Genomic DNA, 72,089 nt, shown 5'->3' with positions numbered 1-72,089 from the left:
AAAGAAAAGAAAAGAAAAGAAAAGAAAAGAAAAGAAAAGAAAAGAATAAACAAAGAAAGAAAAAATAAGAAAAATTAAGAAATAAAAAGAAGGAAAAAGAAAATTTAAAACCAAACAAACAGAAAATAATACAAAAATAAATATTAAAAAATATCACCAAGCAGGAAAATAACGAGCTCTTTTGAAAATGTCTGCTGTGGTTTCTGCGCCGTTTGAGGAAAATTATGCCGTTTAAGTGTACCTCGAAAGGATCCCCATACCCTAAAAAAAAAAAAAAAAAAACAAACCCACAAAGCAATTCACGTTAACTCCTCTTTTTCAGCGATCTCTGCTGACACGGGACAGTTTTCCTCTGAAGGAAGCGCTTGATGCGCCTCGGGATGAGCTGGTTAGCACCTTCTCAGGACGGTCCCGCCCGGCGCGGCTCGCTGCCCCCTCTCTCCTTCATCACCGGTCTCTTCATTAAAGAAGCACATTTTATTTTATAATAGCTCTCCACTCTGGCTTCAAAACAAACCGGCTTCCTAAGAATACAGCAAACTTTATATCTTTGTTCGTTTCTCCCTCGAGGAGAGCATCCCCTCGCCTAATGCAGGTGTTGACTCCATCCTGCTTGGTACATCATCCTGGTACTGCAGGATGCTTGACTCCATCCCTGAAGTGCGAGCTGTAGAGATGGAGTCAAGCTGTTCACATAACCGAGGAACAATAACACATTTTGTACTCATGAGGTACTTGAAGTGACTTCGTCTAGTGAAGGGGAGGACGAAACGCGTCCTGTTTTAAACCGAATTTTCCCCAGGGGGTGCCAAGGACCGACCAACGACCCCGTTTCCGGCTCCCACCACCAATTAGGCGGGTTTTGGGTGGCCTTCATTTTGGGGTATACTATTTACAAGAGCAGTTTTGGGGAGGAAAAAAAAAAATCTTTAGAGGAAAGACGGAAATAGAACTAAAGTGGTTTACATCACCAGAATAATTATTACATAGGGTTTAAAATGTTTTGCCTCCATTTGAAAGGCATCAGCTTCTTGGCGAGAGTTTTGCTTCTGATAATTATGTGACCTACAACTGCAGTACCAGAATCATCTAATAAATCCTTGAATAAACAATTTTAACTTCAGTAAATCCTCCAGACCTCTTTAAATTCATTTGAAAAACCTGAATACCTTGCCTTTACCTGCTATATATATAGATATATGCATACATAAACTATAGGTACCTAGATAAACTAGACATAGATATGTACATATAGGTATACAAGACTCATCTCCTGTTAAATATGGGTATTTAGTTATTGAGATATTGAGATACATAGAGGTAGATGTAGAGAAATCAAAATACATATGTATAGAGCAAAATTGGTATATATTTATATCGAGAAAGATAGCTTGGGTATATATATGGCCTGTGTGAGAGAGATTAAATGAGTTTGAGTTACAAGTTGAAACAGCCACACACCTTTGTAACTTAAATAACTGGCCCTTACTATTCTGCACCTTTAAAACCATTTGCACAGATTTAAATGGGTTGACAACCAATCTGATGATGAGTCCATGCTTAATAATCCATTTTCCCCTCACTCTCCCGCTTGAGATCTTAGAGCTCTACAGCAACTGATAGCTAACAACACTGGAGCTGACATGCCCCAAAAGAGGTTAGCTGATTTTTGAAGTCGAAAACGATTTCCATGTATCACTACTTTAAAATAAATAAATAAATAAAATACCATTTTAAAAATAAAACAAAAAAAGGGGGATGAAAAGAGGGGAAAAAAAAAAAACACAAGAAAAAAGCATCCTGGTATTATTGATGTATTTATAAACTACCCTGAAGAATAAATTTGAATGTGTATTCAGGAGGATGCAGACACCAGAGAACCAGAGAAAGTGACTATATCTAACCAATAGCAGCGCTTATAGACAGGGTAAGGGGGGGGGGGGGGGAAATCACAAATTCAGAAGGTTGGTTGTTCTTTTTGACCTGCTTCAGGTGGGCATGTTACAGCAAGAATGTGCAGGCAGTTGTTCTGACGCCAACGCTTCTGGTTTGGTAGGAAGTCAGTTCCAATACGGATTAGTTTCTGTTTGAAAGTAAGTGAGTTACAAGGAAAACGTTTCCATGCTCCTTGGAATGAACAACATTGTTTGATGGATTTTATTTTGGTAATTTAAATAACAGTAATTCTCAATTTAGTCTGACAGCCGTTTGTGTTTACTGTATGAGTCGTTTTGTATAATACCAAAATCCAAGAGAAAGACTTTACTTCTGAACATAGTATAGGTTGATATAGAATGCTTACAATACTTCCTTTTTTATTTTTTTAATGCACTCTCTTTTTTAAATATAATGCAATTCTTACTGATGAATTTTATTTCGATATCATTAGTTGAACCGCTTGCTACACTATTTGCTTATTGGGATAGATGATGTATTAACACCCTGAAACGCGCTGGCAAATACTCCTCTCTGTTACAGACACGAATCTCATACCACCGCACCGAAACCACAGCCGATGCGCTGTCCTCTGACCCAATTAGCTGGATGGCAAATTATGTTTTGCCGTCATTCGCACTGCAGAGGCTGAGAATGATGCAATCTGTCTTGCAAACCGTGGCGGAGAGGGGGTGGGAGGGTGTCCCTGTGGGAGCAGGTTTTCCATGAGCCCTTCCGAGAAATTCACGGAAGAAACCCTCAGACAAGAAACCTGGAGGGGGGAATCGCTGTGTCTGCAGCAATGAAAGTTTCCAGGGGTCCAAGGAGAGCTCCTCCCTCGATGATGCTCAGCCAGGTTCTCCCAACCAGGGGCAGACCCCCTTACCCCTTTCCCAGTCCCCCTTCCCCGGCTGCCGGCCTCCGTTTGCAGTGGCCTTTCATTAACAGCACCGGTAGGAGCACCACCATTCCCAAAAAGAAAGAGGGGAAGCGATGTTACAGACTTTACTCCCCACCACCCACAGCCCACCTGAGCCCCGGCGGCAGCCCCTTTGGTGGCATGGGGTAGCCACCTAGCCCCTTCTTTTGGCCTCAAATCCGAGACTTTCCTGGCTGAGCCCTGACTTCTGGGTGAAGGTCCCGAAGGAAGGGACACCCCGAAAAAAGTTATACCCCCCCCCCAACCGCCCCCATCGGGTGATATGGGGACAGGGGCGGTGTGTTTGCGAATGGGTGGGAAATGCCGGGGCCAAGGGGAGGAGGGAGACACGTCGCAGTCCAGAGTGGGGCATAACCGTGGCCACCCCCCTTCCTCCACCCCTCCTTCCTCCGCTTTACCTCTCCTGGGTGAGCAGGGCTGCTCTGGAGAAGCTTAACCCTGGACCCCTGCGGAGGGACCGCGGTGAGTAGCGGGGCTGGGGGGTCAATACTCGGATTGCCGGGGAGGGGGGGTGGTAAATCGCAGCTGCGCCGTCTTACCACGAAGCGTGTCCTGGGCTGGGGGCGAGGTGGGAAATCTCCCTGGCGCCCCGTGCTCCTAAAAACACCGTGGGGGACGTTGACGTCCGGGCCGAGAGCGGATGGGGGGGGGGGGGGGGGGGGCTGTTAATCGCAGACGGCGACAGGGCGACCTGGGGAGGATTCCACCGAGTCCCCCTTTTCTCCGTAACAACCCCTTAATTTCTTAGTGACAAATGTTATTCACACGGGTAGAAGCTATTGGGTTGTGAGGAGGATCAGCTGACGAGATCTCATCTACGGGCTCTTTAAATTCACACGCACACTGAAGGGGTCTGTGCTGTGCTCTCACAGAGCATCGCATCTCACCGGAGGGAAGGGGGAAAGGGAGCAGAGGGAGAGGGGACAGGGCTGCTGAGGGAAGAGGGTAGGGAGTGGTGGGACTGGCCTGGGGAGTGCCGCCTTCCCCGCAAGGGGAGATGCCCTGACCGATTGAGAGGGAGCGAGCTGCAAGGGGCGCGTTGCGGTGAGCGCCTCGTATCCCCGGTGGGCGCCTGCGGGCTGGCAGCTCCTGGCTCGCTCGTAGCTCCGTGTCTTGATTCCTTCGTTGGAAGGCTGGGGAGGGAAACCGGGGCGGAACGTAGCTCACAGGTTGAGGGGCCCTACCCTGTCAGCTGCCCTCTCGGGGGATAGAGGTGGTGCCCGACAAACGCTGACCCTGGTGTCCGGTATCACTTGTTATGCTCCTGGATGGAAACCAGCCATGGGATTAAGCTGGTGGAGTGCTGAAAGTGTTTGCTGTCTGATGTATGCGCCTCACACAGACAGGGGGGTGCTTTGGCAACGTGGGAACCGGAGGCAGTAGCGCCGTCCGTCTATCTGTCCGTCCGCTCTCACAGTGGGGAGGTTTGGGGGAAGAGGGGGGGGAGAGTTTCTTCCCCAGGGCAAAGTGAGTGAGATCCGTGGCTAAAGTGACATTTCAGTACCAAAATCGTCAGTCCTCCTCGGCCGTTCCGGGAGTCAGTTAGGACAAAAGGACAAAGTCTTCCCCAGAACGACAGACGGACAGAACAACGACAGACGGACAAAAGAACAAAGTCTTCCCCACAGAACGACCCCGGCGCTGGGCTGGGTACGGGAACCCCGTACCGAGGGATCTCCGCAGATCCTCGGCGTTTTGCTGTTGCTTTTAACCGTGTTTATCCACCTCCCCAGTTCCCAGAGAATGCCCCAGGTCAGTTGACAGGGGCACCTTTGCCAGGGGTTATCACGCTTGCTTTTGAAACCTCATATACTGGCCACGCTGCTCCTTAATTTAAGTATATTTAATACAAATCTATTTAATATACATACCTGATGCTAGTGCTCCCACAGGCTTTCTTCGCTGTGAAACGCCGATGAGTTTTTTTATTTTATTTATATTTATTCGAAGAAGAAGAAACAAACTCCTGCAGGACCAGAAGAAACATGCTCCGAAAGAGCCAGGTCATTCTTTCCGCAGCCTGCAGAGATACGAAAAAAAAACTAAATTCCTGGAACGAGATTTGGGAAATCAGTGCTGAAAGCACACCGACTTGGTGGAAGTTCAGTTAATGAAATTCCAGAAGAACAACAACAAAAAGAAGTGGCGGTTAATCCAATCAAACATAACGTTTAACTTCTCGTGAGTTAAACATCTTTTCCCCCTGAGAGCCTACCCCGGTCAGAGCTTCTCTTTGCCACTCCTAAGTTTAAAATCTGCCTATATTCAACACCAAACCTTTCCTTTTATTATTCTTAGCATCATCATTATTTTTATTATTAAAAAGAGAAAGGTAGAATCGGGGAAAGGCAATGCCTCCTAGGCTCAGCTAGCAAGTGCTTCCGAGAAAACAGGTCTTTCCAAGCAGTATCAGTACAAATTAAGTAAAGAACGAGGTGAATATTGAAGTAGCCGTTCCTGGGATATCCGCCCTCCCCACATTCTTCGGCCCGGATTTTCTTAGAACAGGCACCCGCGCAGTGAGACCCTGTTTTGACCCAGGCCATTAACATGGGGGTGAAAATTTTACCCTCTCTCCGTGTGTGGAAGGTGCTTTGCCTTGGGGGGACAGGGGTACTGCCCATCACCCGGGGATGCTCTGCCACAGGCAAATTCCCGCCAGGAACTGGTCATGATTCCCGCCATGCTCTATAATTCTGTTGGTTTTATTTATTATTATTATTATTCTTTGGTGGAGCGGGACTCAGGAGCGGAGGTGAGGGGCGGTATTTGCGAACAGTGAAACCACCTACCCGTTGGGGGAGGCCGTGCCACGGAGGGCACAGCTCTCGTCGAAGGGTCTTGCTCTCTAGCTCTGCCCGCTCCTGCCTGTTCCTACCCACCCCTACTGCCTCCTGCCCGCTTCTGCCTGCTTTAACTTCTCCTGCCTGTTCCTACCCTCTCCTGCTTTCCCTGCCGTCCCCTGCCCACTCCTACCCGCTCCTGTCTGCTCTATCCTCTGTACCAGCTCCTGCCTTCTTCTGCCCGCCCTTACAGCTCCTGCCCTCTCTTGCTCCCCCTATCCTCTCCTGCCCTCCTCTACTCTCAGCTGTCCTCTCCTGCCTTTCCTTGCCCTCCCTTGACCGTTTCTGCCCTCTTCTGCCCTCTCCTGTCCTCCCTTTCCAGGTCCTGACCCCCCATCCTGTCCTCTCTCCTGCCTGCTCCTGACTGCCTCTGTCTTCTTTACCTGCTCCTGCCTATTCCTATCCTCTCCTGCTCTCCTTTTCCCTCCCCTGCTATCCTCTGCCCGTTTCTGCCCTCTCCTGCCCGTTCTCCCTGCTGTGCCAGCTTCTGCCCTATTCTACCGTCTCTGCTTATTCTGCCAGCTCCTGTCGTCCTGTCTGCTCGCTCCTCCTCCCTTCTATGAGCTGTATCCTCTCGTGCCCTCCGCTGCCCTCTCCTGCCTGCTTCTGCCCTCTCCTGCCCTCTTCTGCTTTCTCCTGCCCACCCTTGAAGGTACCTCTACCCTCCCCTGCCTGCTCCTTCCGGTACCTGTGTCTCACTGTGACGGCCCTGGCCGCGGGTCCCGACAGGCGTCGCTGTTCTGCCGCGGGGGAGCCGGAGCCCGATCTGTCCGGAGCATCCCGTGAAAGCGGGTACCAGGCTGCTGGAGCGGGGTGTCCTGTCCCCTGTTCCCCCTGCTCGCGAATGGGTCCGGCCTGCCGCAGGGATGCAAAAAGTGTGCGGAGAGAAACCCTCCAGACCGGAATTGCAGTAAAAATCAGGTTTACTCCTCCCCTTGAGGCCGTAATCACCGAAACCAGAGAAATAACCGCGCATTTCAAACCTCTCCTGCATTGGTGGGCTCTTTCCCGCCTCTGTGTAAACAGACGGCGGAAATAAAAGAGCAGAAAATGGGGCTCGTCGCTCTTCTGCCGGTTCAGGCAGCCAAAACCCTCCTCCGGGCTGGTGCTGGGGCTGGCGTTCTGCCTGCTAAGACAAATAAAACGCCACCGGGAAAGAGTTTGCTGCACATCACTGCCCGGAAACCGCGTCACTGAGCGAGCATTTTGAAGCCTGGGTGGAAGTATTGCAGCTCTCCCCGCCACCTACCCTGCCATTTCCTACCTCTGATCAGGGGAGATGCGCTTACCCAGAGAGGAGGGGTACGGCTTCGGGGTCTGCTTTATTAAGTCCAAAGAAGGGGTACCCTGAGCACGGGAAGCTCTAGTGCAAGGAATTAAAATTACGATTTAATATTTGTGTGTGTGTAGGCAGAAAGCTCTAAAACCATCATTTTCCTTGCTTAAAAAAAAAAAACGAAAAACCACAACCACTTCTTTTTCTCATGCCATGTTTTAGTTACGTAACCCAATATTATGTGTTTGCCATTTACATTTTTTCCATTTCAGTTTCTATATCTTGCCAGAGGAGATAAAAGGAAAGAAAAAATAAATAAATAAAAAATGCCTCTCACCACTTTCCTGTATACCTGCATCTTCACTCTTCTGAACGTGTTCTAAATAATGTAATGCAAATAATGCCAAAACAAGTATGTCTGTGTGCAGAGGATGTGCCAAAATAGTTGTCCTCCTCCGTTCCGGGAGTCACGATTATTTATACTTTTTGATAAGAAGACAGATAGGGCTGAAGAGACGAGGGAGAAAATCTAAGTGCAAGATGCTGAATACTAATTTTAGAGGAATCGGGGTATTAAAAGCATGGAGGACAAAATAAATAAACACATAAAGAGATAAATAAATAAATAGATAAATACATAAATAAGGCGAGGAAGTGAAACTATTTTATGCATTATTATTGTCAGCCCCAGCATCTCGTCTCATTTCCGTGGCTCTGAAGCGGCCACCCCAAAACTGTGCATTATTTAGTGCTTTTATGTATTAATTTCTTTATTTACCTATCCCTGGTAGAAATCCGCGCAATCTCCAACTTCTGTGGCACTCGCGCGGCTGACCGCAGAACACACACGCTCCCTTCTTTTTAGCTGTGAAAAGGCTGATACTCAGTAACGAGTGTGCTGCGGGGTGTATTTATTGTTCCGATTCCAAGAGTCCAAGTAGTAAGTGTCGGGGGAGTGCGGGGAGAGGCAGAGACAGGGTGAGGAAGGGGCGCTCTCCCCCCCACCTTACTCCCACCCTTGCCTCCTCAGTGCACGGGGCGCATTCCAACGACGGCGCCGCTACTCGCGGGGCCGCTGTTCGCTAATGCGGGGAGGGGTGAAAGGGAGGAGGAAGAGGAGAAGGGGGGTGGGGAATGATGTTGAGACGCGGAGCCCCGGCAATCCCATCCCAGGAGGGTGGTCCTTATGGGGGGGGGGGGGGGGGGGGGGGGGAATTTTAGTCCCGTCGGGGCCGCGGGGAGGCGTGGGGTGAGTGAGCGCAGAGACGGCAGTCGGAGTGGGGGAAGCGGGAGGAGGAGAATGAGGATGCAGGATGCACGATGGGATCACGGAGGAGTACACCCCTGCGCTCCCCCCTCCCCTGTATATGCTAAAGGAGGGAGGGAGGGACTGACATCTGAGAGCTACACATGAGCTAATTAACAGCGCAGTGAGGGGAGGATGATGATGGGTTGGGATGGCGGGAGTCCCCGGCATCCGCTAATTGGGGGAGGGGGGGGAGGGGGAAACAACAAACAAAACAACAACAATAAAAAATCAAAAATAAAACAACCACCAAAAAAAACGTAAAAAAGGTACTTTCTTAATGAGCGTTATGAGGTAGGGTAAGAGTAAATCAGACGGGTGGTGGTGCTAGCTTCCTTCCTGGGGTGCTGGGTTTGTGTCTGGTTTATGTTTGTTTGGTTATTTATTTAACGTTTTATGTATAGCTGTCTGACCACTTCTGATTGGGTGACTTATCACTGCGGAGCTTGTTAAAACTAGGGCGAGAAGTACCGCTGGAAATACTGTACTAATCACTAGCTGATTTGGGTTGAAAGGACCTTAAAGCTCACTCAGTTCCAACCCCCGGCCATGATCAGGGACAACTTCCACTAGACTAGGTTGCTCCAAGCCTCGTCCAGCCTGGCCTTGAGCATTGCCAGGAATGGGGTAGCCACGCCAAAGAATTCAAAGTGTACACATGTGGTGAAATAGGCACGGAGTCACACAGATGGAGCATGCTCTTTATTTAAAAATAAATATATAAAAATATTTATATAAGATATTAAGAATCTATAAATAAATAGAAACATGCATGCCAGTCTTTGGGGGGGGGACTAACTTGCCCTGTACATTCATGGAGGTAAGTAATTCCTAAGGAAAATAATTATCTGTGTATGCACTTTGACCTTTATGTATATATATACTATATATGTAATATATAACAGGTATAATTTATCATTTATAGTATATAATATATAGCATATAGTAATATAATGTTTTATGTATAATACATATAACATTTATTTTCGTGGAATAACGTTGCTGGCTTAAAAATATAACGCCCCTGTACAACATAAGAAAGGGATTTAAACCACTCTTCTTCCTCATAAGAATTTCACTGTTAATGCAAACTGAGACATGCTATCTGTGTTTGTAATGTAATTCAACGCCTGTGGATATTTTCGGATGAAGCAAAAGTAATGCTATAGGCAGTATTTTTAAACGACCTGTAAAAATGCCTTTCTTCCTTGTAAAGAATCAGGTGGTGCGTTTAAAGCTGCACCTGCTAAAATGGAAGGCAACAAGTTTAATAACGCGGTATTTAAGGCAGAATGTTCCAACTGTGCTCCTGGGAGACAGCTCTCCCAGCCTGGAGGTACACGTTTTAAGAGAAGATTTTGAAATAAAATGTCCCTGAAATCAAGAGTGATATAAATGTGCTCACAGGCCGTAATACAGGGTGAGGTATTATGAATCCTGTGACACAGCCCCCATTGCACGCATTATCTATCTATGCATGTCTGTATCGCCTTTATACCTTAAAACGGTGGTGGCTGGATTTTCTTTTGCCTAATTGGCCATTTCTGGGGTATTTGTGTAGATGATGATGTTGGGGGGGGGGGGCGGCTCTAGTACTTGTTCCGTTAATTAGGATCTTCTAGGGGAGGTAGCTCCGGGGGTCCGCGGTCTCTTCTCCGAGCGGAGGGATTTACATGTTCCGTGTTCTTTTTATTGTGTTAATGCCCTGATTCCCTCTATGTATATGAATGTATCCGGATGCACAGCGATGCCTCGAGATGACGTCAATGGACGTGATCTCGCCGCTAAACCTTGAACGTGAAGCAGGGATGGGAGGGGGAGGTTAAGGGGGAGCTGTTCCGCTCTTCCCCGCGCTGTGCCCGCTCTGCTCCGCTACCCTCGCCCGGTGGAATGAACACTGGCACAGGCAGCTGCAGCCAGCCCATCCCCGTCTCATGTGTCGCCTCCTCCCCGAGGCGCCAAAACAAAGTCCCCCTCCCCACAGCACCTCCGCCCTCGTCCTGCCTCCTCCTCCTTCTTTTTTTTAAGTGTATTTATTTATTTATTTATTTGTAATGATACGTTATTTGCGGCTTCTAGTCAACAGGATGCAAGCGGAAAGGGAAAACTTATGATCATTAAAAACAAAAAGAAAAGAAAGAAAAAGGCACAAACAATAAAAAAAATAAAATAAATAAACTAAACTTAAATAAAGTAAAATAAAATAAATAATATAAAGCAAACACCAAAAATAACCCCAAGAAACAAGCAAGCCAAAACAGACAAAAAAAAACCAACCCCAGCCGAAAACCTTCTTACCTCCCCAAAGTGCTGCACGGCACAGGCGTGTTGAGCCACTTGAATCGAAGCATCTCCCCGGCGGGCACCGGTGCTCAGCCGGGTATCGGGGCTCGGTGCTCCGCCGGGCTGAGGGATGGGAGGCGGGAAGAGGGGGTCTTACCAGCGAGTCACAGAGGCAGTGCAGTGACCAGCTCAATGGAGAGCAGCAGTGGTATGAGCTGGGACCGGGTGTCCGGCGGAGGCAGAAGCTGTGTGAGGGCGATTCCTGCTACTCTTCCTCTCTTCCCATTTCTCCCTGCGGCGGCGTGCCACGGGTGCTGGGAGAACTTTTAGCGGCAGGGGGAAGAACTTCACCCCGCCTTTCCCCATTAGCCTCTCTCCGTTCCTCCTGGCGTTATTTTACGTATTTCTTAGCCTGCCGTGAGATATTCCAGAGCATCCCTCTGGATCTGGGCACAAACCAGCTGCCAGCGAGCGGCTGCACACTCCTCCAAGTAGGCATCTCATCCCACCCTAAAGAGCCAACTAGTGAAACGCGGCTGGACTTCTGGCAGCGTGAGGGGTGTAGGCTTCCATAAATCTCCTCTGCATCCTTTTTTTATTATTATTTATTTCTAGTGCATCCGAGCGCTCTTCCTGAATTGCCTGCATTCACCCCGGGATTGCGTCCTGCTCTTGGCAGAGCTTCTGTTTGTCCGCGGAGTTCCGCGGGCTGATGCCCGGGGGATGCGGGGAAGGATGTGGGGAATGCGGCGGGATGTCTGCGCTGTCCCCGCGGAAATCCGCTCCCGCTGCCTGCAGCCGCGCTGCGGGAGGGACACACAGCTGCCGACACATACAGACATATATACAGATATGTACATATACACACATACACATCTATACATAGATATTTACATGGATATATGACCCAGTGTAGCATGTGTGTATGTGTGTATATATTTATATATATATAATGGTCGACCCTCCCTCCGCCCGACCCTCCCCTCAGCCCTTCCATCTCCCTTGTCACCTGCCCATGGGGGGACGGGGCGCCGTATTAAAGCCACGCCAGATTTGGGGGGACAGACGGGGGAACAGCACGGCACCCCCTCGACGTGCACAACCTCCCTCTAACCCTCCTCCTTTTCTCCACCTCTTCATCTCTCCCTCCCTCCATCTTTCCTCCACCTGTCCATCTCTTCCCCCCTCCATCCTTTCTCTAACTCGCCGTTCCCCCATCCCTCCCTCTCCGCACAACTCCCGCTCCCTCTCACACTCAAACTCTCCCAGCACCCCCTTACCTTGTTCCCTTCAGCCTCCCACACACACACATTCCCTCCCGCGTGCTCTAAAATCCACAGAGGCTTTGAGGGGTGTTTTCACGCTGTTTCCAAACCCGGAACGCCGGACGGCAGGAACTGGTACCCTCCTTCCAGCGACGAGAGATCACGTTTCAAGTTTGCATGACGGCAGGGATCGGAAAAGAATCCTTTTTGTCAGCACCATCAATTTTTCTATTTTGTTGGTTTTCTTTCTATTTTTTTTCCCCTGCTGTTGGTCGGACAAAAGTTGCACAAGATGGTAGTGCCTCTTCAAAACAAGACCCGAAAGAAACTGTACTTCAGAAGTTAGCTGGAGGAAAAACAACTTCTAAATTTCGACCTTTTGCTGAAATATACATATATATATATATATATATATATATAAGTTTCCAAAGAAATGCGTGATTTCCTTCTTCTCTCTAGGCAAAGGTAGTCATTGCTCTTCTTTAGCCTAGCCATTTCTGATTTGTTCCGTCTGTCAAAATGGGACTATAAGAGGTTTTTGGTGCAAATTCATAATCTCTGGCAACGCACAACGTATAGTAGGAGCTGAAAAAGACCGTGGCAATGGATGAACAATAGGGCTTCAGTCCATCAGCAACAAAAGCGTTGGGGAAATTGGTTGAATTTTAGAGCACGTCCTCCTCAGTAGAGAGGGCTGGACTAGACCTTGGCCAAACCCCCCAAAAAACTTGCAGAGCCTAGCATACAACACTCCACTTTCTACTCCAGGGCGCAGGAAGCCATATGGAAAAAAAAGAGGGCGGAAAAAGGGGTAAAATTAAAGGAAAAAATATAAAAATAAAAAGAGAGCCAAACCGAAGCCAACTTCTGCGTTTCTCTCTGTTCGGTTTGGTTTGTTTTTTTCTGGATGGAAGATTTCCAACTCTCCCGCCCAAGAATGACACGGTGGAGCTAAGCAGCACTTTTAAATGAGGGTGTCAAAGAGAAAGACGTGAATTTCTGGAGATGTGGAAAAGCTTTCTCTATTCCGAGGGTCCTTGGCCGTGAGGATCTTTCTTTGCCACCGGAGGCTTAGCTCACCCTGAGCTCTGTTGATCTGGGGTCAAGTTTTCCTCTGATAAAGACGGATAAATGTAAGTACCGTGATGTTTGTGTGTGGGGTGTGGAAATTCCCTGAAATAACTAGGGATGCTGAGCACGGGCAGGCAGGGGTTTCCTGAGTCGCCCCGACCACTTCCACTGTCCACCGGCGAGAGGAATCTGATTTGTTAAATCAGGGTTTAGGACCTGGCACTTTTGTGCCCCTGATGCTAAACCTGTTGGTCGTGTGGGGTATAGCTAGTATGCAAAAGCAGTTATAATTGCCCGGCGAAAGGAGAGATGTGGCTTTTCAGGGAGCCCTTATATTTTAGCAGTGGCTGGGTGCAGTCAGAAAGGTGTTGCAGGCAGAGGGGCAATCACTCGCAGGGCTGGAGTGTGGGAACTAAGTCCTGCGGCCTCCATATTCCAGCTTAAAAACAAAAGGGGGGAAATAAAAAGCAAAAAGGAAAAAAAATAAAAAAAAAAAAAAGGAAAAGAGGAAAAATAGGAAGAAAAGAAAGAAAAAAGAAAAAGAGAAAGAAGATGAAGCGATGTCTTGCAGCGGGCAGGGATGCAGATTGCTCACTGCAGCCTGTCCATCCTCTGCCTCCCGCGTAGAGGGTCAATTGGAGCGAGCAGCCATCACTTCCAGGGTTATCCAAAGTCCAGCACGGCTCCCGACCCCGGCCCCAGGTATCGCTGGAGCGGTGGACACCTCCAGGGGTTCCGTTGCATCTTTCCCTCCACCCCTCCCTCCCTCCATCCTTCCCTCCCACCCAAAAAAAGTAGCCACCTTCTGCAACTCCGGTCCACCCCGGAGCGGAGGTGGGAAACGGGTGAAACCTCCTCGCTGTAACACAGCTTCCCGACAACAGTAATAGTATGAGTTTTTAAAGATGTGCCTGGTGTAATCAATGTGATGCAATAAAAGCGATTACCTTACGCTGTGTGCGTTTACCCTCTCAGCTCTCTGCAAGCTGACAGGGCTGTGAATAGAGAGGATGGCTTCCCGGTGATCCAGGTCTGGAAAAGTCTAGGAAATCCAACAAAAAAGCGCTGGCTTAATGTGGTTTGCGTGTTTTGAACTGAAGGCTAGGTGGAGCCTCCATCCTTTATTAAGTAGCTGGCATCTTATAGTATTCAAATCCTGCATCTGCCTCCCTAGCTTTCGTCACTTCTGCTCAGCAACCCCAAACAATAATAATATTCTTAACCTTTTTTTATGTCTGGTTCTCCGGAAATAATAATTTATTTTTTAAATGATATTATTCACATGATTTCCTGTAAATATCGATTTAACCCTGCAGATACTGGAGTACGTTACTCATATCTGGTTTGTGTTGCGTTAAATCATCTGCAGGAAATGTAGCTAGTTATATTCAAATTGAATCTAGAGCCAAGTGCTGTAGTGATACATTTAATAACCTCAACATTTAATATACTTGGCACCTTCTGAACACATATAGGTTTACCTCCTCACATATATTTTTATGAACAAACACACTGAGAGTGTTTAAATTACAATTCCTTCCTTCCTTCCTTCCTTCCTTCCTTCCTTCCTTCCTTCCTTCCTTCCTTCCTTCCTTCCTTCCTTCCTTCCTTCCTTCCTTCCTTCCTTCCTTCCCCTTTCCTTTCTTTTCCTTTTTTTATTTTTCTCTATTTTCAGGTTTAGACAACGCAGACAGAACTACAGGGAGTGACAACCACGACAACAAACGGTAACTTCTTTTTATTGTTTAATAGAAGTCTGACACTACTATGTGCATTACCTACAGGTAATCTTCTTTGGCAGCATGCAGTGTTTCCATGTGTATTTACTGACAGTCGGTGGTTTTAATACGTCCCTCTCCTCTCCATCTCTTCCCCTTCCCCCTGCTGCCAACTTTGAATTCTCATCAGTCTGTCTTCTCATGTAATAGTTTGGATTTGTAGTAGATATCTCTTTGCATACCATAAGTTCAACATAACAGGAGCATAATCTGCAGTGAAATGAAACTGTGGTGAGAAAAGAAGCTGCAAGGCACCCTTATTAGAAGGCAAGCCAGGCCAGTGATTTAACCTGGCTGGGAGAAGGAAAGGGATGCTCTGCAGAGAAAGCTGGCCTGGGCTGTATTGGCGTGCTGTGGTTTGCATCGGCATGAATTCTGCCATAAATTGGTGCAAAAAGGGAGTTTATGTAATGCTATGCCCTTCCTATGTAACTCACAGCAGCCGAAGGGCGACTGTGTCTTCCCCATGGAAGGTGATGATGCTGGCATTAGGAGGGGGCAATAATTTGAGAACCATAAGCATTCATCTTTGAAGTCAATAGGGACTGTTTATTCCTAAGAAATCCACACAGGATGTGTTTTTCTGTATGTCACAGCCTCCTGGAGATCTATAAAAAGATTAGAAAACAAGCATGGCAATCACATGCTAATCTGCAGGCCATTAGCGGAAATCTATTAGATAGGTAGGGGGAAACGTCTGTGTTTGGATTGTGCATCTTGAGTATGCAGATCACTTCTACGTGAAGTATTTGGAATGAATAAGTTGTATATGTTTATGTAAACTGGGAGAAAAACAGGCAGTGTAAATGGCCACTTTTGACACATCAGGTGATATTTTTTGGCAGTAATTTCAGAACTGCAGATTGCTCAAACTTCCTAAGTGCTAGACAACACTGCAACCTTGGAAACACATTTTGCAACTGTTGTGTGCATTTCTGTGATGTTCAGAATAAGGAAACACTTTTGAGTGAGTCTTACTGGGCCCTGTTGGTTTTGAGGCCTTGCTGTGTGTCTGAGAGTTAGAAAATGTAACTGGTAATATGGCTAATAAACACCCAGGTCATGATCATCATGTTGGCCCTTTACTGAGGCTCCAGTGATTAATCTATAAAAGCTGTGTGGCAGCTCCTTCCCAAGTCAGTGTTTCAGTGAGGTGGTCGTGAGAAAAGGACTTGGTGTTCTAAGGATATGTATCTTCATCTATTGAAACATACCAATTTGCAATACTAGGCCTTGTATTTAATTGTAAGTCTGGTGACTTGGTTTATGTGCTTGCATTAACATGTATGTTCACGTCTGTGTTAATATGTATTATGTACACACAGAGCTATATAAGCATGGGCGTATGCAGACATATACATGAGGAGCACCTGAATTTTCATGCCTCTGACTAAGAATTTAATGCATAAGCCCAAAAGCCTATCATACGTAACACATGCATGATCACCAACACTGCCGCCCCTAGCTATTGCCAGGAAAAAAAACCATCTTTCTGCCTATCTGCCAATTCAGAGAACCTTATAGAATTTTACATAATATCAAACTGATCATGTGCCTCTGGATATATCAGATGCCTGATTTGTTTGTCCCTGTTGTGCCTGAGCAGCCTCAGAGGTTCAGTAGCTACTAATGAATCATTACATGAATTCTAACAATTTTGTTCCAGTCTCTGTATTTTCCACAAAGAATATGGGCACAGTTAGCTCTTACACATCTCTCAGGTATAAAGCACTGGTGGTAAACTGCAGTGTTACCCTGCATTCCAAGAAGAAAAGCTCAGTTTCAAAGGATTAAGGGTCTGAAAGCGTAAATAAGTGGCCTTGCTCATAATATTGCTGCTGAGGTTTGGCAGATTGGCAATGTCTATGCGTTACTTCTCGGTGGCAGTATTAATTTGGGGCCATGTCTGACAAATGAGATTGCTTACCCATTTTCAGGCTTTGTGATAGATAAAAATGGACTGGTGGATAGAGTTGCCATTTTACAGTGTAACCACATACACACCTACATATATATTTCAACACCAACACACATACAGACATTTACTCAGACTGACACATGTACATATGGCTCCCCTGTGTACACACAAGCACACATATGCTTTATCATGCAGGCAGGCTACACAGACCAATAATAATTTCAGTTCAACTCCATGCGTTTAAAAATCTTCCCCCTGCACACCCAGCAGCCTATAGAAGCACATGTTAATTTACAGAAAATGTATTGAAATGGCATGTTGTGGTTTATTTTGCATCTCAAAAGAGTGGGTAGGACCGTGGATTTTAAGTCGTCATTGCCTTTAGGAGTGCAGAGCAGCTCATGTTCTGTGCGTGCTGGATTTTCTCAGTGTGTTCCCTGCACTGCCTGCAGCCCGGTTGAGCTGTGGAAGTGTATTAATTTCATTAGTAAATATGGTAGGTCTCAGTAAGCAGATTCATTGTACCGCGTGTACTCGGGAGACTAATGTTTGGCACTTCAGAGTTAGAAAATTTCTAGGCAGATTTTACTGCTAAATCATACAAAGCATGATGTTCTTTTTGGGGGAGTGGGGGAGGGGGAGCTGAGAGGCTCACATCCTAAAGCTGTTCATAAGGCGTGATAACAGTTTGGAAAGACTTGCCTCCGTCGGTTCCTTGTGCAACCCCAGCATGCATTCCCTTGCTCTCAGCACGAGGTTAATCAAAAATAAATCAGCGTTTTTCATCAAGGCATTTCGTCGGATGATGCATAGCCTTAGATAAACATTGCTGCAACGTTCACCTGTGTTGCATTCTAACACAGACACACACACACAGAGTGGCTGGGAGGGATGGAGGGAGGGAGGGATTGAGAGAAGGAAGGAAGAGTATGGATGCTGTGGGAGAGATTGCTGCTAGCAGCTCCCCCAGCAGAGAGGGTCCGGCCCGCTGTAAATACCTGCGGATGCATCCCTGTAGGAGCGAAACACGGCGGGGGTGCGGGGCTATGACCCCCCCCCCCCCCCACACCGCACACAGCAACGGCGAGAGGGAACCGGCAGCATAGCGCAGTGCTGCTCCCGGCCTTGCCGGCGGCCGCAGCTCCCCTCTGCGGCGGGCGGGGAGACGGGCTGCAGCGGAGGGACGCTTCCCCCTGGCTCGGGGAAAAGGGCTTTTATCACGCAGTAGCGAGGATGGGTGTGTTGTTTCCTTCCCGTCCCCGCGGAGGTCAGAGCGGTCTGCGCTGGCGAGGAGGGAGGTAAAAGCCGGGAGCTGCGGATGATCGGAGGCGAGATGGGGCTCGTGCGCATCAATTAAGACGCGTGCACTTGAGATTTCTCATGACATCATCATTACCTCGGTCTCCTGCGGTCCGGGACCTCTGACCTAGCCGGGCTGGTCCACATTTTGGCGGTGACAAGCACACACCACCCCCACTCCTCCCCCCTCCCCCCCCCCCCCCCATGATGGCCTTTTTCTCCTTTTTTTCAGGCCGGGGGCAGCAGCAGCAGGCCGGCGGGACCGCGTCTCCTGCCCCCCCCCCCCCCCCCCCCCCCCCATCGCGATAGGAAACCCGGGAAAGCGAGGAACTTCCCCCAAAACACGCACGCAAGCGAGGCACTGGCAATCAAGCCGCCACCATTTGCTAAAAAGCTCCATGCCGTGCATAACCTGAAGGGATAGGAGTCGCATCCTCGAATCATCTTGTAACGTCCTAGTGAAATGGGATTTTATTTTCCTTCTTTTTTCCTCTTTTTTCCTTTTTCTTCTTCTTCCTCCTTAAGCTGTGCTGGGAATTGCCGCTGGCTTTACATCTTCACAGAGCCTAAAGAATTTTTTTGTGCGACCACAGCGATTTACAATGCAAATCGAGGCCTGCGAAGGAATGGATGCTTCTTCTTACTCTTTAAACGCCGTTCGACGCACCTTAATATCTAGGGTTTATTTTCTACCATTAAATACGGACTGTTGGGTACTGCTGCCGGAGGCTGAAAAGAAAACATAATAAAGAAAAGTTCGGAATAAACTTTGAAGGCAACGGATCTCTTTTGAATGTTATTAGCTGCACGTATACAGCGGCACATGAACCAGGTCACGACTGCATGCAAGGATGAATGTAATAAAGCAGCACTGGTGCTCTTGGAGGACAGAGCACGCCTGTTTGCCAAAGAATCCGGATTCTATCAAGGAAAACTATAATAAGAGAAAATTTTATATATATATATATATATATACACTTAAAAAAGCTTTAAGGGAAGCGAGTTGTTATCTTTGGTTATCTAGCTGTATGAGTGTTTTGGTCTTCATAAAGCTAGATAACCGAAAGTAAAAACTCCTTCAAGATCATCGTACAGCCTGTGGAAAGGAAAGATTACTGCGAGAGACAGTAAAAAAAAACCCAAGAAAGGTCAGGAACGCTGACTGAATCTAACGTTTTTACAGCTGAAGGTGGGAGTGGAGGAAATTAAATGGCACACTTATTCCGAAATTTGAAGTTGGCAGATGGCAATGCCAGCAGAACGACAGCTACACAGAGGGAATGGTGCTGGTGGTAAACAACGCGTGTGCAACTCTTCCTGTTGAATAAACGCTAAATGAGAAACCATGAGCACTTAACTTTGAGCTAAGAGGACATATTTTTATGTATATACATATTCACTCTCAGACAGCTACGTGGAGAAGCTGATCTTGATTTTGCAAAGTGCTTTATTATAATGAAACAGCCTTAAAGGTGGTAGCTGGTGGTGATGATGATGGTGGTGACGATACAGCGTTGACTGAACTGAGAAAAACAAAACAAAAACAACCCCCAAAACACGAGCAACAACAACAACAAAAAAAACCGCAGCCCTCCCCCCCCCCCAAAAAAAAACAAAGGCAAAAAAAACCTAAACAAACCAACAGACCCAAACCCACAAAATTGAACCCAACCCCAAACCCGCCTGTGTGCATCTGAGACAAAGCACCAGGGCTCATATGAAAGCAAGCTTTCAGAAAAAGTTTACACTGAAGTGTAGACAAGCTTAATAATTTATATCTACTGGGAACTCGGCGGAGCTGCACAAAGACTAGAAAAAGTGACGGCCGGTTTTTATTCTTGTATTCAAAAAGCGAGCACAGATGCTTCTCTGCTCCGAGAGGGTTTCCTTGAGGAAGCTGCTGAAGCAGAAAGACATGATGGGGAAGAGATCGCCTCCCCCCTTGTCAAAGTGTTAAAAAATGTTCCGAGTCTCAGTCCGCGCCTAGCATTGGAAATGAAAGTGACATTTACTCCAAAACCCACGCGTGCGCCTCCTCTCTTTTTGTTAAAGGATGATCAGGTCTATCCAGGAAACAGCTCTGGCATCCCAAACTGAAATAATTAGGACGTATATAGACCTGACAAAAACACGGGTTTGGGGCTGGGGCGGTGGGGGAGGGAGGGTGGTGGCTGTGCGGGGAAGCAGGGTCTGTCTTTGCCTAATTGATTCCGTTAAACGCCGCGCAGTAGATGTGAAAGGCTGAGCGCTCCCGTTCCCACGCTAGGGGCGAGGGGCAGCGCAGTGCCTCTGCGGCCCGTGACCGACAAGCCCCTGCGGGGGACCGGGACCGGAACGAGGACCGGGACCCGCCGCCCCGGCTGTGGGATGAACACCGGTCCGGGTGATGTCCGTCTCAGTTTAAGTGCCTCTCAAAGAGCATTCGAGGAGGGTTTGTTAGTTAATTAATTGTGCAAGGCAAGGTTTTTCCTCTGGACTGAACCTCACTGCCGTGCGGGAAACCGCTCGTTTGTGGGGCGGGTTAAAAATGAGATGAGGGATGAAGGAGTGGGACTCAGCGGTCCCCATAGATCAAGGGCTCGTTACCCGCAGCATCTTGTTTTTAATTTTTACTTATTTATTTTCACCTTGCTTACATAAACCCCCTCGTTTTGGGGCTCGCGGCCGGAATACTCGCCTTCACGCCACAAGCTGAGGAAGGAAGGCAGCGGGGTCTTGGCGGCAGTAGGGGCGTTGTCTGTTTAAGACAAAGAATTTGACCTCAAAAGTTTCCCCGTCCCCGTAGCTGCATCCCCGTACCGCAGTGCAAATACTCGCTTCACTCCCCCCTCTTTTTGGTTACACGTGCCAAAGTTTTACTGCCTTGTATATTTACACGGAGAGCGTGTTTGTGGGGCCGCAGAGTGCCCCCACGTTCCCCATTGATTGCCAGTCCAGGGGTGCTATTTACCTAGAGCCACTGCTTGCCACAATTAGTATTTGCATGACAAAGTGCATGGTTTTCTTCCTCAAAGAGCTTCAGTTAAAGGCAATAAGCTGTTTTCTGCGGAAACCCATTGTTTACTTAAGCATTCAATGGGGTCTATTCACTTCAGCTGTTGCTAGCATCTTGCTCTTTGATGTAAATCTGTGAAGGAAAACAACAGAGAAAAACACCAGCGTTATACTGTCCTATTGTTTCGTACATTATTTAATGTTACGAGACTATCAATCAATAAAACACGTTTGGCTATTATTACTATTGTTACTCCTTCACTGCTGTAAGAGCAAAGCGCCCCATTTCTCCCCCCCCCCCCCCCCCTTTTGTCCTATACATTTAACTTCCGACTTGGGAAAAGGGAGCATGTAGCAGCGCGCTCTCGGAGTTTATGTTTTCAGAGGCTCACACCGTAAGTAAAATTTCCTAAAGATAATCTATCTGTGAGGAGCTCTTTCCTTAAATCAGTGTGTGTGTGGAAATCAAGCCATATACAACTTTATATAACAGGGTGGGGAAGAAGTAAATATCAGTGGAGCAGCTCTTTGGAGGTGAGTTTCAGCAGCGGGACAGAGCAGACCGAGTTTATTTAGCATACTAGTGCATTGTAAAACAGTTGAAGTTGCCGGTTGCGTGAGTGCGCATGTTAACTAGCAGGGACCCTGGCTTATTCTTTGTGAGAAGGGAGCAGCAGATTGCTGTGCAAGGCCAATGTTAAAAAGGCAGCTGAATTTAACACCATCTGGAAGAAAAGATCCCTTCACGACTTTCTCACACCGTCAGACAAAACTAGTGTCCCTTGTTCTGAGCTCTTGTCTATGCAACCATACAATACTGAGTCATTATACTTTTGCTGCGAGAAAATTTGAGAACACAATATGGGTAACCAGTGAATGACCAAGTTTCATTGTGCCCGCTTAAGTCGATTGAAATCTACGTCTAGAGCCATGAATGGCAGCATTGTTTTCCTGACTGGGGCCGTACTAAATGTCAGCACAGTGTAAAGAAAAACTTGAAGTCTGCAAATAACTTACCAGATCTCAATTATAATATTTTCCCACACTAGAACTAATATCATTGCTAAGGCCTAGAATACACAAAATAAAATAAAATTAAAAAAAAAGGGGGGGGGGGGGGGGCTGGAGGGGGGGGAGGGAGAGAGAGACGAAATTGAGGAAAGAAAATGAGTTCATGTACGAGTTATTTCATCCAGACAAATGTTAATTTTCTTATGGAAACTGGGGTTCAGAGCATAAAGCTGGCTAATTGCTTCCTGGCAAGTTCAAGTTACCAAACTGCTCTTTCACGTAATAACGAATATAAACTGTGTGAACAAGCTTGTATTCAGCAACTGTTGCTACACTCCAGCTTGGGACTAGTAAAATGTTAGTAAGTGCACTCAAACCTACTTGGATTGCTGCTTCTGAGTATAGGGGAAGAGTTCTTGAATGTTTGGCAGAAAAAAGGCTGAAACTGACAGCAAAGCAGTGGGAAATGTATTTCCAAGGTGCTGGAGGAACTCCAGCAAGGCATCTTGGTGTATAGTCCAGTACCAGGAGGCATGCTTTCAGTTCTTTCAGTTTTCACAATTTTCCCATTTCCCCCCCCCCCCCCCCACTTGATAATGGTTTTCTGTTATGAATGCTATTCAGTTTAGTCTAGTCCTGTGTTTAGCATCCACATGCACTGCAGACTAATACATGGTTCAGAGACACCACGAGTTGTGATTCATCAGAATATCTGTGTTTTAAACCTAAGTGGCTGCAGTTACCCCCTGTGTTTTGTAAGGTGCTGTACAGTTCCTGGCAGAAAACCTCAAAACAGTGAGTAAACTACCTTAGCGCTGAGTAACACATCCCTTCCACTGGCTTTCTCAGCCGGGCCGAGCCGGGCCGTCACCTGAAGCACTGGATGTTGGGAATGCTGGTGCATGGTGCAGGCAGAGAGTTGGCGTGGTAGCCAGGCAGGTTCTAGCGGTGGAGAAATTGTCTTTTCTGACTTTCTCATGCAACCACTTCTGGGAGAGTGCCAGTTGAGCTCTTCAGGCTTGGGGAAGAGGTAGGGTAGCACAGGTGCTTAAACATTGCCCATGGAGGTAGAAAGAGAAGCCAGGCCTTTGCCAGTCCCTTGCCCCTTGTACAAAACCTGGCAGCTGGGGCAGAAAATGCCTTCACCCCTCCAGAAAGGGCTACTTGTATGAATGGGCATATTCATGAGCACATCTCCCCCCTTCCCTGAAGTTGCCATTAATCTGCATTATTTCTGTTTCAATTAAAACATGAAATGTTTCATTTCTGTGGGGAAGCCAAGGGTAGACTGTCTGTAAGAGCAGATACCATGCTTCCCTCATGAATTGAAAGGTGCTTTCTGATTTGTGTCAGCTACCTCCAGAAAGGTAGTAAGAGTGGTGTAAAGACATCCTGCAGAGACATGGTGAAAATAAGTCCATTTAGATTTTTAAAATGCACACCACTTCCATAGACTGCTCACCCTGGGGTGAGCACATTAATTACCCCTCACCTCCTCCACTATTTTAATTTAGAAGAAAGAAAACATCAGACTTTGACAATTCAATTTCCTAACTGAATGGCAAATGCATGAGGTAAAAATAAGGGCATTTTTTATGGTCCTTTCTGGAAGGGAGGGGGAAAGGAAGAGAAAGAAGCCCTTTGGCTTTGCCATTGTCCATCAACAGTAACCTGTTTTGTTCTTCCTGAAGCTTTTTCTTGTGTATAACTATAAATATACATGTGTGTTTATACATTCATAGCGTGTAGTGTGAGATGATTATCTGCCAGGGTCAGAGTCTAACATGGATGAACTCATGCCATTGGCTTTACAGGGAGCAGGACTGAGTCTCATGCCAGGCTATTGAACATTGTAGATATTGTACATTTGAGATATAGGTATGTAACACACAGGAAAGGAACAGGGTGCTCAGTCTGTCTTTAAACCTCATGCTAAAAAAGCTGTTTTCTTCCAAATTCCACACAATTAATGCTAAGCTATGAGTGAGCCAAACCTCACAGGGCTTGTCTCCTCAAGAGACAGGGCTCATGGCTGCTCTCTTCTGCTTCAGTGCTATTTGGACATAAAGTAGAACAGGTCATTAGGTCTCATGGATTCATAGATCCGGTCCCTTATCCAACAGCAAGAATAACAGAATCCCAGACTGGTTTGGGTTGGAAAGGGGCTTAAAGCTCACCCAGGTCCAACCCCCTGCCATGGACAAGCACACCTTCCACTAGACCAGGTTGCTCTAAGCTCTGTCCAACTCTGCCTTGCAAATAATGGTAAAAGTTAACTATTTGGGCCTGATTTGCAGGGAAGCGTGAGGGCACTCACAGCACATGAACACTGCAGGCAAGGGCAGGCCTCCATCTTGACCTGCCAAGGATGGAGTAAACAGCCCTTCAACATCCAGGTGTGGGGGGTCGAAAGGAGGAGGCCACGCTGGGTCTGAGGGAGCTGCTGACCGCCCCTTCACTGCTCCCACATCCGAATACCAGGCTCAGCGCTGCAAATGGCAGCGACCATCGAAGCCTGAGGCCTGAACCCACTGCTCCCGCCACCGCAATCGGCCACCTCGCAGAGATGGCGGCAGGGAGACAGGCATTGGGCCGCTGCCAGCCTAGTCTCCCGCCCCCTCGTAGAGGCCGCGGCGCTGAGTGGTGTTTCTCGGGAGACCGGCGGCGCGCTCGAGATGTGCCAGGGCTGCGCGATCCTTCCTCCATGACCCTCCGCGCGGACACCCAGGCTGTGCAGACCCCTCCTCCCCGCCGGCCAGGTCATCGCCGGTCCCCTCCGGCCGCCGCTGTTAGCCGTTATCGTTAATTAGGGCTGCCAGCCGAATGGGGAGCCGCCTCCCGCATCATCCAGACCCCTCCCCGGTACCCCGTTGCGAGTAGTTGAGTTATTATCAGTACGGATCCGCCCTCTGCACCAGTGTGTGTGTGCTTGGGGGAGGCTCCCAAAAAAGACCAACCCCCCCCAAAAAAAAAAAAAAAAACCAAAACCAAAACACAACCAAACACACAAAAAAACCCCAACCCCAGAACACACTCAAAATCCGGGTTTTAAAGTGATTACTAAAGGCAGTTAATGACATCATACATGGCCGTTTAAACTTGTAAGGTGCAGGACAGATTAGGGAGACATCATGCTGAGCGGGGCTAAGGATGCCAGATTGGCTCTGGAGGCAAGGTGGAGCTTTACCTGCCTGTGATGGTGACTGTTCATCACCGTGCCATTACTATGCCTGGCACGGCAAAAAGCACTTTGGAGTATACAGGGCTTATTTTTGCCCCTTAAAAAAAATAAATCAAATATTAAAAAAATTCCTCCTCCCTTCCCTCCCCATGCTGGGCTGTGTTTGTGTAATCTGAATTCTCTGGTAAGACAGCTCAGAACCCTATCAGAAGTGGTCATCTCTGTGTTGCTGCTCTAAGGAAAGACCCATTTTTGGACACTGTAAGGAGTTTGAGTGCTTTGATTAAAAGTGTAGATGCTTCCAGTGCCTTGTATCCAAAGGAGTAACATTTTACAAAGGAATCTTTGGTACTCAGCCATTTGGGATGCTGTTCATTTCTTTATCTGTAGCAGCTTGCCTTTGAAATTTCTGTGCCCATGCTACACCATACAGACTTTTCTTCAGCTGTTTAGACTACACTAGTAAGTACATACATATTTAAAATAGGAAGAATCATGGGGTTTTAAGGACAAAACTGACCTTGCTCCTCCAGGTGTAGATGCTTTGCCTTCCAATACCCAAAAAGGGCTGGCAAGAAACCTGGAGAAGGACTTTGGACAAGGGCCTGTAGGGACAGGACAAGGGGAATGGCTTTAACCTGACAGAGGGGAGATTGAGATGAGCTCTTAGGCAGAAGTTCTTCCCTGTGAGGGTGATGAGGCTCTGGCACAGGTTGCCCAGAGAAGCTGTGGCTGCCCCAACCCTGGCAGTGCTCAAGGCCGGGTTGGAGGGGGCTTGGAGCAACCTGGTCTAGTGGAAGGTGTCCCTACCCGTGGCAGGGGGTTGTTACTTGATGAGCTTTAAGGTCCCTTCCAACCCAAACCAGTCTCTGATTCTATGATCTTTGTCAGTTCTTTCACCTCTTACTATAATCTGAGGTATGTAACAGTGAATGAGCATTCACTCCTCCTAGGCACAGATGATTTAAATATCTATACTGAAGCACTGTGTGTGATAAGAACAGAGATCTTTATTTGCTTAATGATTTGCAGAATATTATGGTTTCAGCAGTGCTGAAGGCCATGTGGCATGTAAGTAAGGTTGCAGCAGTGAGCAGGATGGGGAGACCTATGTGATAAAGTTGGGAAACTGCCAATGCATAAGAGGGTGTGATAAGGAACCCCTTCTGCTGAGCCTTTTGACCTCCAGTTTGTACATCAGCGTGGAGGAAGAAGCTGTGTCGAAATGAACTTAATAAATAAATGTCTATGGGAAACCATCAGTAATTTGTCTTCTTCAGCATCTAAGAAGAGTTTGTTGGGAAAAAAATTTATGTCCTGTGCTTTGGGTCAAACCTTGGCTGAGTCTGTCATTGCACTTCAACATGATCAGCATTTTGCACTTTGTAAAAGGACCATTTTGGCCTGAGTGAGATAATTTTAATTCCAGAATAAACTCTGTGCCAGTGAAAGGGGGAGTATAATTGTTTTTTAAAATCTCTTTTTTTTTAAATTATGTTTTTTTTCACGTAATTTACATTTATTATGTTAATAATGTCAGTTCTTTGAAAGGGACATTAACATGAAAAATATTCCACTCTCATTGTCATGTAGAATATTATTGTTAGGAAACTAAAGTTTGGAGTGTTATAAAATATCATTGTTATCATGAGAATAATAGTCATAGTTTAATGTAACTGGACTCTAACACACAATAACCTTGTATGAGAAACCTGGAGTCAGTGACAGAAAACCTGCCCAGCGAAGATGGGATCAGACATGTGTGATTCCTTCTCACCTGTCTAACTCAGCAGCAGTTGTGGTACATCAGAAAATGTAAAATTAGCACTCCTTTGTATAGAGTATGAAACACTGTCTTCAGCTGTCCTCTGTCACAGAAAACTCTTGCTGTTGTAGCATCTCAGAATTCACTGTACGTCCATGTGAAAGTATAACCTGGTGCTGGTACAGCCTGAAACAGAGCCAGGACTAATACTTTGCCTATTTTTCTATGTTAAAAAATTGTTACAAACCAGCTAATTAAAACCGCCTTCTCTATGGTTGTAGTTGGTGTAAGCATACATTATACAAGCTGCTGTTCATCTGAGTACTGAGAATTTTATGAGGTACCAATATTTTACCAGTAGGCGCAAATATATTGTTGGGAAATATATGAATATTTATTTGTGTCTTCCTTTATATTCCTGTAATTCTCCAATGGCATAAATTGGGTTTGTATGACAGCTAAGTAGACCTTCCTTTTATTTTGGAAGCATATACATGGACCAATTGGCATACACAAACCTGGTGTGCATATGTCTGTAACTTTGAATTTGGAAAACCTACAATCTGTATCTGCATGTGCATCATCATGAAGTGGGCTCACTATACTCCATGGTATCCATAAAGCTCTACCTCATTTGCCTCAAAAAGACTTTGTGGGCTGAGGGAAGATGCGTAGCATGACACAGTTACTGTGAGGTAGTTACCTTTGTCACCAGGCTGTCTCACCAAGACAGAAAACTTCCATTTCTTCCCTGCATTGTCCTTCACCCCAGACAACCAATGCGATAGCCTAAAATAACTACACAAAATCAAGTAACCATTTAGTGACACTGTAGTAAACCAACATTTCCTTTGATTGTTGAAAAAGACAGGCTACAGGATTTTATTGTATATATTTTACTGATATTTTTCTTCCATTCTAGTACAAGCTATACTTTATTTCCTATAGAATAGTCTAATTCTTATTCTGTGTGTAAAATCTTTTTCTTAAAATAAAGCTGAAAAGTGAAAACAATATTTAGCTTTCATCATTTAAAAATGATTTATCAAATATAGCTATGTTAGGTATTACAACATTTTGCACATCACTACATTATTAAGTTAATCTAATGCCCAGAGTGATTATGCACATTCCTGGGTGTCCTTCTGATATTTCTCCAGTCTGCTGGATTTTGAAGTGTGATTATGTAAATTTTTTCACTGATAAATAAATTACTATAATTGTAGTTGAAATACCACTCAAATTCTGAAGACCATCACATCTATATAATATATTATGCATTACTTAATTATTTATCAAGACTAGTTCAAAATAACTGTAGGACAAAACATACATTTATTTTTAAATACCACTTTTTTATTTTTGCACCAGGTACAAAAATATACTTCCACATGTCAAAAAGAAAGAAGGAAGAACAAAGTTTGCATCATTAAATGTAAAGTTTTTTTGTTTGGATTAATAATGTTGCAACAGTAATGCCATTCTTACGGCTATTGAATTAAGGATACGTTGGTCAATGTTTATAATTTCGGTTAGCAGGAAGTCAAGAAAGGAGCAGTTAATGTGGGTGGGAGGTGAGTGTATGTACCGATAAGAAAAGAACGACAATTTTAACTTGCATTGAGGAACAGTGAGGGGCTGGCAAGATTTTAGTGGCTACAGTTTGAGCAGGGATTGTTAGAGAGATACCAAGCAGTGCAAAATTAAAATCATGGACTGTGTGGATTTTAAACTCAGCATTCAGTGCTAAACATGGAAAGTCTCAATGAACTGCCTGGTGTTGATTTGCATCACTAGGCTGCTTTCCAGGGCACTGTTTAGCTGCACTTGCCAAGGAACTTTATTTTCAGTCTCACATAAATTCTAATTCTAGGCTGGTAGAAGTCATCATAGGCATAGTAAATTTGCAGTGTACACACAGTAGTTTTCCTTTTCCCTTTTCAGAACAGACCTTAATTTGGCTGCTAATGAAATAAGAGAGACTGATTGCAGAAAACCTGCAAGGGCATATTTACTGTACCATATACAGTAAGCCCCATTTGGTGCATTAGCATTTAGCCATTTTATGCAGATTTATTGAGAAAATGACTCATGTATATGGTTTAATATGCATCAGTGATAACTCATAACATCCTTATAAAAAGAAAGAAATTAAAAATTCATTAGAAAACTAGACTAGTGCTGCCACATGATTAAAACATCATTAAAGTACATTTCAGTGTTTTGCTTACACTAGTGTTATCATGGTGCCACCATTTCATGACAAAGAGCATAGAGGAGAAAACATTCAACTTAAAATGTCTGCTGGCACACATCGCTGGATTTGTATGTCACTAAACAATGAATGAGCATAGCTTTGAATACCAACTATTTAATTAGCACTTTTGCCAACCATGCATAGAAAATAGCTCATTTACATGCATCATGCTTAGTGATTATTCCCATAAAAAGCTACCTATTTTTTGTTTAATGTATGTAGCATTCTGGTACACCATTGCAAGAAAATCAAAACATATGTTATTATTTTAAACCCTTTGAAATTAAAAAAAAATAAAATAATTAATAGAAACATGTAAAGTCTTTGTATTTCTCTTGGAGGTATATTTGAATTATTTAATTTAACCTTAAATGTGCCATAAAAGGCTGGATACAACTAATGATTAACAACTTCAAAGGGCAACAGAAACCCTCTAACAGTCCCCGGTTTAATTAAAGGCTATTATTACAAAACTCTTGAACATAACAGTTACTTTTAATGACAAGTGGTGACTTGTAAATGCTTCATTGGAAAGATACCACTCCTGTTCTAAACACTATTGATAGATGATGCTGAAACATGCAAATTCTCCCAGTGAAATACTCTATTTTCAGCATAAATGGGATGCATTTGTGAAAATAAATATTTCTGTCACTTTGGGAGTACAGAATTTTGAGCCATTTTGCTTAGAAATATTCATTAGTTTTTTTTTCATGTCTCTCAACAACACCAATAGAGTATCACTGAAGGAAAAATGATATGCCAGTTAATGTAAATGAAAGTCAGCCATTTGAACACGTTTTGCTCATAGCATACAATATGCTGACATGTTCCTTTGCTGTACACAGAATAAACCTAAGATACTATACTTCACAAAAATGCTTAATTTCTTAATTTAGTTTTAAATATTACTCCACCATCACGTAAGAAAAAAATAATCTCAGTGTATTTGATAGGTGTTTTCACAAGCAGCGTATATTCAGGTATCTGTAGCAATGTAGGCCAAAATACCTGTTAAATCAAAATACATTGTTCAGACTATTAGTCATGTTTCGAGTCTGATCATGTAAAGTCCCTGTTTCTAAGGTAGTCGTTACTTCCCTACAGTCTCCCTCAAACGCGGCAGCTCCTATAAGGGCTGTTGAAACAAACAGGCTTTAGGTTGGGCCTATCATAGATGAAATTAGCATTTCTCATTAATGGATACAATCTTCTGTATTTTGAGTTATAAACTGGATTTTGACCTGTTCTTTCTATGTTTTCATGCCCCTGGTTTTTCTTCCTCAGGTGAAACCTAATCCTGTGCTTAACTAGCCATCAGTTATGTAGAATGGTGAAGACAACAGGATATTTGGACTCTTGACTGTAATATGATGAATTCACCTAAAAATGAACAAATGAATATGCAATATTAATGTTATAATAATTTTTACAATGGACATTTCTTCCTCTAAAAAAAGCTTAAATAATTGCACATGCTTTAGTGATTTTAAGGAAGTGTATTATCTATTTCCATGAACAATGAATTTATAATCTGAATGCATTTACGAATAATCTGGGGAGTGCAAATGAAACAAGTTACTGTTCTTGGAGATGCTATAAATACTTGTAGGAAATGTGAAAGAATAAGGCCATAAAACTGATCAAAACAGGCTGGCAATATAATCTGGAAATCAAAATTAACATGGGAAAAATAGGTAATGAATACACAGGAGAAAAATACCTGAAACACAAATAAATATTCAGTGGGAATAGATATTAAGTAATAGGAAGAGACCTTAAAGTGAAGTGGGCAACAGTTTAGTTATAAGTTTAAAATGTGATTTAAATATATATAAAGAATTAGCAGCAATGCCTTTTATGCTTTATATTTAAAAGCATCATTTTGGGAGCCTAAAAATTCCACATGGCTGGATTAGACTCCCTAGAATGTAGCATACATTTAAAAAAAAAAAAAAAAAAAAAAAGAGTCAAAATGATGAGATTCAGAGAAAAAAGGGGAAAACTGTTAAAGTGACAAAATGGAGGCATTGGTGCAGGAAGAAAAGTGACTGAGCTAACTGATAATCAAAAGAAAATGCACATGGGTGCTTGGATAAGGAGTAATCCCAGCTACTGAAGGCTTGCATGTTGTCAACCGGTCATTCCTTGTTTGCATTCAGAGCTCTTCCTAACGTTGAACAAAACCTGGCTGGTATAAGCCAAATCAAAATGCAGTATTAGGGCAGTGCTGACATGATGGACTGTGTGCTCAAGAAAGGTAAATGAGAAGGAAATAAACACAGGTGCTAATGATCTGAATATCTGGACTAATTCCTTGTAAGGCAGTGGATGGTGGTATAGATCAGAGAAAATAATGGTGACTCTGCTGCCTAAGTCATTTAAAGCCAGAGTGAAGAATACTCCAGAGAACTCATTGCAGGTTACAATCCTGTGCACTTAAGAGGATTGGCTAGATCAGCTCTTAGATCTTTTTTCATCTCTAAATTTTTATTATTATGTAGTTATTTGATTCCAGCTGTTTTTTTGTCCAGAGTTAAATCTTCAAATAAAATGTTTTCTAAAGATAAAACTGGGTAGTTCATTTGCACTTATTGAGAAGCATGTGTGGTAGAGACCTATTGTGATAGTGTTTGCTGCCCAGCTACCATCCTGAGGATAATAGGAATACAAATGTTGGCCTGAAATAGACATTTAAAAGTCAGAAATTAAAATAGTTGGTTTAAGAGATTGCTGGAGATCTCAAAAGTATAATTACATTAGATATAGGCACATTCCTCCCATTTATTTGACATAAGACAGATAGATACTGCCTTTGTCTTTTTCACCATTTCTTGTAAGACAGTATCTGAATTATTCCTTTTTGTGAAATACAAATATATCACATTACATATAATTATATTAGGTTCTATAGCAACATATCACATTTTTATAGCTATGATGGTTAAAACCATGTATTTTTTAATATCTGTGTCCTGGAGAATTTTCATTGTCCTTTAAAGACCCCAGAATCTTACCATTGAAGTCAAGGAGTGATGTTCATACTCATGCAAGATCAAGATCTCTTTAAGTCTGTAGGAAGTAAAAAAGATTGAGTCTTAAATAATTTATAAATTGTTGTCTCTGAACAGGCACTGTCAGAGTTCCAGGCCAAGTTAATTGGAAAGACATCTGTCCTGATTTCATTCTGAAGTTTTGGTTTGAACATGGTGTGAGCATTCAACCACCTTGTTCAAGAAGAATGTAGTCCAGCTGGCCAAATTCAAGCACTTTTACAGTATGACCTGAGAGCTGCTTGATATTGTTCTGGATGCCTTACTGGCATGCATCTCTGCTGTGCACAGTTTATAGTTACACACATTTATATATATAGAAATATGTATATAAATATATATACATATAAATGATACATATTATATACTACATAGGCAAACTACATAGAGTTTGCCTTAGCGTAGAATTTCTTGGTGTCATTGTATGCTAAATCAGAAAGACAGGAAAAACAAAACATTAAAAAATATTGAAAATAATAAAAATTTAAAACAAAGTAAAAAAACCCAGAACTGTCAAAACTAAATCAATTTTAACTTTTTTTCCTGATAATTTCCAATAATGACTAGGCATGACAAAGTCAGTGGACCAACATTCAATAACATACATTAGTCTTAAAACCACATTGAAAGTAAATATATAGAAGAAATAGTATGGTGCATTTTATATTATCATTTTACTAGTGTTCTACATTTTCAGTTTGTAAAATGAGGACAATTAGACCGAAAGATGGAAAAACAAGATGTGGGACAACAAAGTCATGACAAACTTTTGGAGAACCTTTGGAAAAAATTTTTGTCTCGTCAAAAGCTATTGAGGGAAGATTGTTTACATTTAAAAGCTCAATTGTTTAGCTGTTGTAAAGTAGTGTTGAAGAATGTGTCAGGGGTACCAGTCATGAGCTAGGTGAAGCTGTGCCACTACCTGGGGAAACAACTAAAGTCTCATGAGGACAGAAGAGGGAGGATGGAGGAGTGTGCCTGTTTGGTTTAAGGGTCTGGATATGCACCAGGGAGACCCAAGTTTAATCCTGGATCTGGACACTGTGTTTGTGTTTTCTCATACAGTCTTCTATGCTGCAATACTGTCATGCTTAGTTTCATCGCACCAGCTGGATGTTAGAATCATAGAATAGAATCATAGAATAGTTAGGGTTGGAAAGGACCTTAAGATCATCTAGTTCCAACTGCCCTGCCATGAACAGGGACACCTCCCACTAAACCATGCCACCCAAGGCTCTGTCCAACCTCGCCTTGAACACCGCCAGGGATGGAGCATTCACAACCTCCCTGGGCAGCCCATTCCAGTGCCTCACCACCCTAACAGGAAAGAATTTCTTCATTATATCCAATCTAAATTTCCCCTGTTTAAGTTTGAACACATTACCCCTCCTCCTGTCACAACAGTCCCTAATGAAGAGTCCCTCCCAGCATCCCTATAGGCCGCCTTCAGATACTGGAAGGCTGCTATGAGGTCTCCACACAGCCTTCTTGTCTCCAGGCTGAACAGCCCCAACTTCCTCAGCCTGTCTTCATACGGGAGGTGCTCCAGTCCCCTGATCATCCTTGTGGCCTTCCTCTGGACTTGTTCCAACAGTTCCATGTCCTTCTTATGTTGAGGACACCAGAACTGCACACAATACTCCAGGTGAGGTCTCCTGAGAGCAGAGGGGCAGGATCACCTCCTTCGACCTGCTGGTCATGCTCCTTTTGATGCAGCCCAGAATACGGTTGGCTTTCTGGGCTGCAAGCGCACACTGAAGTCGGCTCACGTTCATTTTCTCTGCCAGCACCCCCAAGTCCTTCTCCACAGGGCTGCTCTAAATCTCTTCTTTGTGCAGCCTGTAGCTGTGCCTGGGATTGCTCTGACCCAGGTGTAGGACCTTGCACTTGGCATGGTTAAACTTCATAAGGTTGGCATCAGCCCACCTTAGAAGCGTGTCAAGGTCCCTCTGGATGGCATTCCTTCCCTCCAGCGTATCAACCGAACTACACAGCTTGGTATCATCGGCAAACTCGCTGAGGGCGCACTCAATCCCACTGTTCATGTCACCGACAAAAATGTTGAACAAGGCTGGTCTCAACACCGATCCCTGAGGGACACCACTCACTCCTGGTCTCCAGCTGGACATTGAGCCATTGACCGCAACTCTTTGTGTGGGGCCATCCAGCCAGTTCTTTATCAACCAAGTGGTCCACCTGTCAAATTGATGTCTCTCCAAACACAGCAAATTTGCAAAAAGCAAATTTGATTTGCTTTTTGCAAATATTATTTGTTGGTAGCTTGATAGTGAGCTGTGAAGTGGCTTTTCCTTCTCTTAAGACTGAAATGTGCTGTGTGAATATCTGCACTCTTGCAACATCGGTGATAAAACAGCCAAGCACAGCATCTAAATTTTGAGCTGCAGGGTATCAGTACAGATATGCTGGATATTTGCTATGTGTTGTTCTAACCTGCCTATTACTGAGGGATTTTTGCTTTCACTTGAGGGCATGTACTGCGTCTTTGTTGAATCAGGCCAAAAAAGAGCGTAGGAATGGAAGTGTTTGAGAACAAAGTTGATGGGGAAAAAAATTATTATTGAATAGTTTCATGTTTGCTGAAATGTTTTAATTTTCTGCTGGCAACAAAACCAAATAAAATGATTGGGTTTATTGTTATTGAGTTATGTCTGTCTGCATTCTAATATTGTTTCATGGGTGTTGAAGAGAAGATTCCTTTTCTCATATATGAATAGAGCAATATCATCTCCTGTCTAACCAAGTTCTAGACTCATCATTGGAGTTTTGTAGCTGTAAGTGCCTGCACACTGAAAAACTAACTTGGTGTGTAGAGGAAAAAAAAAAAACCAACAGAATTACAAGACTTTTAAAGAAAAATGTTACAAGATTTACCTATGGGAAAACCTGATGTTTCAATTAGATTTTAAATTGCCAAAATAAAAATGATGGGAAACTGACTTTTTGCACTAAATTTTTGAACTTACTTATATTATTTTACAGTTGCATTTATGTTCAGAAGAAGAGAAGCTACTCTTATTTCTCACACAGAAAAGAATCAGGAATGGATTTGAACGGAGAAAAAGAGTTCAACAGGAGTTGAAATATAAATTTAAATGATAATCGAGCATGCTTGCTAGTATGACTAGCATAACCAAAGTTATAATATCATAACCACTTAAACCCAAGAAAACACTATATTCATCTAGACATTATTTATGAAATGCAACTTCTGTTTTAATTTCTTTGTGCAAATATATTCTTGCCTAGGTTAAATAAAAAGCTGTTTCTCATTTCTCCAACTTATGTATCCACTTCAAACACCACTTTTGTCAGCTTGGACAGTAGAAATAAAATCAAGATCAGTGACCAGAGTAGATAAAATGTGGCTAAGTAATGAAGAACAAGATTTTTTCTACTGTAACAATGAGTAAACAGTCCTATTGATTTCCCTGCTCAGAAAGCTGGCAGATTCTCAGCCTATACAAATGAACAGCCAAGATCATGTCTCTGTTTATTTTAAAAGGTTATTTTAGTCTCAATAATGACAATTAATTTTAGCAATGGTTTCTGGTAATCCATATGAACAAAAATTGAACTTGAGCTCACGATTCTAACCCCCCATGCATTATTCTGTATAGATAGTGTTGCAGACCCTAATTTCTACATTAGTTTTTAAAATTGCATCTGTCCATTGGGAACATTTGTTTTTTCCCACACTGGTTTTTGGCACAAGGAACAGAGTGCCTAGATTTTTTGATGGCAGGTCTGAAATTGCTGTGGCCATTAAAAGTAGCCGTTTTTGCTCATTAGAAAACTTCTTCTGAACCTAAATGACAAAAAAAAAAAAAACAAACCAAAACACCAAAAAACAAAAAACCCCACATTCCCCTGAACCAAAACAAAAAGCCAAATCCTGATTTTTCTTTTTTTATTAATTAAATGAAAAATACTGTCAGAAACATCTTCACCTTGCCTAAACTAAGGATTGGAATTACTTTTCCAGTTGGATCAGAAGATTTTGTGAAGTTTTTTTAAATGAAAATATATAGGCAATTTAAAAGTATAGATGCTCCAGTTTAAAAGTTAAACATATATTAAAAAAATATATTGCTTCTGGATATATTTTATATCAAAGCTGAATTTTCAAATTAATCTTTTAAAGCAGTAGTTTAGGTATTCTGATGGTACCCTCATTTTATTTAATGTAATAATGTGGAAAATAAAAAGAACATATTTACATTATTGTACTTATTATGCAAGTATTAACAGTTGTTACAATTTAAAAAGTAATCTCAAAAGTGAAGCCGCAATATACCGAGTACTTCAAACAGTAAATACTTTTGTGGCTGTTAATAGAAAGATGCTGAAACATACAATAGGTATATGCATGTCAGTAAATGTGATCTTGTCAGTGTGCCAGTGGTGTAAGAGTTGTTTGAAATGAGAATTTTGCTTTATGAACATTTAGAAATGTAATTTATACTCCAAAGTAATAAGACAGGAATATTTCCTTTTTTCTAAGCAATAAATTTATGAAGAGGAATGTGGCAAAAATCTCATAATGGATAACTGACATAAGTTTGTTTTTTTCTCTCTTTTTCTCATCTACTTGAAATCTTCTGATTCTTCTTCCCTATGCAACTGGAAAGTAGCCAAAAATTGAAGACAATGCATATGTGTTAGTGTTCCACTTTTAGGGGCTCACAAAAAAGGTTTAGTTTTGCATTAAGGTGTCATTAATTTCTTGCTTTTCTCAGAGATTTATTCACTCAGTGTGGGTCAGATTGTTCCATTGATTTTTAATTAGAATTCCCCCCTGACTCTAACAGGAGGTTCTGCTAAAATATCAATAGCCTGGTCAGATTCACCGTGAGATACCTCTGACAGAAAGAACCTGACACCTCATAAAAATAGGATAAATAGAAGTACTGGTAGTGCGGCAGTGATATGAAAGCTGGAAAATGAAAGAAGACTTGATATCAAATGATATGCAAAAATAGAAGCAGAGTTAAAGGTGATGTTTTGGCTGTTGGATCTTCTTCAGACCATAACCTGAAAAGTAATTTTACTATTTCTTCTTCAGCCTGAGGAAGAGCATTGACTTTAACCTTGGTCTGTATTTCAACATGTTGCTGGGGAAAAAGTGATATGATAGATCAGAAGAAATCTGCTATTATTTTTCTTAACTAAACAGACTCTGAGAAATATACCCCCAGAGTTACTTTAAATTCAGTATTCTGTCCAGGGACACCGCTGGTAAATAATTAAGACTGCTACTGACTTAACTAAGCTCAATTATAAATCTAAACATTCCTCTGAAAATCACGGTCTAAACATTTCCCTAGTGATGGTGTTTTATGTGAAGGACCTGATTCAGCCATCCTGACTTCCATGGTATGATATTACTTGTGCATGGAGTTTAATTGAGGTTAAAAAGCCAAATTCTGACCTCATCTGTACAAGGGGTACATCTTGAGTAAAGCTATTAAGGTCAGGGGAGTTACTTTAGATTTACAGCAGCATAAGTAAAAGCTTATAGGGTATATTGACATAAGATTTATTTATGCTTGTAAAGGTTACATGCCTGGCCATCTAGGTTTTCTCTTAAATATACAAATTTCAACATTCATGTAATGTTTTGTATGCCTACCTAATTTACATATTTCCGATAAGTTATTGGTTTATAATTCATATGCAAATGTAAACTCTAAAATAATCTGCCCTTTAATTTGAGGAGGTACTGTGGGGGAAATAAGAATATTAACACTTTTTTTCAGTTAATTTCTTCTCACAGACGTCTCATATACACTCATTCCTGTAGTATATATGCTAGCATGCTTTGCTAAAAATGGGTCTGCCTTTGACAGATGTGGCCTTAGGCATGCAGAGGCTGTGACATTCATGGGCATAATGTGTGAAAGCCTAAAACAAAAAGGATGCATCTTTCTGATTTTCTCAAAATAAAGTGATGCAATCACACAAACTTTGTAGGAGTAGATGCAACCTCCACAAAAATAAAAACCAACCAAAAAAAAAAACCAACCTAAAATATTACCGTTTAGAGTTACAAGAATGGACAAAAAATAAAATACTTGGCACGTTTGCAGTATGGTCTATTCATGCCATTGCACAAGCCTTAACTAATTCATCAATAAGATAGGTGATTTGACATGATGTCTTTTCTGCTTAGTATAGTCCTAGTTTTGGGTAAAAAAAATATATGAATAGTATATACCAGTGAACAAAATAGTGTCAGAGAACAAAACACAGCAAAGTCTACACAGCTATGTGTGTTTCCATAAAGAAAATAAGTAGAGTAAAATACAGAAGTCAAGATATGGTCACAATGGCATATGCAAGCTCTGCTCCCTCCTGAGCCTAATTTGTTTCAGTTAGGTCAAGTGAATCTTTTTTTTTTTGTTTATATTTTCCATCTACTGATGGAATAATGGATCACCTCTTTAACACTGTAATTATTGTAGTCCTGTTGTACTTTTGAAATGGCAGCTTTGAAAAGAGTATTCACTAGCCCCACTTCAGTTCTTCCTACCTACCATCAGTCTCTGCTGGGCTCCCAAAGTGCTAAGTTTCATCATATGGAGCTTCTCAGCACAGGCAAATTCAGGTAGGCAACTGTCTGACACTTTTCCTGGATGGAAAAATGCTTGTAATTTTTATTATTGTGCTAAGTGATTTTTTTTTTCCTTGGCATTGATACATACTGATGAAGATAATAAATATTCAGATGTCCATGGCTGGCTGAAATAGACTTCTCAGCACGAAAGACAACATGGAGTAGTGATTGAACTATGAGAAGAGCCTGAAAGATATTTCAAAGATATAATAGATGTCGATGAAAGGCTTATGCTAGAAGATTTAAATGGTAGTTCTGTCTTTGCTTTAGTAAGGTAAACACAAGTCCTCAATGTGTGGAAAGGAGATGAATTTTTTAACTGAGCAAAATCTTTTACAGAAATAGAACAAAACAAGAACCCCTTACCAACTCTCTTGATGGTATGGAAGCAACCATTTTGAAAAGAGGAGGAAAAATATTTTGACAGATATAGCAGTCCAGATTGAAAATAGAAATGAGATTTAAAATCCTGAGTAGAATTGTACTATAGATTTTGAGATACCAAAAATCCCCCATAGAGGAGAATGTCACTGCTATAGTCTTTAGGCTTACAATGTGTTTGCATTGCAAACATAAGGGGATTGGCCAGAAAATGCTGTGGTAAATAAAAATAGACATTAACTGGGATTATAGAATGATAATGTAAATGTGGCTGAGATTTGGAGATGTTTTTTAAGCACTCTTTTTAGGATTCCATATTTTGGAGTGAATGAATTTGAGCAAAGAAACTGAGGAATACAATATATTTATTGAAAATGGGTCTGCTGGGGACTAAAATTAGTGGTGCTTACTGAAATTCATAAAGCAAGTTTAGCACATTTCTGAAATGAGCACCCAAGTCTTTCTCTATAAGCTATGGAAATATGTTTTATATATTTTGCATTGATTTTGTATTATTTACATAATAATGGTAGAAATTAATTTTTCATATAATCACTTTCAGTTACAGTTTGAAATGCTTTTGCTTATTTCTGATATACAAATTTTAGCTATAGATACAACTTAACTGTTTTAGACTGAACTGTAATTTGTACTCCCTGTAACTCAGTTTTTCACAGTTACTTTTCTGGCTTCATAACTATGTTCCTTAATTTACACGTAAAAAATGTCAATTCTGCCTTTCCATAAAAACAACCTACTGACATGCAAACTCCAGTGCATTGTTGATATGTTCCATTTCTCTACTATTGGGGTTTTAACTGCTACTTTCAAGAAACTTGTTCAAAATACCTGTGTATGGTTGCAAGAGTGAAATAATACGTCCCATGAGGTTTCAAACAGGACATTTCAGGAAAAGATTTCATCTTCTGTTTAAATTATAGGATGCATTCAGTAACAACTGGCATTTTTTCAAAGTGTGTGTCATATTTACAGTCTAAACAAAACAACACACTAAGCCACAGGTGTTATTTACAAAATCCCACCATAGAAAGTAAGGCAATCTACATTTAGTGAATGAAATCATGTCCAAAACTGAAAGGAATGCTTTAAACCAGAGGTAATGAAACGGTATTACTTAAATTAAACTACATTATTGATGTGTGAAACTCACTTTCATAAACAACAACGAGCGTAATACTCCACCAAAGTATTAGGTATGCTATGGACTACTTGAGTAGCCACAGTTATGCTATATGAGATATGTAAATATCTGTACATGGACAGATAACTAATGAACAAGTAAAAGAAAAAAACTTTTCCTTTCTATTGGTAACTTCACCATGGGCTGTTCTGTAAAGTCTCATGTAAGCTGTGCATCTATAGTCCTGTGAAATTTAATCCGCTCTTTGGTATTTCTTTTTATTTTGAGAGAGCAAGACTACTGCAAGCCTTTTGAATGTATCTTCTTTTACATTTTTTTCTGATTTTCACATAGCTGTTATGTTTATGTCTTCTAGTATTGTCTCTTGCCAAGTCTCAGTGAAGCTCTTCTGCCTCTTTCTTCCACACCCTTTTTGGCTTTCCCGCTCTTCTCAAACACGTACTGGTGGATGATGTTTCTCTTAAGTTTGTGAAGTATCTCCGAGTCTAGATTGCTCATGCCATGTGATTATATGGTTGTCTGTCACACCAGCCAACAGTTCCAAATTGGTTTAGTACCTTTTAATAAAGAGCCTGGCATAAATATATGGAAACCATGCCCTTCTTTATGTGAACAGGAAAACCTGTATATTGCTGGAACCATTATTTAGAGACTTTTCCAATTGTGACAGGAATCACAAGACTAAAATTACAGTGTATTTTATGTATGCTTAACCATCATAGAAGCAGTAAAAGGTGAGACAAATTTACAATCCTGCATAGTATAAAACATCTCAAGATTGCCTGAACATACTCCTATGCACTCTGAAACTACAGAATACAGAAACTTAAAGGTGGGATAAATCATTTCAGCTCTTTTGTTATCAAAATAATGTAATGAATCAGTAGCAGTGTCACAGAAGGATTTTCTTAACATTCTGCTACATCTCCCCAGGATCTTTAAATATTCAGCTCCAATAAAAATATATATAAACATGAGCTTTATAATCATGTCCCCCTATGCACAAATACGCACACTAATACTGCAATATTGCCATCTCATACCTAGTTTTAGGGTGTAATTTCTTTTTTTTTTTTAATGAGACTTAAATTCTAAAACCGTGTCTCAGAATAAACTGGGTTCATTTCAAGACCCAAGAAATGTTATTTCTGTTACAATATGTTTCCCATTCACTAAGAAGCAAACACCTCCTCCTCTCCGCCACATCTGGATTATCTGCATTATCCACTAATAAAAAAAGAGGAATGAAGAGCTGGAAGTTTTCCATGAAAACACAGGGACTGCCTCTCTCTTAAAGTGCCTCCTGAGGATCTCAGACCTCTGACCCAGTGGGCAGTCAAATACCTACAGCATGCACACATCAGAAATCAAAACCATTATTTGAACCAAGTCCTTTCTTAAGCACCCCTAAATTCTGCTTAGGCTTGGTATTACACCAATGTTTGTTTCGTTTTTTTTTTTTTTCTTTTTTTCCTCATTGTGTAATTAAAAAAAAGATAAGTAAAATATCTTAATGTAAAAAAAATATATTTGTTAGCCCTGTATACCCTACATTCACTGTCCTTTCTTGACCTTGGTTTTCAAATAAAAATTTCATTTTTATTTAAATGTTGAGAAGTAGTGTTTACTCAGTGTCAAAAGGGTGGACAAGAGTTTCAGAAACACTTTTTGCCACAGAGGCCAAGTCAGCCTCAGTATAAGCCAAAGACTTTTGCTATATAATTTTTCTCAAATACAAGATGTTCTTCCGAAACATTATCACTTCTATGGTTAGAGATGGAAGGAGACAATAACAGGTTGTATTAGAATATGCCATTTACCTTTTTTCAACTGCTCTGGCTCAGTTTCAGGCCTTTAGTTTTAGTACATGCACAAGGTTTAGACATTTTGTTCTTAAAAACAAAAATACATTTTAAAAGCATAGCTATGTATTTTGAAATAAAACCATAAGATTCCAATAATAAAAGAATTCAGAAACTAAAATTGACAGCATGTTTCAGTAATAATTTTGCCCTGCAGAGGCCATTATTATAGGACTGTACTATGATCAGGAGCAATACCTTCACTGAAGGTAAGAGCAGTAAGAAAATCAGTATGTTAAAAACATTTTGCCTGGGCCTCTGTTTTAAGTGAATTTTGATAGTGGTTCCTATGCCACTATGCAGAATATAAATGTAACACCAGTGGGAGTTAAAAATAATGCTTGCCAAACTGAATAAAGCAGATCAGGAGGGCACCACAGTGCTATCTGCAAACTTCTAATTAAAAGAAGGTATTGAAAGTGGAATTCAGTGGCTAAGGAAGAGAACTGCACTTGTCCCGTTAAACACAGATTGTCAGCTACAGTTTTCAGATACACTATGCAGAGTAGTACCACATGGTGACGGCAGCTGCACCCCCTTACAGTGAAGATCCTCAGTATTTTCTTTGTGGTACTTTTGGGATTACACATTGTCGTGGTTTAAAACCAGTCAGGCAGCTCGTTCACGCACTCCCACCCCTTCTTTCCTTCCACCCCCCACCTCTTCCCTGCTCCCAGAGGGATGGGGAAGAGAATCGAAAGAATATAACTCCCATGATCTGAAATAAGCACAGTCCAGTAACTAAGCTATAACACAAACCACTACTGCTGCCACCAATGACAATAATGATAAGAGAAAATAACAAGGGAAGAGAACACAATACCACCCGCCGAAAACGAGTCTGACCCAGAAGACCCCGTGTCCTGCTGGGTAACTCCTAGTTACCTCCCCGGGCATGACGTGCTGTGGTATGGAATACCTCTTTGGCTAGCTTGGGTCAGGTGTCCTGTCTCTGTTTCCTCCTGGCTTCCCCTCCTCTAAGGACTCACAAAGTCCTTGGTCAGAGTAAACATTACTTAGCAACAACTAAAAACATCAGTGTTACTAGCACTGTTCCCAGGCTGAAAGTCAAAACACAACGCTGCACCAGTTACCAAGAAGGAAAAAAACTGACTGCTACTGCTGAACCCAGGACACACATGTAAACATTATTAGAGAAGGCCAGTGTGGTATGAAGGGCACATACAGTGCCACTGTGAAGGTTTCCAACTGTAACAGCAATCAGGCCCTTGCACTGTTGGCGTGATATTTTTGGTCCTGACTATTGATCATAACCCTTTCCTGCTCATACCACTTTGAGAGCAGGCATAGGACAAAATGAGTTTTACTTTACTTTTTATTAAAATAAAAACTTGGAACTGAATGGTGTGATAGTAGGTCTGTGTAACCATTTCTGTGCTCTCTACCATACTGTAAGGAGGCTGGAATACGATATTGAAGAGGATGGAAGGCAGAATACAACTATCCTTTCACAGATCAGGACAGCGACAGTGGTGAAATGCTTCTGTACTCAGAAGTACTGAGTTTTACACTTTTTACTGTTCTATTTGAGGTTTTTGTTTGCGAACATGTAAATCCAGGAAAAACGTTATTCTGGTTCCTGAGCTTTGCACCAAGACTTCTCTGTTTCTTCATGTTATATCACATTAATGACTATTTTGATATTAATTAGCACAGAAATATCCTTAAAATATTTTCTATAGTATTTTGTGACAAAGTTTTCAAAATTACCCAGAAAGTACTCAATACAAAAAGGTGTAATAATGGTCATGTAAGGTTTTTGTAGTAAGGTTTTTGTAAGGGCTTTTCCTTCAGGGTCACTGTCAATGTAAACCAATAATTTTGTACAGAGAAAGTTAACCAAGTGGAATATTCTCAGACATTTGATTGTACTTTCATGCAAATGCCTTGTATTCTGATTTGATGCTTGTGTTGCACAGTATTACCTTGCTATCTTGCCATGTACCTATAGTATTACCCATGGTTCCTTATTTCACAAGGCTAGGAGTTTTCAAAACAGATGTGCAGTATGCTCTGCACTAGGATTTCTGCATGAATATATATTTGCAAAAGTACCAATGTTAGCATTTATGGTATTTCCAAGCTAACAAAGACTTACCTACCTACATTTTCACAGGTCACATTAATATTAATGGAGTAAGTTTTTATATAAAATAATGTTTGTGGTTTCTTACTGTTGCACTATTCTTCTGGCTTTATTCACAAAAATCGAAGAGTAAAGACCTAATCCGTTATCTAATACTTCTCTACGTTACTGTAGAATTGTTCCTTAAAGTATATTCTTCAGTGTTTTGTCTTATAAATAACAGGAGTCCACTTTTTCCCCTGGAAAAAATAATAGAATTCACCACTAGGAACATTTTCCTTTTGTTCATCTTATATGTCCTTTTCTTCATTGCATTCATATACTTCTATTTAATGATTATAGCCTGACAATCATACTGGATCTTATTTCCAGATACATTCCCAAACATTTGGAACCTAATTCTGCAGTCATTACTAATTACTCATAGGTCATTAGTAATACACAGTGGTGAAAATTTAGTCTTCAAATACAGTTCTGCAACATGCTGGCATGTCCTGCAAGGTGTTCCACATCTTTCAAAGTCAGCACCTCCCCATTAAATTCAAGACTCTTGCCTTTGGATTCAAATCTCTCCCTAACATTGTCCTATCTTCTTTGACCTAGACATTTGAGCTGACTCTGCCCTCCCTTTTCTGCTAATGATGTTACCCTTGGTGCTCTGGCTGTTTGGTCCCCTTCTCATCTGTGTTGTCCTGCCTCCTCCTTTCCACTCACATAGAGCATCCTCAGTGAACTGAGTTATGAAACACCCACCATCTCCTTAGTAGGGGCTCTGGCTGAACTTTAGCATTAAAATTAAAGCAACATGTGTGATCTTTCAGGATGTTTGTACATCTTTCAGGATGTACATTTATTTTGCAAGTTGTAAATCAATAGAATAAAAATAAATAAATAAATAGAATAAATAAAAAAACAGAAATAATCACCCCTAAGGTTAACTTCTTTCACAAAATATTTTTGCCATGAGGCTTGCATCTCTCCTCTCTTTTGATCCTGTTCTCTAACTTGTGTGGGGATTGTAGCAAAAGTAAACTTCCCCGAGAAAAGAAAATGTTTGCTTTGTAAGTACAGTGCCTAACTTAAAAAAAAGGAAATTATGCATTCCTAGTAGAAAATCAGTAATAGCAGTAGTAATATCTTGAAATTCCAACAGGGCAAAATTCTGAAAATTTTCAATAGGCTTTGTACTTCAAAATCAAATGCCAGTTGGGCTTCAAGTAAATAAAAAAATGGAAACTAATTAGAGGGAAACTACATTTCTGAATGGAGCTCAAATTTTATCATGTATGGAGGAAACAGCAGGAATTCTCCTGTATCTGCAAATACCACTCAGCAGAAAAAATAGGTGCAAAGAATGATTTAAAAGCCTAGTGATGACTAACTTGTTTGACACGAACTACAGAGGTATTTGCAATCAGTCTGAGCTAGGTTTTGAACAGTATCTGCAAATTAACAGTGTTATGGATGCCTTTTTATAAGCTCTGTCAAAGCAGTTTGCTAGATAAGTATATATCTATTGGTCTCTGTTGAAAGTGTCCTCAGGGTTTTCAGGTTGATGTGCATGTTGAATCTAAATATGAGTGTGCTTTGCTGTGAAGGGTTATTTGAGGAAAGTTAGACAGAAGTATTGGTGGGACATCCAGTGATCCTGGGTTCAATGAATTACACGAGGGGAAGCTCAGTCAAGAGCCCTTTTAATCTGGTTTATCAAAAAGAAAAAACCCTCCACCTATTTTCCATGTTCTGTCTGATCTTGTACGGAAACAAATAGGGGAAGAATATCTCCTGGTTTTAGCCCTAGTTCTGTTGCTATCTTTTATTACCTTCTGCAATTCCTTTGGGAACTGTCTTGGGTTTTAGTTTTTTTTTGACCTGACATAAGTATCTCTCAATTTTGCAAGACATTTATTTGTGTCACTGATATCTAAATTTTCTTCTGTTATTTGCCTCAGGTTTGTGTTGCATTATCTCTGGACAGAGGACTATACACTCCTACGGCTCTCCAAGCCTGTAAGCAACGCCTTTAAATTATAACCACTTAACAGTCTGGCAGAGGTCTCTGTTATTAGAAGAGAAACCAGTTTGGTTTACAGTTATTTGTATAACAGAATCCTCCTGTGTCCTTAGACTATGAAATAACTGTTAACAAAACATAATATTTTGTAATTTATTTGGCTAAAGCAAAAATAAAAGAAAGCCTTTTTTTGCTTTAATATTTAATTATTTTTAAGATCTCATACTTTGACACTTTTGCCAAATCCACCCGCTCATAAATCAGCCTCCAACAAATTCATACAGTTTTTTACTATAACTGATTAAACATTGATTGTTCTTTATCGTCCCCAAAGATGTTTGGGTCTAGCAAGCAAATCAGAATAGGACTGATCTGTGGGATCCTGTGGGAAATTGCAAAATCCAAGTCAGTATTTACAATGGACTCTGTGATGGGAAAATTTGTATGACTTAAAACATATTCTTATGAAATCAAAATATGAATGTTAAGATTGTAATTCATGTAAGTACTAGATGAGTAGGAAGAATTCAGAGTACTATGTATATTCATATGAGTGGTGACTTCCATAGAATTCATAATTACAGGGGTTTTTAGCCAACAGAGTGATAGGACCTGGATTTTTTTCTCAGCAAAGACATATTTCTGACAAAGTAGTGCAACTCACTGCTCAGTTTAATGTTTAGTTTAGTGCTCACTTATGCAGAAACATGCAGCTGCTGATGCGTAAAAGCAACCTCTAGTATCACCTATCATATTTCAGTCACAGACACGGCCCAGCATTACTTAGTTTATGAAATATGAGCCCTCTGTTTGACAACAAATAAGTACACATCCTTGTACCTTGTATTACCAGACAGCACTTTTTCTAGTGTAGTGGTTACTACTTTTAAAATTTTATCCTGGTTTTCCTTGGTACAATCTGTGCCTTTACAAGAGCTACCTAGTATATTATAAACTTTAGCAATGCAGTCCTTTATTTTAATGTTATTTGCAACTTGGCAATATTTTGCTACTGAAATTTTGTGGCAGAGAACACACAACTGATGAGATTTTTTGTATCTTCCATCCTACACAGAAAACATATAGTACTTCTCGAGCTTGTGATTTGATTACATTCTGTGGGAAGCCAAAGATAGCACAGCAATTTTTTTGTCTTTTTTTTTCCTCCTGCCAAATTGCATTGAAAAATCTTACTTCAAACTTCTTGTCTAGTCATCCATATTTTCAGACATGATAAACACTCATTCTTGCTGCTGAAATAAGTGGAAGCAGAGAGAGCTTCTAGAAACCAGATTTTCAAGAATTAATAAGCTAATGTTTGTTTTTTTCCTTATAGTGATTACCCGTGCTTTATATTATTTTGCTGTTAATATCTCTATAGAAATGATAGTAAAAAAGTACCAATTATATTACAAGGAGTTGAGACTTGATTCAAGGGTTTTAGGATCATTTTTCTTGCATTTTCAGATTAAACAGATGCACAAAGTTACAGAAAGTGGCATGGGTGCTGGAAGGGATTACTGGCATGAGTATTTCCAGAACCGTGTTTGAAAGTTGGAATGAAAAGGAGGGATGTTTTGACATAGCATCTGGAAGGAAGAAAAAGAAAAATATTTAAAATGAGAGTGTTGGTAACTCAATGTGATCGCTGGAAGGCGTTGTGCTGCTAATAAAAGCGGTGCTCATGTGTCACTTCTGGGCCAGGAAGGCATCTAATCACACAGCCATTGCCCACAGCACACTGTGGTAGTAGCAGTGAAATAATTGTCACGTCACTAACACCCGCAAGCATCACCTGGCAAAGGTGCTCTCAGAAGTGTGCCTTGCATGATGTCCTGGGGCCATTATGAGGGTCTACAATGTCCTGGGGGGTCCACGATCTGGAGAAGGCTCTTTTACAAAGGCATGTAGGGGCAGGACAAGGGGGAATGGCTCTCGACTGACAGTGGGGAGACTGAGATGAGCTCTTAGGCAGAAGTTCTTCCCTGTGAGGGTGGTGAGGCCCTGGCACAGGGTGCCCAGAGAAGCTGTGGCTGCCCCATCCCTGGCAGTGCTCAAGGCCAGGTTGGATGGGGCTTGGAGCAACCTGGTCTAGTAGAAGGTGTCCCTGCCTGTGGCAGGGGGTTGGAACTGCATGAGCTTTAAGGTCCCTTCCAACCCAAACCAGCCTGTGATTCTGTGATGATTCTATGATTAATTGGCTAATGGTGTGGGGCTGGTAATGCCTACAGACAGAGCAGCTGTACAGAGGGATGGTAAATCAAGGATGCACCAAGCCAGAGAATTTGAAAGGGGGCTGTTTTGAGCCAGCATGGTGGAAGAGGATGTTAACAAACTGAACTCCTGGGTAACGGGGCTCACCAGTATCCCTGTTGCTGCAAGGTGGTGGAAAGGTGCACGAAAGCTGGGGAGCTCAGCAAGGGCCTGAGGCTGTTGTCAGAGCAAGAATGAGCTCCAAAGGAGGCTCAGTGCATGCAGCACAGCAGCAGCAGGGTGTTGACATACAGGAGGATGCTGAAAGGGCCTTTGCCCTGGGGATGGAGAGATGAGTCATGTAACTCTCTCCTGACCCTGCTGGTATTGGAAGGCCCCTTGCTAAGCAGCCTGGACAGGGCTGTTTTAATGTTTGCATTGAAATGGAGAAGTTGTTTCCTTTAGTATGGAAAATACAGTTTTTTTGGTCTTAAAAATTCCAAGCTTGCATTCATAATAGTTTCAGTTTCAGCCTATTTATCACTTCTGTCTTGCTAGGATCTGTTACATGGCACTTCCAGACAAAATTGTTAATAAAAGACAGTGTTTTCAGGTGACCTTAATAAAATTTTGAAAGTTGTTTTCATATTTATTTAAAAAAAACCCTGACAATCTGTGGGAAAATACTGATTTTTGACTGCACTGTTTTTTCAGAAGTTTAAAGTTGTAATAAGAATTTATCTTTTTAAGAAAGTTATTTTTTCATACTCTAAAGAAAAATTCTCAGAAACTTGATTTTCTTCTGTCAGTACATGGCAGGAGAATCACATATGCATTCCATAAAAATGCTTAAATGCTGCCAGTAAATGGAATAAGTCTTTTTGTCTCCCTTACATGAGAGAGAAATTCTAGTACTTTGGAATTTAGCATATACTCAACTAATGTTGTATGTATATGAACATATACATACATGAACATGAATACATATACACATTACACTTTTTTTATATATATATGTATATGTATATATATGTATTTAAAACATATAAAAGGTCAGCTTTGAAATTCTGTAACCATGTTTGTCTGCTGGTCTACTGAATGGTCCCAGTATCTCTCTCTCCCTTTTTTTATTTTTAGTAGAGAGGATGTACCCAAATCAGCCGTATTGACTTGGTCAATATAGTTTAAGTCATTAAACTAAAAACTAGGAATAACATCATGTGAATCAGGTCCTCACTCGTGTTGAACAGGCCTTTAACTTTCAATATAAAGTATAGCTGGCTTTTTCCCATTTTGAGTGACAGATGATAAAGAAAGCAACCATTATTTTGTTATTATTTGCTACGACAGTACTGGAAAACCATGTATAATGGAGAAAACAGCTTTTTTTTTTTTTTCTTTAATGGGTTGTTACACAAGCAGAGGTAAAATGTTTTATATTTTAATTGCTTTCAAAGGTCCCTGTCCTGTAACTACTTTCTCCAACACCGGCATGTTTCTGCGTTCCTGCAGTGAATCTAAAGGGGCTCTGCATGGATTCACTTCCCTGCCCCTGTGCTAATATTTGCTGGCTCAGGGCTGAATGTCCATGCTTAACTTCACATACATTAGTCATCCCATTGAACTCAAATGGGGGAGGTGACCTTATTAAGTAGCTACATCAGGAATGTACAATATGTTATTCTTATGGCAGCTCAGCAAATACAGGCAACAAACACGTCTTGCACCACAGCCTTATGCAACCTGAAAGACAGAGCCAACAGCTAAAAAGCTTTAATCTAATATAGAGGCAAATTAGTATGGTGAAGGATTAGCAGCTTCTACATGTGCAATGCAGTTTTTGGATGTGACTTATTTTTTAAGTGAAAAAAAAAACCAAGCAAAAACCAGCAAGTGGTATGCTTTAAAAATGTTTAGCAAAGCACTGCTGAGAAATGTTTTTTACACAAATGCGCTTTTGTACTTTATATACCTACATACTCTTAAAATGCAAAACAAATTTACTTAACTTCAGGGAATGATGATACCTGGAGGATATAGATAGTGGATGTCTTTTCTCACACTACACTTACATATCTTTGAAATTTGAAAGATGTTTTACCTAGCTTCATTGAATGTCTGGAGCTTATGAATGGTACAGTCTTGAAGTTATAAATGATAAATGCCTTTCCGTCTCTCTTTTCTTTAGACAATCTTAACCTCTTTACAAGTTCAGAACAGCAACTTTTGCTACTCACAGTCATAGAATCATAGAACCATAGAATAGTTAGGGTTGGAAAGGACCTTAAGATCATCTAGTTCCAACTCCCCTGCCATGGGCATAAAAGAGTTCATAAGCGTAAATAGTTCATAAATAGTTATGAAATAGTTCAGCACTGCTTGTATCAGAAGTGTATTTTTTATCCAGTCATGGAAACTATACAATTATTACGTTAAGGCAATATTCACATGTAATGATACATGTCCTAGTAATTTTGTGTAATGAATGTTGGAAAGGTTGTATTCACATCACTTAGACTAATCCAGATGCAAACCAGACTATTTCTGAAGCCTAAATTTTCCTGTGTATTTACACCTCTGTAGTATGTCTTTCTAATGCTCAACACTGGGCCACCATTAACAGTAATATTTTTGATTCTGCATGTATATGTCATTACATATGTCATGTATATATTCAGTATATGTCATTGGAGCTATTCGGACTAACTGGAGCTGTTATGGAAATGACCTAAGAAACTGCAAAATTAAAAATACATCAGGAAAAAGGATGCTATTGGATCTACAAAGCAGGGAAAAACAATCTATACCACATAAATATGTGATTCTGTGCTTTCCTGTGTTAAAAATGCTGCAATGGACCAAAAACATCAAGTGCTTTCCTATATAAAATTGCTACTCATGCACAAATTGTACTCAGTACACTAGAAGTATAGATATTAATCATTCTTAGCTCTCCTGTGTCAGCTTTCCAGTTTAATTCTAAAATCTTTTTTCCAGGGGAAGATATTATTTTTGCTTTCCAGAAGATGAGGAAATTGAAGTATGTGATTTTTCTAAACCACAAAGAAACCAAAACTTTGTCTACCAAACCTCATGGCTCCTGTAAAAGGCCTGCATGATACCCTGGTAGAACAAGCGGGAATGGGTTCAAGCTTAAACAGGGGAGATTGAGATGAGCTCTTAGGCAGAAGTTCTTCCCTGTGAGGGTGCCGAGGCCTGGCACAGGTTGCCCAGAGAAGCCGTGGCTGCCCCATCCCTGGCAGTGCTCAAGGCCAGGTTGGATGGGGCTTGGATCCACCTGGTCTAGTAGAAGATGTCCCTGCTTGTGGCAGGTGGTTGGAACTGGTTGAGCTTTAAAATACTTTCCAACCCAAACAAGTCTGGAATTGTATGATTCTACACCTGAGTATTTTTCATTGAAACACCAAAGCTTGTTTGCAGGTGCATTTCAGCAGCCTTCTTCCTTCTATTATTTACTTGTATGTTATTTTTATGTCTTGATGCAATTCTGCTTTACATGCATGGAATGGGCACAGTCAGATTTGAAAAGGAGTTTTGGTGCCATCACATGGATGTGCTTCTGGAAGCTGAGTGCCCACATGTCTGAACCAGTCTCCATCCCTTTTTCCCACTTCTGCATGGGCTGCCTGCAAGACAACAGAATTTTGAGGTTTAGTGCAACAGGCAGATAAGACTTGTGTGGATCTTTGGATGCTTATCCTAGTGAAAGGGAAGCTAAATATTGTGCCAGTGGCTAGATCTGCCCTGCCCTGGCTGCCCAAAAGCGTGAGTCAACCACCATCCCATGTGTGATGCTTTCTGGTGATGGAGCAGTAAGACTGTTTCAGACAAAAATCAGGCTGCAAATCATGACCTGGGCCATTGCCGTGGTTTAAGCACAGCTGGTAACTCAGAACCATGCAGCTGCTCACTCACTCCCCCACTTCCTCCCCCCTGCTCCCAGAGGAACTTATCTCAACTCGTACGGGTTGAGATAAGAACAGTCCAGTAACTAAGGTATAACACAAATCACTACTGCTACCACCAATAATAATGATAAGGGAAATAACAAGGAAAGAGAATACAACTGCTCACCACCTGCCAACTGATACCCAGCCTGACCTGAGCAGTGATCTAGCCCTTCTGGTAACTACCCCCAGTTTAGATACTGGGCATGATATGCTGTGGCAAGTCTGGGTCAGGTGTCCTTTCTCTGCTTCCTCCCGGCTTCCCCTACTCCCTGGCAGAGCATGAGACTCAGAAAGTCCTTGGTCAGAGCAAACATTACTTAGCAACAGCTAAAACATCAGTGTTATCAGCGTTGTTCCCAGGGTGAAAGTCAATAACACAGCACTGCACCAGCTACTAAGAAGAAGAAAAATGACTGCTACTGCTAAACCCAAGACAGCCATGGAAACAATCATGAAAGTCCAAGCTTAAATATGAACTCAAAACACAATGGGACAGTTTCAGTGTAACACAGAATATTGACATTGCACTGTCCATGCACTCAAAGAAGAGTTTATTCTGGTCTCTTTAGTTAGATACAGGTAGTCTGGAGCTTCAGCTGGTAAAACTGTACCAAGCCCTGTCCAGAAAATATCTGAGCTAAACAGATGCTGCTTTTTCCTGCAAAATTATCGTACAAATGGCTTGTGCTCTAAGCTGATTTTATGCATAGCAAATACATTACTAAATAAGATTTCCTCCATGAACCTCCACTAATAGCAATAACTATTACATAATGCCTTAAAATGGTGTACCTGCTTGGAGGTAATAAGCCTCACAATCAGTCACTATGGCAAAGAGTAAATTGTCTTTTATTCAGTTTCCAGAGGCATAGAGGAATACACAGAAGAAAAGAGTTTACTTGAGTTCAAGTGCAAGATATTATCTTGTACTGGGCTAAAAATAGAGATTTTTCCAGTGTTATCTTGTTTACAGTGCTTCATATTGCTACTTCACTTGTCTTTTTAGTAATATATTTGAATTTGTTAGGAGAAGAATGTTAATCAGCAAAATATCCAAAACATTATTGCATAATTATTTCTGTGTCATGCTACCTGTAAGTAAATTATCCATCTTCTCTTGAGAGATGAGTTCCCATCTGCATGAGTGTATGGCACATGGAAATGAAGAGAGGAGGTGTCATTTCAAGTTGTACTTAAAGTAGAAAAATGAACATGCTTTACAGCAAATGTCTTTTTCTAAAGCACTTAATAATTCTGTGTTTCAGAGCAGCACATATGGTTAGAGACCTGTCTTCCCAAGGAGAATGACTGAGATGTCTGTTTGGAATTATTCCTGGACCAGCATGAGGTCTCCTTTACCAATCTGAGGTAATACTGCTAAAAAGCAAGAAATCCAAAGTGATATATGTCCAGCTGACTGTGCACTGACAATGTCAACTGTGGCAAAAGTTTCACATGCCTGGAGCCAAAGGAAAAAAAAAGCCATGAGAATGGGTAAACCTGGGGACAACATCACTCTATGAGGCATAGTAAACATAAAGTCCTTCCCAAGGGATATTTAGTCAGTAGAGCCAAAATCTGTTCTAGGTGGTTTAATTAGCAGTTTTTATTAACAGTGGTAGCCCAGACTTCTGCCACAATGAAGCACCTTCTTGAAGATTAACTAACAAGTTATTTACTTAACAACAAACACAAGAGTGTTGTCAATTTTGGTTAATTTGCAGAGCCTTTACAACCTCAGAGACTCCACTAGAGGAAAATCATAGAATCATGGAATGGTTAGGCAATTTAAAATGAGAATATGGATAGTTAACTTCATATGGTTTAATACTGATTAGGCCTAAGCCTCCTGCTGGGAAAACCACTCCAATTCTGCTTAACTTTAACATGGTGTACACCAGAAGAGGTTTCAGTTGCAACCATTTTCTATAAGGGTAAGCCTGAATCATCCCTGCTGTGAAGTTCATGAGTACATAGGTAAAGCAAATATGGTTTGCCAAGCGATATGCATGAAAATGAATTTTCTTATTGTTGAATGATCCTTTGAAAAGTTTTCTTTAAATGGTTTTAGCTAAGAAGCTACAGAAATTGTGCCCAGATCTGGAGTACATCTGTCTCATTCTGCTTCATTGAGGTTATATAAATTATGTATGCCCCCTTCACTTTGGATAACAGTCTGGTCTCGGAAGGATATTAATTATTATGTAGTATCATTCACTAATTGTTTCTACCTTTAGAGTATTTAAAAAATTGTCTATGTTGACAATAGTAAAAGGTAATGAATGGTTGTTAAGATGTCTGTAGTACAAAGTAAAATACTCATGGCTTCTGCTAATAATATCAGCAAAAGTCAGTATGATTTTAATGATATTATAGGTATATTATGCTTCTGTTGCCTTTTCTTGAGAGGAGGAATAACCTTCCAATGTTTCTGCCATTTATGCAACCTAGAAAACCCGTGTCAGGGCACTCAAATTACTGTTAAATAACACACTAAAATATCCCTAAACACATTGCAAACAACACACAAATCCTTCATGTTCAAAATTTCCATTTACTTCAAAGGTTTGACCTGATTTCAGCAGCAGCTCTGTAAACAGGGGGTTGAAAATTGAGGTTTTAATAACAAAGAAATCCTGACTCCAAAAATAGAGATGGCAAAAATCAAACACATTTTAAGAAAAAGCTTGAACAAAGATATTTTTCGCAAACTTGTCTGTTGTTTCTTTCAGTTGTCAAAACTCATGTATATACAAGTTAATATAAAGTTAATAAATGCCTTATGTACTAGAACACACTTGGGATATTTATACATGTCTTAACATCTTTTAAAAACAAATGCTGCCTCATTTCTGAATAACTCTCCCAACTGCATACTTGATGCCAAGCCAAAATATGTATAAAATATGTATAAAATACATATACAGTTTTCATTAAAAGGAATTATGCACATAGTTATGTATGTATTTATATTCATATATACGTGCACATCTTCCTCTAATTTCTGGTAGTCTGGTGGTAATTCTAGGAATAAATGAAAGGCTTGTTTTTTGAGGTGCTTTCTTGAAGTGTACATTTTACTGTAACACAAATGCCCTGTCAATGCCTCACTTAATTTAGACAATATTTTATTAATTTAAAATGCAACAAAATGCTTAATCTCCTCAGCATTTTCAATTGTAGCACTACTCTATGAAAACACTAAAGAGACCTCAGACTAATTTTGATGTTGTTACTCACCTTCGTCTTTTCCTAGAGATAGGTAACTCAGGTGTTTGTCTTTTCTGGGACAACATAAAGCAATGGAAAAGGTAGCTTATCTAGAACAAGGGAAAAAATAGTCTCCTATAAAAAATTAGCCTCTTGGAAAGTAGTAAACACCTTAATTTAAGAACAGGTTACACACAGAAGTGTAAACTCCCTTGCAGTACTGTGCAGCTGTTCATCAGGAAGGCTTTGATGAAGTTTCATCTAAAGGCTTATGTGGCCCCATCTTAACTCCTGAGGATACAGCAAGAATCACGAAGCTAACCAACAGCACTGAGGTTACTTTACTCCTGCAAAAGAGTTTGGATAGAACAAATTTTGTGTTCAGCTGGGCTGACTTGAATCAGTAAGGTGGCTGGAATTAAAGTGGTATCTGTTCATCTTACCAAGAATAGAGGTTTTTTTATATAAAATCAACAAGTATTCTTTTACTTCTTTAAAGTGATGTAAAATACCTACAGGAGCAGCTGCTTCTAATTTTTTTTTCCTCTCTGGCCTAATGAATCTTGAATATTTCTTTGCAAGTTGAGCAGGAGAGAGGACTGAGTGTCCTTATTCAGGAGCTGCCCATTCTTGGTGATGAGGGCTAGTTCTGGCTTTATCTGCAGAGAAAAGACTTAAAGGCGGCCAATAATAACAGGCAGAAGGATTTAGGTGGAATTTAGGCAGAATCCAGGCCAGCCTGATCTGTGCAATTTATTTGTTCTGACATCAATCCTGGCTCTGCCAAATAGGTCAGGGTCTGTTGGTGAGGTTGCAATAATCACGTGTATGGAGAGCTGAATGTGTCCCAGATAAGACTACTTCTTTTGAAAAGTAAGGGTCTTGAGCAAAGCTCTGTCAACAGCATCTTCTATTCTCCTGCCACCACCACCACTACAATCCACTGCTTTTGGGCTTCTTTAAAAACAACGTGGCCCTGTGATGAAATGGGTTCTTCTGTGGTGAGAGGAGTAGATTTTAGCAACCAGGATGAAAGCAAACAGTAAAATTCTTATCAGCAGCAACCCCAAACCACTTGTCTAACTACTCTTTCACATTATAAACACTGCTCAGCTGTATTTAACTGATCCGTATAACCAGAGGTAAATGATGTTACAGTTCTTCCAGGGTCTACCATGTTCCTTGAACAGGCAGTGTTTTTGTCATCGTTTTACAGAAAAAAACCACATGAATTGGATTATATATGGTAAAGATAAAAAGGCAAGCCCTTCTCCTTGCCAGAAAACCTTAGAAAGCTGTAAATTTGGGTGTTCTGTTGAAAGTCAATATAGCAAAACTTTCACTGGAAGAAAATTGTACAGTTGAGCTTTTGAAAGTTTGGAAGCCATTCTGATGCTGTCACATACTGTTTGTTTTTCTCACTTATTCGATCAGCAGAGTTTGAAGGTAAGATTTTCAAAGCCGTAGCATAGATTTCTTTCATTTGAGCCAATAAAGTAACCAATAATTGAGGTCAGGCACTTCCCTGTACATGGGCAGCTCTTGGAGGGAGAGATGACGTTGTCAAGTTATATGGTAGAGACGTCAGTGAAATACAGGGTAGGGGGGCGCTGCTGGGCTCTATTTCTGGAGCTGGGGTGGGCTTTGTAGCCCTGGAGCCCTACAAGAGTTATAAGTCTATGGGAATGTTATTTGCAAAGTGGGCATTTGTTGGTTAGTTGTGAAGGGAGTATCATATTGAGAAAAAAGGGCTATAAACAGAGCATAATTGTCCTGAGAACAGGGGAAAAGAAATGAGAACAAACCTTTTGTTTCCCGAATCACACCTATGTGTTCTTTCCTTTCCTTAATCAACTTTTTAAAGTTTATGTTATTTTGGTTTTGGGTTTGGATTTTTTTCCCCCTTAGATGCTATGTATAGCTCTCTTTGCCACAGTGGGAGTGTTATAAATATATATATGTATGTATGGAAATAAAATTAGGAGACAACAGAATATGGTGCATTTTAAAGCATGCAACAGCAAGAATAAAACCCTTGAAGAGCTTTGTCTGAAGACTGCAAGACTGGTTCTTATTTGCAGAGATGTTGGTTTCAGTATGAGCTCAATCTCTGTACTAAAATCTTTTTATCAAATACTGGTTTGTGTGTGTGTGTGTGTGTGTGTTGCTTATATAAGCTTTTCAAGATATGGTGTAAAGCTAAAGCAGTAAGAAAGTCATTGATGGATGTTTACTAATTCCAGATCCATTTAGTGTTCCGAATATTGTGGCACCATGTTTTTTGTTACTATCTCAGCCACCATAAATTTGAACTTCTGAAAAATGAAAGAAACCCAGTTTGACTCTCGCCTAATACCAGGCTAATACTTGTGCCCTGCCATAAAAAAAGAGCAGCATTTTGTAAATAAAAATACCTACTTCTGCCTTTAGAAAAACGTTAGCATCTACTTGTACGAAAATGATATAATTTGCTTTTTTTATGATGCTTTTTCATGATGCTTTTTCTAATACACTGTGCAGTGCAAATTTATTTGTGAATTTCAGAAATTGAGAAAAATGTGTTTATTGGTTATAACAGTATATGAAAATGTATGCATGATAAGCATGGATAAGCATTTGTGCTCATATAAACAAAGATCAGACTGACAGCTAAACTAAAACACTGTTTCCACCCACTATCACCAACAACATAAACTAAGATGAAAGTGGCTGCAAGGCTGAGCCTCCCAAAACTAACAGAAACAATCCCAGAGCAGGTCAGTAAGTCTAAGTATAGAATTTACCTGATGAATAAACCAAAACCAATGCAAAGAGGCTTACGTCCCTCTTCGCAAGCTGCTGAAAAGCTTCAGAGATGACTTCCAGTGCCTACAGCTGCTGCCTCCCTTCTGCATTAGAAGCTGGTGAATACTCCACATCATTGTCAAGAAATGTTCATATTTTTTGACTGATTCAATGGATTTTGCTCCACTCTTCAGTGTATGAATAGTATAAGAAAGTTTACTGGAGGAAAGAGTCACTGTACCAAAAAATTTGAAACAAATATTACCAAACACTTAAGAGAGATAGATACAAAACTTTTCCTTCATAGTCATCAGCATTAAAAGCCTCATTCCAAAAATAACATTAGTCCAGTCAGAGACAAGAAACAAGAAACATCTTACTTACATAGCCAAATAAGGCTATTGATTTAGAAATAATCGTTACAGTTATTTGCCCAGTAGCTAAATAAGTGATATATTAATGAAAAGATATTTACATTAGAGAGATAAATATCTAATATAAAAATAATATATGTATTTACATTGTATGTATAAATTTACTATCTTTTGTTTAAATTCTGCTCTACTCTACACCCTTGTGCTCTGGGGTGTATAAACTCTATTAACCTCCCTAGTCCCCTTCAAATCCTGCAAGGAAAGATGACACCACCTCAGGCACAAGCCTTTGTCTACTATCTCTGTAACTCTCTGCTTGCCCTGTAATAACATTATCCAGTTCGTTAAGTATTGTACACATGTAATATTTCCCAAACAGGTGAAGCCCCAAGCAGGTGTATCACTACAGATTATGTATTTTCCTCTGTTTCTGTATTCCCACACCTGACTGTGGAGGGAGTTCTAGGAAACTTCATATTTACATGGAAGATGCAGTTGGTTTTGGTGTCTTGTAAATTTGTAGTGGGGATGGGTATGGGAAGGCAAAGTATATGACTGGGTTACTTTTAGGATTGTTTTCCTCATCCCTGGTTTATATTCAAAACCGTCAGCCTGGAGAACTGTGATAACCTGTAGCCATGTTTTCTTGAAAAATCTCCATCAGCTGACTGATTTCTGTCAGCTTCATAAATGTCTATGGAGAGCAAGCACCTTGTTGATGTTTTTCTCAGGAGCTCGGCCCTCCTGAACTTGTAGATGTGCCATCCTGGACAGTTCATTTTGTGTTTCACTGCTGTGAAGGCTGCATTAGTTAAACATTTCAATATGGAGTATGGGTTGACCTTTGAAATCCTGGGCACAACTCTTTCAGTGTCTAGGAGTAGGATTTTCACTGGTGGAAAGCTCATGTGATGGTCTGGGACCTCAGTCCCTGAGATGAATGCCAAGGTACCTCATGTCTTTACCATGTTTTGTTTTGTGGTTTTTGTTTTTTTTTTTTTTTTTTTTTTTTTTTTTTTTTTTTTTTTTTGTTGTTTTTTTTTTGTTTTTTGTTTTTTGTTTTTTTTTAGCAAAGGCTTTCCATAGGAAGTCAGTTGGGATTAAGGTTCATGTATCCCTTACTGGATGAAGATGAGAAGTATCACAATATTTAAATTATCATAGGCTGGGTTCTTATTGAATCATAGAATCCCAGACTTTTTTGGGTTGAAAGGACCTTAAAGCTGAACCAGTTGCAACCCCCTTCCATGGCCAGGGACACCTTCCACTAGAGCAGGTTGCTCCAAGCCCCATCCAACCTGGCCTTGAGCACTGCCAGGGATGGGGCAGCCATAGCTTCTCTGGGCAACCTGTGCCAGGGCCTCACCACTCTGACAGAGAAAAACTTCTGCCTAAGAGCTCATCTCAGTCTCCCCTCTGTCAGGTTAAAGCCATTCTTCCATGTCCTGTCCCTACAGGCCCTTGTCCAAAGCCCCTTTCCAGGTTTCTTTTCAGTCCCTTCAGGCACTGACAGCTGTTCTAAGGTCTCCCTGGAGCAAAGATATGAGCGCATGCTACAGGTCATGTGGAGCTTCTTGTCAAACAACACCCCTTTTTGCTCATTATTCATTCATTTGGAAGCCGAATCCTGCAAGCTCTACCCATAATACTTGAGTTCGGCCTTAGTTCTTCTACATAGGAAAAGCATCTAGGGTGAGGTCTATAAGGGATTCTTAGGCACCTCAGAGTAAAACACTGTAAAAACATCATTTTATGGTAGGATGACAAATATCCCTAGACTTCCAAAGGAGACACTAGAACAAAGAAGGCCATGCTGAGGGTTACCTCTTGGTTCTTGGAGAGGGCTCACATCAGGGAGTTAAGAGAAAGGAGCTCGTCTTCTGCACAGGCGGCTGGGCTGCTGGCTGCCTGTTCAGTGTGGTGTTTTCTGTGTACAGCTGCTCTGCCAACTGTGCACAGTGAGGCAGAATGGTAGAAAAATAACATGCACACCAGCACAAAGCCTTTAGGCTTAGATTTTTTAAAATGTTATTTGTAATCTCTTCAAAACTACTACATGGAGAGCAAGGTTTTAGTTTGGGAGAGATAGCACATAGGGCACTGGTAAAGGCGTGTGTGCAGAGCTCACTGAGGATTTGGTAGTTGATGTGGTGCTTTGACAGCTCTGAGCCCCCATGTGCACATCGCTATATTGCTTCTCCCAGTTTTTATAGACTATGTCCCATTAAAAATAAATGCTGTGAGAATGGAAACAAGTGCTGCTTTCCATGTATGAAAGATGACCTGATTAATCAGCACAAGGAATACTTGGAACAAAGCGAGAGTAACAATTAAAATAGCACCACATAGCTCATTATTTTATTTAAAAACATATGCTGGATACAGCTGTCTGAATCGAGTAATTTTGACAGCTCCCAGGAAGACGCAGACAAATTCTTACAGGTAATGCTAAGAATGTTTCGTCCCTTGAGCTATGGAGCTATTTTATTTATGTTATGTTGTACTGATGTGGTGTAATCAATCCTTCTTCTGGGAGATGCTCTGAAATAAGGTGATGTGGTCATCATTGTGTTCTGTAAGACTAGCATGAGAACACTCTCTTTTGAGAGAGGAGATACTTTTTTGTCTTCTGGTTTCTGGCAGGGAGGTAATGTTGTAAAAATTTAGTACTAGTAAAATCATTCTTGGTTAGAAAAAAGTTTAATGATCACAGAATCACAGAATCCCAAGGGTTGGAAGGGACCTCAAAAGATCATCTAGTCCAACCCCCCTGCAAGAGCAGGGTAACCTAGAGTACATCACACAGGAACTTGTCCAGGCGGGCCTTGAATATCTCCAGTGTAGGAGACTCCACAACCCCCCTGGGCAACCCATGCCAGTGATCTGTCACTCTCACAGTACAGAAATTTTTCCTGATGTTCACATGGAACCTCCTATGGTCCAGTTTACACCCATTGCCCCTTGTCCTATCACTGGACACCACTGAAAAAAACCTAGCTCCATCATCCTGACACTAACCCTTTACATATTTGTAAACACTGATGAGGTCACCCCTCAGTCTCCTCTTCTCCAAGCTAGAGACCCAGTTCCCTCAGCCTCTCCTCATAAGGGAGATGTTCCACTCCCTTAATCGTCTTTGTGGCTCTGCGCTGGACTCTCTCCAGCAGGTCCCTGTCCTTCTTGAACTGTGGGGCACAGAACTGGACACAATATTCCAGATGTGGCCTCACCAAGGCAGAGTAGAGGGGGAGGAGAACCTCTCTTGACCTACTAACCACACCCTTTCTAATGCACCTTAGGATGCCATTGGCCTTCTTGGCCACAAGGTCACATTGCTGGCTCATGGTCATCCTCCTATCCACCAGGACCCCCAGGTCCCATTCCCCTTCACTACTGTCCAGCAGGTCAACCCCCAACCTGTACTGGTACATGGGGTTGTTATTCCCCAGATGCAAGACTCTACACTTGCCCTTGTTGAATTTCAACAAGTTTCTTCCTGCCCAACTCCCCAGCCTCTCCAGGTCTCGCTGAATGGCAACACAGCCCTCTGGTGTGTCAGCCACTTCTCCCACTTTAGTATCATCAGCAAACTTGCTGAGGGTACACTCAGTTCCCTCATCCAAGTTGTTGATGAAAATATTAAACAGCACTGGACCCAGCACTGACCCCTGAGGGACTCCACTAGTCATAGACCTCCAGCTAGATTCTGCCCCATTAACCGCAACTCTCTGTCTTCTTCCTTTCAACCAGTTCTTGATTCACCTCACTACCTGATCATCAAGCCCACACTTCCTCAGCTTATCTGTGAGGATGCTGTGGGACACAGTATCAAATGCCTTACTGAAATCAAGAAAAAACATATCTACTGCTCTACCATCATCCATCCACCTAGTTACTTGCTCATAGAAGGCTATAAGGTTGGTCAAACATGACTTCCCCTTGGTAAAACCATGTTGGCTGCTCTTAATGACCCCCTCATCCTTGATATGTCTAGAGATGGCATCAAGAATAAGTTGTTCTATCACCTTTCCAGGGATGGAGGCAAGTCTGACCAGTCTATAATTACCTGGGTCCTCCTTCTTTCCCTTCTTATAGACCAGCGTGACATTTGCCATCCTCCAATCCTCAGGCACCTCACCTGTTTCCCAAGACTTACCAAAGATGATGGAGAGTGGCTCAGCAATGACCTCCGCCAGCTCCCTCAGCACCAGTGGGTGTATTCCATCCAGACCCATCGATTTATAGGTGTCCAGATTACTTAACTGATCCCTAACCCAATCCTCATCTACCAAAGCAAACTCGTCCTTTATCCTGACTCCTTCTGGGGCTATAGGAATCTGGGTCCCCCAGGGAGAGTCTGCAGGAGTAAAGAAAGAGGCAAAGAAGGCATTCAGCACCTCTGCCTTCTTTATATCCTCTGTCTCCAGGGCACCCACTTCCTTCAGCAGTGGGCCTATTGCCTCTTGTGTTAGTTTTATCTGCTATGTATTTGAAGAAGCCCTTTCTATTGTCCTTAACCTGACTTGCAAGATTAACTTCCAAGGAGGCTTTAGGTGTCCTAATTGCCTCCCTACATCTTCTAACAGCTGTCCTATATTCCTCCCAAGTGGCCAGCCCCTCCTTCCATAATCCATAGATTCTCTTTTTCTGCATGAGTTTGCCCAGCAGTTCCTTGTTTAACCATGCTGGTCTCCTGGCTCCCCTACTTGACTTCCTACCCATTGGGATACTCTGATACTGAGCTTGGAAGAAGTGGTCCTTGAATGTTGACCAACTATCTTGAGCCCCTTTACCACCTAGTACCCTTTCCCATGAGACTTCCCTTAGCAACTGATTGTTGTATTTGATTAATTCCATCATTTCCACAGGTTCCTAGAAATTAAGGAAGTGGTTGAACTCCCATGTAGGAGTCTCACAGGAAGGGAAGGTACCTGATATCATGCAAGATAAAGCTCAAGCAGTCAAATTATTCCTTATTACTTGCTTTTACATGCTAAAATTCCACTTATGGCAGAGAAAAGCAAAGATTCCTTTTTGAATTCATTCTTCTCTGAAGATGGCCAGTTGTGTTCCTGTCACAGGAAACCAGCAGGAGTTTACCTTTCCCTTTCAAGGGGACAACATTAAACCTTCTGTCACCTACTTCTGCATTGAAACCAAGAAATTGATTCTGAAACTTTCCCTCTGGTTGGCAGATCCATTGAAATCAGTGGATAAAGCTAGATGAATCACTGTTAAACTTCCATAATATCAAAATACACTTGGCAGAGTATAAGAATATCCAGAAAGTAATAACACACTTACTGGATCCAGCCTCTTGGTTTCAAGATGCAAAGGCAAGCAGCAACCCTTGGAATTGAAGGCTGTCTGCCCATGTTGAGCCTGATCTATCAAATTCAGTATTTTATAATATCACCTCATAAAGATCCGTATATACTCAGACACATAGCAGATATCTCACTTGTCATAAATAAACAGGTACTTCTTAATTGTTACCTACCACTAGTGTGTTTGCTTAAACTGTTATCAAAAGAAAACCTGGATGTATTATTAAAGGAAAAATTTTTGCAGGCAGTTTAGACATTGACTATTCATTTTCTTAAACAGTAGATCTGCTGGTATTTTATAAGTGAGAACATGCATCTGATTTAATGTTGAATTATACTGATAAATCAAATGCTGATATGGGATGACTGGACCAATTTTAAAGAAGAGAAAAGATTATCTCTCTGTGCAGATTTTGCTTTGTCACTGCGCTGCGCTCTATAGGAGAAGAACAAAGGCTATATGTATAAGGCCATGCAAATGAGGTGAAATCAGCAAAAGTATGGTGGGGGAGGAGAAGATGTAAAATATGGCCATCAGTATAATGACCAAGGAGTAGAGAATTTAAATGTTTAATGCTTGCACATTCCAGTTCATTTTTCTGTCATCTCTCTGAATGTATAGACTGAGGCTCTTGAAAGACCAGAATGAAAAGACCTCTGTTTTGGACCAAAAGGATTAGTAACGTTAATTAACAGACTCTCCAGTTATACCTTCGTGGGCTACAGCTATTTGCTTTCATTTTTAAAAATAGAAGCAGCATGATAATAACCATCAGGGATAATGGTGGGGAGCAAGAAACCCCACTCTCTGTGTTTTCAGTGAGGGTTTTTTTTCCTTGCCTGCTGCACTGTCTGGATGCCAGCTCCTCATCTAAGCCATGATGGAAGCTCACAGTACAATAGGAGCACAGCAACAATATGAATTACAAATACATGCATATCTCACTGCACGCCCTGTCCTTCTGCCTCCTTTAAATGAATGTAGTCTAAAAATATCCTCCACTCTAAATTGCTTTACTACTGAGACGATGTCTTGCAAAAACACTGCAGTTTACAGAAGAAAACAAAACCTCAAACCCCAGACAGAATAATGTTAGTGTGAATTCTTTTGCATCTGACTGCAAATTAACTACCTTTTTTAAAGATATTATTCTTATTTAATAATGGGAATGCCCACATTAAGAGCCATAGTATTTTACTTCAGGTGAATTTATGAGGAATACCTTGTTCCTTCAAATAAAAAAGGGGAAAAAAATGTAGATGCTACACATGATAAGTACATACTAAGCTATTCTTTATTGTGGTAGCCTGGTAAAAATAATTTGTATCAGCTTTTGGAAAAGTGCCAATTGTCAAGTGTTTGTTCAGAAGTGAATCCCAAAGAAAAGAAAGAATGGGAAAAAACACAGCAAAATATTAAGTAGAACTCATATTTAAATTATTTTTAAAATTTAGAGCCTGAGTCTTACTTACAAGACTCTTTACTTACAAGAAACTACTTGTATGGGTAATCCATTGATATTAAGAGATTTACTCACATAAGTGTACTCATGTGCAAGAACTTGCAGAATCAAACCTTTGTCCGTAAATACGCAGAAAAGAAATCACTGGTAAAATGCACTACACCCTTCTGTTTACACAATGGAAATGTCCATTTGGTAATTGTAATATGTGTTAATGAATGTATTCTTAAAGAAGTGAAAATTAGCTAAGTATAAGTGACTTTCTTTGAACTAGTTAAATCCTTTCTTTACTTGCTATCAAAAGAAAAACTAAAACGAATAACTCCAGCATTTTAAGTCTTCTGTGAAAAATCTTAATGGTATCAGTGTCAGAATGTGGGGCTTAATCAACACAACTGACAACAATTTACAAACTTTTTCATGAGAAAGGCATTTACATATACACAAGCATATATGTTTACATAATTTTGTTTTATTGCAGCCATTTTACACAAACAGAACCTTAAGTAATTAAAGTACTAAAAAACCCAATCAAAGAACTGTTCATATATCTGTAAGTCCATAAAACTCTAAAAATTGTCGCTTTAAAAAACACCCAAACAGCGAAATTATAGAAGTGCAGACTGTATCACAGAATATTTGCCAGTTATATCTCAATTATTATTTGAAATTCCCACAAGAATGCCAGTGATATAAGGCATAGTAACAGGAAAAAAAATAAATTAGAACACAGGGACTTCTGAATAAATCCATGGATATCAAGGAGCAGGGATGCTAATATTAGGCATTTTACCAGTACATGCCTTTGCTTGTAAACCATAAGGCCAGACATTTGTGAGATGCAGTATTGCCAGCTCTGCAGAGGGGGGAGCGTGTGTGTTTTTATGTATATATGTACATATGTGTGTGTGTGAGAGGCAGGAGAGAGGGAGGAAGGAGAGAGAGATAGGGAGGAGAGGAGGGAAGGTGGGGACAGGCAGACACAATAAAGCATAATAACATTCCTGCGTGTCTAATGTCTTAAATAGGCTCAGTCTCTCTGTATCTTATTGCTATGGATATTGCAAGCAGAGTCAGAGAAGCAGTTAATAGTCATTCCATCAATAGTTCATCTTTGATTCAAGAACTTTTTGACAGAAAAAAATAAAGAAGAAAGAAAAAGAGGAAAAAAGATTTGCTTCTTCAAGTACATGGAAAAATAAAATGTTTACTTATGATATTTTCAAGATACAGCAGCATTTGCATGCCTCATATGTTTAACAGGCTGCTTGCCAATCATAAAATAGTAGCATTAAATTATTTATATCTCACTTACGTAGCACACCTTATTAGTAGCAAATTAATATTAATAGTTCCAATATATCATTTAAGAACAACATATTTTCAAAAACTACAGTTTTAGGGCCATAAGATGAAGCCAAGCCAGTAGCTAGTGATACACTTCCTTGACATTATTATATGCGTGGTGGAGGTTTCTGTGGAAGTATAGAGTTTTTTTTTTGTTGATTTGATGGATGCTATGGATTTAACAAAGAGTGATGGAGTTGTCTTTTTAAAGACAAGGAAGACTGAGTGTGTTGCTGGAGACTAACCACCTTCCAGATCTCTTGAACCCAAGCTATATGTATGGGGGTCCTGAGTGGCTTTTGTTTTCAATGTCTTTTGAAGGCTTTTAGAATCGCACCCCCCCCCCCCCCCCCCCCCGGACGCTTTTTTTTCTTTCCCTCCTCTGCATCAAATGTCAAGTTAATTTACAGGGTGCTATTACTGATATGTTTCCTTGGTCTGTGGTTTTCTATGAAAGGCAGGCAGCTGAGACCAAGTCTTGGGGTGAGGGGGAGGTGCAGGAGAGCCCACAACATGTACAGTGTGTGCCCGCGCCTGTAAATTGGCTACCCATATGACAGGATGGGGGGAACCTCTTGTCCTTATTTGCATCCTGAAGAATATCCACGGTTAAACCCGACTCATTTCCATGAGGGATTTAGACCTGATATTTATTATTTGATTCACAGGCCTCTTGAAGGAAAGTTTGTTTTCTACTCATAGGTAGAGGGAAAAGAAATATCTCCCAACATAAATAAAGGCTGGCTTAGCTGCAGCTGTAAATAATATCTTCCCTGTATTTTTCATGAATTTATCTTATGTGATTATCAGATAGACTCTTGCCACCAAATTACTATATTTTGCTCCTTAGCAATTAAAAAAAATGTCTACTCCATCCACCATGCAATGTTTGGAAAATGAGTCCTTTTAATTTCAGAAGTCTACTTCCCATAAATAAAATTATAGATTGTGGTTCTAAAGGCAAATTAAAACAATCCTTGGAAAGTTTTGTAAGGAAGATTTTTACACTTTTTTGCCTTCATGTAGGGAGATGCAATTTTCTGCCTACTGTATGCATCAATTAGTGTTTTTAAAGCAGTATGAAAAATGCAAGCCACAGTTACATGTGAGCATGTATGTAGTGAATTTATAACATAGCCCATTTTTGTCACCTAATGGCTTCATAAAACATTTTGGTGATGCTTGGCACTCCAGTCTTAATAGCTGGTAGTGATAAAAACCCATAACCCAATATTCTAATCAATTTTTGAATAAACCAGGCCTTCACTTTTAATGAGAGCTCATACAATGCCTTGACTTGTCAACAATTGAAAGGAACACGTTGCAGTTTTCTCAAGGTACAGTTCTCCAGGCACCTCCCCCAGCAGGATGTAGGCGTCTTCTGTGAGGTACTTAGCGGCTTTCAGGATGAGGGCCTTAGCAGTCACTAAAACTTAAACATGGCTCCCAAATCTCTTGTCTTCACTGAAACTTAACTTGCTCTGAATAGTGAAAAGACAACTGCAAGCTCATTCACAAGGCTTATCCTGCAACAGTGAACGTATGCTAACATTAAAAATACGCTCTGAGAGCATATAGGGACGCAGCATTAGTATTTTCCTGTTACGTTTTATTTGGTGAATTTGGGATGATTTAGGTTAACCAAAAGCCATTGTAATGTTTATTTTGTCCCCACGTCCCTAAGGCACTGAGCACCTTTGAGAGAACATCTCTCTGATTTTGTGGAAGTCTCACATAGAACCCTATGTGAACACAGGGCACGTGGGGTAAACCTTGGTCACTCCTATGGCTGACAAATGCAAAGTATGGACTCAAAGCAGAGAATATGACTTTACATACACAAATAAATGTAAAATGCCAGATTCAGCACTCCTACATTATGAAAAACAAAGGCTTCCCACATTATTTCATTACTGTCTCACTAATTTTTCCAATTAAATTTCAGGTTTCACACAATAACGAAAGACAAGGCTTGCAGTGAGCTCCTCTTCCACTACACTGTTACACATGGAGGACAGGATTGAGTTTATGTCCATTAAAAATACCACATTAAGTAGCTGAAAAAAGATGATGAATAAACCAAGAACCTCATCCATTTTCTTAAATTCAAATGCAGTGGCGTATTTCTGTATTTAAAAGAAATAGCAGAATGCATTTTTAATTTCTATGAAATGTAAGTTCTGCTAAGAATATAGACAATTAAAAAAATAACACTGTGTTTTTTCTTTAATGTAGCCTGCAACATTTTTTTTCTGTTTAGGTCTATATAACCACAGAGTAATTTCTGTTAGGACTGAGAATTCCTACAGTAATGATTCTGAGTGTTTTGGTTTATGAGTATTTTGAGACATGTGGCGGTGTAAATAATATAATTTTTTTTTTCTAAATCGGTTAACTCCATATCAATATCAAGTAATACTGTAATTTGCAGTGTAGCAGGCAATTTTACTATTTTTTTCATAAAAAGCTAGACTTCTCAATCTTACTGCTGAATACTGATGCGTGGTGAATGCTCACTGATATTCTGAGGTCTCTTAGTCCCTTACACCTTCATCTACAAGTAATTTCAGTGATCTTAAATCAAATCATGTCATGAATCTGAAGGACTAACTAATGTGCTGGCCACTCAAAATATCAGGAACAAAAATGTTCAGAGTTAGTAATCATTGCAAAGAGTACGTTATTAGACTAGACTCCAATTAATTTCTCTAACAGCCAGCGTATCTAAACCTCTAGGAGGTAAAACATCTAGAACACAACCGCAGTTCACTACAGTTAAGAGCAAATCATTTAATGCCATTGTTTTAAAGGGCTGTGCTTGAAATAAAAATAAGAAGAAAAGCTTACTAAATTAGTCTATTGGGTGGGTAATCAGATTATTGGAGTAATTAGACAGAGCAAAGTCATTTTCAGAAAGCAGCCCAATACATGAGACATTTTACTCTCCAGTGTTATCTCTAGGTAATGGAATAATAACATATAAAGTATCTACAGAAAGACTTTTGTTCATTTCATGTAAATAATTAACACTGAGGCAACACAGTCTTGCATGCATCCACACATATCACACACACATTGAAAAGATGAAGTTTTAAAAAATAGTATGCTAATAAAGCATTTGGTTTTTTAAATATTTTGTGCAAATTTGTACTAGTTCACATTGCTCCCAGGAGAGACCAAGGAAATATTAAAAATACTATAGAAATAAAAGGACATTTGTCACTCTCATTTAAATTGATGCATGCTACTGTCCTATAAAAGTCACATCAGATAACCCATAAAAATTACCATGAATCTCCATAATTATGCATATTCCTGATGGTGTTTTGCATAGCACTAGCAGCAGGCTGCATGAGCAAGCTACAAAGGGAGATCGGTGAGGAAAGGCTGAATTGCTTGACAGACTAAAATTATTACCATCAGCCTAGAAATAGACTCAGCAAAGGTTCCATTTTGCTTGGTCTACAAAACCAAAACAAAGTCCTTTGCACCGCTTTGGTGATGGTTACAGTTTGCTAGCAGTTTTATGCACTTAGAGAGGAGGGTAAATTGGGGAGAGATGCCTGTGCTAATTAGAAGGGTCTTCTTTTGTTACTGACAGCTGTACAGAAAGACGGGAATGAGAAATTGGATGGGCGCTTTTTTTAAATCACCTTTTTTGGGGGGGTGGGAGGTGCTGCAGAGGGGAAAGAAGGGCTGCATTTCCATCACTGTTCCTCATCTGGCCTGTGAAGATTCAAGTGCGTCCTCACTTCTGCACCCAGCGTGCAGCCCAGGCAATATTCAAGCAAACTGCTGGAAGGCCAGGAGAGAAAGAAAGGTTGTTCTGCCCCTGGCTCAAGAGCTCTTATGCTGAAAATAGAAAGCAGAGTTAATCAGAGGCTCTAGAAGTAATTATCTACAGGGTTCTGTCAGCGCAGATGCTTGAGTAAACAGTGATTGTTAGTTCCACCAGATCTCGAACAGAAACAATGCTGGCATTGTCATTCACTTCGCATTAAGGGGCTGTGGGGAGGCGGCTGCGTGCAGGGAAGGGGGTGGGAAACTGACAGTCAGGCAGTGCTCCAGAGGAGCCTCTCCTGAACCCACTGCAGCAGGCTCCGGCTTTTGGCACCGGCCGTGCCAGCTGCACGGGGAGAAGCCAAGCCTGTCATACCATCTTCTCATCAAACCTTCAGTGCAGGGGGCAAAAGCATGGTGAGAGCCTAATGAAGAAACAAACACAAAAGGGAAGATTAGGCCTTGTTAAACACTTGCATTCGTTTGCCCCCAGCGAGATCCCACTGCTGAGGAACCACTGCATAGGGCTTTGTGATTGTTTCATTTTAAGAGAGATGTGGGCAAGGTGGTGTTTTCTGTGGTGTTTTTAAGACATCTTGCTGTTTAGTGGTGGACTTGGCAGTTTTGGGGTGGCGGTTGGACTTGCTGATCTTAAATGTCTTTTCCAACCTACTTGATTGTATGACCATATAGACATAATCTGCACATTGTGATTGCCAAAAGTTGCATTTGCAACAGCTCTGCCAATGGCTGTTGTCAAAGCCCAGATATAGACCCTGAAAACGTTAGTTTTCATAGCCTCATAGGGCTATGAGCTCTCTCCCTGCATGATACTCTCATGAGCAGCTCTACTGATTTCAGCAGTGCTTCTTGCAGGGCCAAAGCTGCTCACTGTGAGCACAGGACACAGGACTCACGAGCTGGTTGTCCAGTCCTGCTTCATCCTTCCACATTCAGAGCAAAGTGACAATAATCAGGGTCCCAACCCCAAACCTTTTGCATATCCATTTCTGGTGGAGCCAATGGTAATTTTTTATTCACAATTTGAAGAATTAAGCTTCCAGTCTGCAAGCTGTAAACTACACTGTCTATAGGGGAAGGTTAGCGTTAAACAATGGAAATGTCTGAAAATTAGCTTGTGGAATTACATCCTCAGCACAGACTCAGGTTTTGGCCTTGCACTAGGTGTGCTTCAATATGAAGATACACTTAAAACCGTGCGAGCATGTGTGCTTGGATGTATATCACAATGAATTTGGAGGAAACACACATAAACTTCTTTGTTAAACTCATATCGATAGATTA

At 41.2% G+C, this 72,089-nt stretch overlaps 1 long non-coding RNA gene across 1 annotated transcript; it reads left to right on the top strand.

Moving 5' to 3' along the window:
• Positions 1 to 12,845: 12,845 nt before the first annotated feature.
• On the top strand, positions 12,846 to 53,440 carry LOC130596555 (uncharacterized). Its single transcript, XR_008971550.1, has 3 exons — positions 12,846 to 12,981; positions 14,595 to 14,646; positions 53,364 to 53,440. It is a non-coding gene; the product is annotated as an uncharacterized LOC130596555 (long non-coding RNA).
• Positions 53,441 to 72,089: the final 18,649 nt, after the last annotated feature.

The sequence above is a fragment of the Pezoporus wallicus genome, unplaced genomic scaffold, assembly GCF_028554395.1.
Source record: "Pezoporus wallicus isolate ANWC-B61680 ecotype Strahan unplaced genomic scaffold, APGP_CSIRO_Pwel_v1 contig_4322, whole genome shotgun sequence".
NCBI classification, from domain to species: domain Eukaryota; kingdom Metazoa; phylum Chordata; class Aves; order Psittaciformes; family Psittacidae; genus Pezoporus; species Pezoporus wallicus.
The sequence above is the reverse complement of the archived record's forward strand: the minus strand, read 5'-3'. Positions and strand labels throughout refer to the sequence as shown.